Source organism: Salvelinus namaycush, unplaced genomic scaffold (genome assembly GCF_016432855.1).
Source record: "Salvelinus namaycush isolate Seneca unplaced genomic scaffold, SaNama_1.0 Scaffold248, whole genome shotgun sequence".
NCBI lineage: Eukaryota > Metazoa > Chordata > Actinopteri > Salmoniformes > Salmonidae > Salvelinus > Salvelinus namaycush.
This window is the reverse complement of record NW_024059319.1, coordinates 132,873-189,458: the sequence shown is the minus strand read 5'-3', so window position 1 is coordinate 189,458 and position 56,586 is coordinate 132,873. Positions and strand designations below refer to the sequence as shown.

The window sequence follows — 56,586 nt, the reverse complement described above, 5'->3', positions numbered from 1 at the left end:
AATCTTTTAAGGGGGGGGGGGGGGGGTCAGAAGGATTGCTTTATCCTATCCTAGGTATTCCTTAAAGAGGTGGGGTTTCAGGTGTCTCCGGAAGGTGGTGATTGACTCCGCTGTCCTGGCGTCGTGAGGGAGTTTGTTCCACCATTGGGGTGCCAGAGCAGCGAACAGTTTTGACTGGGCTGAGCGGGAACTGTACTTCCTCAGTGGTAGGGAGGCGAGCAGGCCAGAGGTGGATGAACGCAGTGCCCTTGTTTGGGTGTAGGGCCTGATCAGAGCCTGAAGGTACTGAGGTGCCGTTCCCCTCACAGCTCCGTAGGCAAGCACCATGGTCTTGTAGCGGATGCGAGCTTCAACTGGAAGCCAGTGGAGAGAGCGGAGGAGCGGGGTGACGTGAGAGAACTTGGGAAGGTTGAACACCAGACGGGCTGCGGCGTTCTGGATGAGTTGTAGGGGTTTAATGGCACAGGCAGGGAGCCCAGCCAACAGCGAGTTGCAGTAATCCAGACGGGAGATGACAAGTGCCTGGATTAGGACCTGCGCCGCTTCCTGTGTGAGGCAGGGTCGTACTCTGCGGATGTTGTAGAGCATGAACCTACAGGAACGGGCCACCGCCTTGATGTTAGTTGAGAACGACAGGGTGTTGTCCAGGATCACGCCAAGGTTCTTAGCGCTCTGGGAGGAGGACACAATGGAGTTGTCAACCGTGATGGCGAGATCATGGAACGGGCAGTCCTTCCCCGGGAGGAAGAGCAGCTCCGTCTTGCCGAGGTTCAGCTTGAGGTGGTGATCCGTCATCCACACTGATATGTCTGCCAGACATGCAGAGATGCGATTCGCCACCTGGTCATCAGAGGGGGGAAAGGAGAAGATTAATTGTGTGTCGTCTGCATAGCAATGATAGGAGAGACCATGTGAGGTTATGACAGAGCCAAGTGACTTGGTGTATAGCGAGAATAGGAGAGGGCCTAGAACAGAGCCCTGGGGGACACCAGTGGTGAGAGCACGTGGTGAGGAGACAGATTCTCGCCACGCCACCTGGTAGGAGCGACCTGTCAGGTAGGACGCAATCCAAGCGTGGGCCGCGCCGGAGATGCCCAACTCGGAGAGGGTGGAGAGGAGGATCTGATGGTTCACAGTATCGAAGGCAGCCGATAGGTCTAGAAGGATGAGAGCAGAGGAGAGAGAGTTAGCTTTAGCAGTGCGGAGCGCCTCCGTGATACAGAGAAGAGCAGTCTCAGTTGAATGACTAGTCTTGAAACCTGACTGATTTGGATCAAGAAGGTCATTCTGAGAGAGATAGCAGGAGAGCTGGCCAAGGACGGCACGTTCAAGAGTTTTGGAGAGAAAAGAAAGAAGGGATACTGGTCTGTAGTTGTTGACATCGGAGGGATCGAGTGTAGGTTTTTTCAGAAGGGGTGCAACTCTCGCTCTCTTGAAGACGGAAGGGACGTAGCCAGCGGTCAAGGATGAGTTGATGAGCGAGGTGAGGTAAGGGAGAAGGTCTCCGGAATTCTCATAATTCTTTGCAACCTGAATTTATACTCTGCATGGGCAAAGCTATGACTGTGTGTGTCTGTCTGTCTGTCTGTCTGTCTGTCTGTCTGTCTGTCTGTCTGTCTGTCTGTCTGTCTGTCTGTCTGTCTGTCTGTCTGTATGTCTGTCTGTCTGTCTGTCTGTCTGTCTGTCTGTCTGTCTGTCTGTCTGTCTGTCTGTCTGTCTGTGTGTAGCTGTTTGGAATTGGCCTCCCCATGGCTCCTGACCAGGCCAGGGTAAAGACTGTGGGTGGGTTCAGTACCAATGGAAATCCAGTTAGTGGCGAATCCCCTGCCAGCAGGGCTGACCCACAGTGACTCCATTGTGGTTCTCAAACAACCCACAATCCCCTGACAAACTCTACCCATCCTTTCCTCAGACAGGAAGTTTGTCCATCACTCAGTCACCAGAATGACAATCATTCCATGGAATTTGAACAACAATCATTCTAATTTCATATCTTCTTCATTGCAACTCCACATCAGAGGGCTGCGACAAGTCAAAGACATCAAAATGTGTCAGTGTATGCTTTTATATAAATAAATACATTATTATTAGTTCTTGTGTGCTGTTGAGGAGAATATGGCTGAAGTTGTTCAACTTTTATTACATTTTTGGAAAGGAAATTATTTAGCGAACACTGGACTAATTGTGGAAAAACACTCTGGACTAACACTCTGTCGCCTCGTTGTCAATTCCATCTATGTTAGATTAGTATGGAGTCACCAGTGTTTAATGAGGACACCACACATTTACAGTACACACACACTTACAGTGCACACACACAGTGCACACACACACGTTTATCACTCATGGTCTGACAAGGCGGTTGTGCACTACTTGATGAATAAGGATAAAATTATGACACCAAGCCATGTCAACAAAATAATTTCCCCTAATTAATGCAATGCCATGACCACAATACCAATAAAATATGATGCAATAGTTTTGACCCCCTGTTAGAGGCACGTAGCACATGTAATGCAACTTGGTGAAAGTATTAGGCCTAAAACCCAGGTTTTTGTAAGTTTAAGACATGCACATTTGGAACACAGAAGGCTGCTGAGGAGAGGACATCTCATAATAGTGTCTGGAACAGAGCAAATGGAATGGCATCAAACACATGGAAACCATGTGTTTGATGTATTTGATACCATTCCACTCATACCATTCCAGCTATTACCATGAGCCCGTCCTCCCCAATTAAGGTGCCACCAACCTCCTGTGATTTGGAAGTACATAAAGAGACAGCTATACACTTTTACCTCTGCTAAAATGCATAGTTTTGTGTAGTTAATTTAGGCCACAGGCACCTGTATTGTAATTGTGAGGCTGCTAGGCCTTTTTACAAAACACTATATTAAACAAACAGCACTAGCCTAGGAAACAACACCATATTTAGTAAACGTAAACAGGAAATAGTTTCTCAAAACAGGCTACTCAGTGAGGGGGTCTATGCACCTACAAATCACATATTACTAGTGTAAAAAATATATATTCACGCCATACGCATGGAGCTTTTGCATATAAATAAAAGCATGTATACAGTATGGGAACCAAAGTGATGGTGCAAGTCAGCCGGATATAGGGAGGATGTTTCATGTTGTTTGTTGATGTGGAAATGTGATAACGTTTTCATTACAAACAGGGGATTCTTCTTCGAAAACTGAGGTTTTGAGTGTCGAGAATCTGATGAACAGTCATTGATTGCATCATTATCTTACATCAGGTGGCAATTAAGGCAATGTCATTGCATAGCTTGAATAATCCGAACACCACGGTAGGGTATTTTCCAAGTTGTACAGTGATTTTTCTTATTATTATAAATTATTTTATTTATATTTTTAACCCTTATTTTACCAGGTAAATTGACTGAGAACACATTCTCATTTACAGCAACAACCTGGGCAATCGTTACATGGGAGAGGAGGGGGGATGAATGAGCCAATTGTATTATGACACTAGTCACGTAGACCTTAGATCACTATACGTATGAAAGTGACATGTCGTTTTCCAGGAAGTAGCCTTGTTGTTTTCGGACTTTTGTAGACTTTTTGAATGCTATTCAATGAGCAAAAACGTCATAAAAGGCATCAGGCAGAAGTAAATTCAGCCACAAACACTAATATAATTGTATATATATATATAAAATTATACATATATATCTTAAATGACCACGTTTTCACAAATGTTATGATATAATCGTCAAGCCCATTCAAAAGATAAGGGGACAGGATCGTTGCAAGCAGTGCAAAGGCCTTACATGGTGGTATCCTCCATAAAGACTTGTTGTTTTTATGCCCATAAAGACATAAAAACAACACGTTTTTTCTGAGCAAAATAAGAGCACCATGTATTTTAAAGACTTGTTGTTGCAGTATTTATGGGAGATACAATCACCTTTTTCTTTTTTGGACTATATGTTTACTCAGGTGAGCACCCCATTCCATACAAGTCTTTCCATTGGGCACAAACTGGCTGAATCAATGTTGTTTCATCTTAATTTGTCAACATATTGTGATATGTTTAAAATACATTGGATTTGCAAAAAGTCGTCAACTTAAACTGTTGTTTTGAGGGTGAAATTTCAACCCCAGGATTATGTAAACTTGGTAACCAATTTTCAACATAGACAAACAACATATGTTTAATTTGTGACTGAAAAAATGGCAGATCTTCAACGTTATATACACTATCAGAAGAAGAAAAAAACTAAAGGCTGGGAAGCACCTCCTACTGGAGAAGTGATCAATCAACAACTACCCTTTGGTCTTCCATTCAGGGTTCTAACCAAACCTGTCCCTGCTTAGCTTTGATATTTGTCACTGACTTCTACAAATGTGCTATCGTGAGAATGATTTACTGGAAACCTCCACTTAAAAATTCTATAAATTCACTTTTGCTATCGAAGTCATTTCAAAGAGTAGGTAACAGAGCAAATAAAATGTAACTACACTTTATGAATCATACATAATCCATGATACTATTTAGGCCGATATAGCATATGCAAAGTCATCAACAGCTATTGTTTCAATTCAACCCAAGATTCAACTAAAAATAGACATACAGTACCAGTCAAAAAGGTTTTTCCTTATTTTTTATATTTTCTACATTCTAGAAAAGTAGTGAATAAATCAAAACTATGAAATAACACATATGGAAACGTGTGGTAACCAAAAAAGTGTTAAACAAATCAAAATATATTTTATATTTGAGATTCTTCAAAGTAGCCACCCTTTGCCTTGATGACAGCTTTGCACACTCTTGGTGTTCTCTCAACCAGCTTCATGAGGTAGTCACCTGGAATGCATTTCAATTAACATGTGTGCCTTGTTAATTTGTGGAATTTCTTTCCTTAATGCGTTTGAGCCAATTAGTTGTGTTGTGACAAGGTAGGGGTGGTATACTGAAGATAGACCTATATTATGTCAAGACCAGCTCAAATAAACAAAGAGAAACAACAGTCCATCATTACTTTAAGACATGAAGGTCAGTCAATCCGGAAAATTTCAAGAACTTTGAAAGTTTCTTTAAGTGCAGCCGCAAAAACCATCAAGCTCTATTATGAAACTGGTTCTCATGTGGACCGCCACAGGAAAGGAAGACCCAGATTTACCTCTGCTGCAGAGGATAAGTTCATTAGAGTTAACTGCATCTCAGATTGCAGCCCAAATAAATGCTTCACAGAGTTCAAGTAACAGACACATCTCAACATCAACTGTTCAGAGGAGGCTGCGTTAATCAGGCCTTCATGGTCGAATTGCTGCAAAGAAACCACTAATAAAGGACACCAAAAAGAAGAAGAGACTTGATTGGGCCAAGAAACACAAGCAATGGACATTAGATCGGTGGAAATCTGTCCTTTGGTCTGATGAGTCCAGATTTGAGAGACGCAGAGCAGGTGAACGGATTATCTCTGCATGTGTGGTTCCCACCATGAAGAATGGAGGAGGTGGTGTTAAGGTGTGGAGGTGCTTGCTGGTGACACTGTCTGTGATTTATTTAGAATTCAAGGCACACTTAACCAGTATTGCTACCACAGCATTCTGCAGCGATACGCCATCCCATCTGGTTTGCACTTAGTGGGACTAGCTTTTGTTTTTCAACAGGACAATGACCCAAAACACACCTCCAGGCTGTGTAAGGGCTATTTGACCAAGGAGAGTGATGGAGTGCTGCATCAGATGACCTGGCCTCCATAATCACCCGACCTCAACCCAATTGAGATGGTTTGGGATGAGTTGGGCCGCAGAGTGAAGGAAAAGCAGCCAACAAGTGCTGAGCATATGTGGGAACTCCTTCAAGACTGTTGGAAAAGCATTCCTCATGAAGCTGGTTGAGAGAATGCCAAGAGTGTGCAAAGCTGTCATCAAGGCAAAGGGTGATTACTTTGAAGAATCTAAAATATAACATATATATTTTGATTTGCTTAACACTTTTTTGATTACTACATGATTCCGTATGTGGTATTTCATAGTTTTGATGTCTTCACTATTATACTACAATGTAGAAAATATTAAAAATAACAAAAAACCTGTGAATGAGTAGGTGTGTCCAAACATTTGACTGGTACTGTACATATAGGCCTAGGGTTTCAAGCTTTAGGAATAGGATTAAATCAAATCAAACTTTTATTTAAAGTGCATTTAAAGTTTGATTTGATAACACATTAAGTTGTTGTATAAATAAACAAAATATCCAACATTGCATTTCCATTTCAACTTTGCTGTGCTTTTAAATGGTTGAAGCGCAGTGATAACACATTTAGGTGAGAACTAAACCAAAAACCAGACAATATAAACACAACATGTAAAGTGTTGGTCCCATGTTTCATGGGCTGAAATAAAAGATCCCAGAAATGTTCCAGACGCACAAAAATCATATTTCTCTCAAATGTTGTTCACAAATGTATTTACATACCTGTTAGTGAGTATTTCTCCTTTGCAAAGATAATCCACCCACCTGACAGGTGTGGCATATCAAGAAGCTGCTTAAACAGCGTGATCATTACACAGGTGAATCTTGTGCTGGGGAGAATAAAAGGCCACTCTAAACACAATGCCACAGATGTCTCAAGTTTTGAGGGAGCGTGCAATTGGCATGCTGACTGCAGGAATGTCCACCAGAGCTGTTGCCAGATAATTGAATGTTCATTTATCTACCATAAGCCACCTCCAACATCGTTTTAGAGGATTTGGCAGTATGTCCAACCGACTTCACAACCGCAGACCACGTGTAACCACGCTAGCCCAGGACCTCCACATCGGGCTTCTTCACCTGCTGAATCATCTGAAACCAGCCACCCGGACAGCTGATAAAACTGAGGGTTTGCACAACCAAGGAATTTCTGCACAAACTGTCAGAAACCATCTCAGGGAAGCTAATCTGCGTGTTAGTCATCCTCGCCAGGGTCTGACTGCAGTTTGGCGTCGTAACTGACTTCTGTCGGCAAATGCTCACCTTCGATGGCCACTGCACGCTGGAAAAGTGTGCTCTTCACAGGTTAATCCCGGTTTCAACTGTACCAGGCAGACAGTGTGTATGGCGTCGTGTGGGTGAGCAGTTTGCTGATGTCAACGTTGTGATGAACAGAGTGCCCCATAGTGGCGGTGAGGTTATTGTATGGGCAGGCATAAGCTACGAACAATGAACACAATTGCATTTTATCAATGGCAATTTGAATGCACACCTAAAACACACATTTTTACAGATGCACAACTGCACCGCCCGTAACTGCAGGGCTCTCTAGAGGGTGGTGCGGTCTACCCAATGCATCACCGGGGGAAAACTACCTGCCCTCCCGGACACATACAGCATCCGATGTCACAGGAAGGCCAAAAAGATAATCAAGGACAACAACCACCCGAGCCACTGCCTGTCCACCCCGCTATCATCCAGAAGGCGAGGTCAGTACAGGTGGGTCAAAGCTTGGACCGAGAGACTGAAAAACAGCTTCTCAAGGCCATCAGACTGTTAAATAGCCATCACTAGCACATTAGAGGCTGCTGCCTATATACATAGACTTGAAATCACGGGCCACTTTAATAAATGGAACACTAGTCACTTTAATAATGTCTACATATCTTGCATTACCCATCTCATATGTATATACTGTATCCTATACTATTCTACTGTATCTTATTCTATAACGTTCTGACATTGCTCGTCCATATATTTTTATATTGTTAATTCCATTCCTTTACTAGATTTGTGTGTATTGAGTATATGTTGTGTAATTGTTAGATATTACTTGTTAGATATTACTGCACTGTCCGAGCTAGAAGCACCAGCATTTTGTTACACCCGCAATAACATCTGCTAAACACGTGTATGTGACCAATAAAATTCGATTTGAGATCCTGAGGCCCATTGTCGTGCCATTCATCCGCAGCCATCACTTCACGTTTCAGCATGATAATGCAAGTTTCTTTGTCGCAAGGATCTGCACACAATTCCTGGAAGCTGAAAATGTCCCAGTTCTTCCATGGCCTTCATACTCACTAGACATGTCACCCATTGAGCAAGCTTGGGATGCTCTGGATCGACATGTACGACAGCGTGCTCCATTTCCCGCCAATATCCAGAAACTTCACACAGCCATTGAAGAGGAGTGGGACAACATTCCACAGGCCACAATCAACAGCCTGATCAACTCTATGCGAAGGAGATGTCGTGCTGCACACCAGATACTGGCTGGTTTTCTGATCCACGTCGCTACCTCTTTTTAAGGTATCTGTGATCCACAGATGCATATCTGTATTCCCAGTCATGTGAAATCCATAGATAAGGGCCTAATGAATTTATTTCAATTGACTGATTTCCTTAAATGAACTATAACTCACGAAAAATCTTTGAAATTGTTGAATGTTGCGTTTATATACAATTAATATGGTGACCAGTGGCGGACTTACCATTAGGCAGAAGGGGAAATCGCCTCAGGCCTCACATCATCAAGGGGCCTCATGAGCTGGGCATAATAAAATAATAATAATAGTAATCTTTTTTTTTAAATACACTACATGACCAAAAGTATGTGAACACCATCGAACATCTAATTCCAAAATCATGGACATTAATATGGAGTTGGTCACCCCTTTGCTGCGATAACAGCCTCCACTCTTCTAAGAAGGCTTTCCACTATATGTTGGAACATTTCTGTGGGGACTTGCTTCCATTCAGCCACAAGAGCATTAGTGAGGTCAGGCACTGATGTTGGGCGACTAGGCCTGGCTCGCAGTCGGTGTTCCAATTCATGTCAAAGGTGTTCGATTTGGTTGAGGTCAGGGCTCTGTGCAGGCCAGTCAAGTTCTTTCACACCGATCTCGACAAACCACTTCTGTATGGACCTCGCCTTTGTGCACAGGGGCATTGTCATGCTGAAACCGGAAAGGGCCTTCCCCAAACTGTTGCCACAAAGTTGGAAGCACAGAATCATCTAGAATGTTATTGTATGCTGTAGGGTTAACATTTCCATTCACTGGAACTAAGGGGCCTATCCCGACCATGAAGAATAGCCCCAGACCATTATTCCTCTTCCACCAAACTTTATAGTTGGCACTATGCATTGGGGCAGTACCGTTCTCCTGGCATCCGCCAAACCCAGATTCATCCGTCGGACTGCCAGATGGTGAAGAGTGATTCATCCCTCCAGAGAACGCGTTTCCACTGCTCCAGAGTCCAATGGCTGCAAAATTTACGCCACTCCAGCCAACGCTTGCCATTGCGCATGGAAATCTTAGGCTTGTGTGCGGCTGCTCGGCCATGGAAACCCATTTCATGAAGCTCCCGACAAACAGTTATTGTGCTGACATTGCTTCCAGGGGCAGTTTGAAACTCGGTAGTGAGTGTTGCAACCGAGGAAAGACGATTTTTACACGCTATGTGCTTCAGCCCTCGGCAGTCCCATTCTGTGAGCTTGTGTGGCCTAGCACTGAGACGATGTTACTCCTAGATTTTTCCACCTCAGAATAACAACACTTACAGTTGACTGGGGCAGCTAGCAGGGCAGACATTTTACTAACTGACTTGCTGGAAAGGTGGCATCCTATGACGGTGCCACGTTGAAAGTTACCGAGCTCTTCAGTAAGGCCATTCTACTGCTAGTGTTTGTCAGCAATGGGTGTGGCTGCAATAGCCAAATCCACTCATTTGAATGGGTGTCCACATACTTTTGGCCATGTAGTGTATAATTTATCAGTTTGAGCCCCCCCCCATACTCCACTAGAGTGAGCAGACCTCTTGTAGGGTCATGGCTAGAAGGGATCCAGCTTTTGTCAAATTAACTTCAGATTTGAATTTTTGTAGCAGGTTAGGATAATTAACGTAGCAGATTATGATAATTGCGTTAAGGTTAGGAAAAGGTTTAAATGCAAAACATTTCAACTTTTCACGTTAATTTGACAAATCTGGATCTCTTCCCTCGTTTAATGTAACGTTAGCAGCCTATCATTTTCTTATGAGAACAGCTATTGGCACATCTGGCACATTATCTCTTTAGATATCCTACTCCAAACTAAGACACTGACAGAGATTATGAACCTAGCTACTGTATCCATGTATCAGGCATTGAACTATATCAGCAGTACCAGTCTACAGACCAAGAATACGCTATGCTCTTTGTGGGCGGATCGACCCCGCGTTCAGGTTTACAGGAAATATGACTTTCAGGAAGTAGACTTTGAGAATTTTTTTTGTCGCCAGCTACAGTAGTAAATCGAGAGAAAGTGAAGGTTACTTTCATGAACAAAAGTGTATGCTAGGTAGCTGCGTATATCATTATAAAACTAACGTTTTTCGTTGGCCAAAGTCTACTTTTAAGGTAGGACAAATTTTACAGTCACTACTCACGAGCGAAAGGTGAGAGGTGCTCGCGGTAGTTGTGCTACATTACAGTAGCATCGGGGAAGCTTAATACCAGCTGTAATCTTCTATAATAAGTGGAAAACAACTACTAAACTTGTAAAGTTTATAAACACAATATAAGCATACTTTTATTTTGTATAAATCGAAACACAAACTATCCGCATGATACTGCTGTGCTGCTGCTTTAAAAATAATACATTTGATGTTCTCCTGTAGCCTGCTGACAATCACTCTTGTCATTTCAGTGTTTATATAATGTAGCCTATTATGTATTCAGACAGAACAGCTATGGATGTTGAGCTAATAACACTGTCATTATAGGGCAAGTAGTAGTAGTTACTTGTTACCATATATTTTGAAATCGTTGCAGCTCTGCTTGCTACTACCTTCAGTGCCACAATGGTCCAGACATGCGTTAGTTAGGCCTACATACAGTGTACACACAGGCTAATAATGCTGTAGTAAAAAAAAAATCAGATCCTGTGTTGTTGTGTGGCTGAGGTCAGGACTATCTGAGGACCATGAGTCGCGTTCCCCTTCAGCAGCAGCAGAGCTGTGGCTCCTGGGAGCTGAAGGAACGCCTGGGGACCGGGGGCTTCGGGAATGTCACCCGATGGCAGAACAAGGTGCATAACTTTAACAGTAGCACACCATTCATGTGTGTATTTTGTTACCTATAACTTTTACCATATTTTGTGTGTTTGCAAAAGTGCTATGCTATCATGTATGAGCATCCTCAGTGGTGGCATTTTTTATGTTTCATACTGTCATCAGATAGCCTACAACCTATGCAGCTGCATGCCTAGCAGAACCTATGGAGGCTCCCACATTAATATTTGATGTAATATTAAATTCCCTCATCATGAATGCTTTAAATGTAACTTACAGGAAATACACTCAGCTTTATCCTGTCACCTACCTGGCCCATAGAACTCTGCATCCTCCCTGGCCTATGACATCACACCTAGTCACAGGATGAGAGGGACATAGATGTACATTATTATAGCTACACCATTGGAACTTGTCCACACCCATTTAGTTAGCTCTTTCTGTCCTCTATCTGTGCACTGTCTATCTGTCTTTATGTCTGTATGCACCACTTCGTTTACTGGAAATGCTGCTCAGTGTTGTCTCAGGTGAATTCAGCTGAAAGGGCACAGTGGTAGTACTATGTGGACCCCTACCAACAATGGAGGTCAGTGGTAATGACAGTTAGCATTGTGTCAAATCCTCTTGCTGGCTGGTACTTTACACGCTTCATTGTCATAGATGTATGACCCCATCAGAGTTATGAAAAGGATGTTAATGTATTAAGAGCTTTAGACCTTTGTTCTCTCTGATTCCTAAATGGTCCTTTATGTAACGTCTTTATTCAGATAGATTCAATGACCTTCCTCTCTCTGTGGTCCCTGAGGCTCTCATGCTTTGGCCTTTCAGCCACCTGTCAGTCTCTAGTCTCTACTGCCTATTGTAGTCCAGAACTGCTCACTCCACTCCTGGAGAACAATGTATGTGTGCTGGCTGGCTTTTGTCCCTGCCTAGGGCTTGATCCCTTTCTCTAGGGACTGATCCCACTGTCTGTAGAACATTCACCCACCCTGTAACCAAGCAGGGTTGTCGCCAGATAGCTAGAAAGAACACCAAACATCAGAACTGAAAGTGCAAGTAGGCTACATGATCAATGTCCTTAATCAAAGGTAAGGGGCAAGGCAGGGTTGGTGATTTATGGTAAAAATGCATTTGTGGTTAGAAAGCACAGCCCTTCGTCTTTTGCAGAAAGGCCAGATGGTAACAACGCCATGTACAGGTAACCATCAGTGATACTTCCACGTACACTACATGACCAAAAGTATGTGGACATCTGCTCGTCGAACATCTCATTCCAAAATCATGGGCATTAATATAGAGATGGTCCCCCTTTTGCTGCTATAACAGCCTCCTCAGACACTGCAACATGTATCTCTCCACCGAGTCTTAACGATTTACTCCCATATTATATGACTGGTCTCTCTTTTCCATAACCATGTAAAATTATCCTGGTATCATTACTAGACCAATGTCCAACAACATATGGAATAGCTGTTTCGCCTTAGATGTTTCCTGTAACCTGTTTAAATGTAATACTTTTTTTCTGTAGCAAATGTAGTCAATGTCTCAGCGTAAGGAATCAGTGATCCTTTCCAGTAATCTAATCATTTCAACCTGTTGCATTAGTTTAGTAAAAATATAAACCTGTTGTTTAACAAATCTAGAATCTTTAAAAAGTTGGTGCTGTCTCATCAGCGTAATAGTCAAAACTAACCTGAAATCCACTTTAATGACTGGACACTGTTCCATGTAATGGAAACAGATTATAATGTTAGAATACATTAACTTTCTGCTCAAATTCACTGGTTGTACCTAAACTATCAAACCCAGCAACAGTAATCAGAAATGATCACAGAACGTTTCCGATTGAACTATTCAGACCTCTACTGCAAATGTCCCACTGAATCCTTACAGCCGACATAGCCCAGCGAGCACGACTAACTCTTCTATTCTTACCAGTAGGAAAAAAATATAACCCTTTCTCAAACAACATTTTACGCTTACCTCTATCGTAAGAATAAAAACAAACTTGACAATTATCTCTTCTCTTTCGGTTTCCTACTTATGAAATGTCCAAGACTTTAAAAGTAACATGTAATGCGCCGCATTTATAAAGTACATCAGTCAATCCATAAGAGAAAAAAACTAATTTCAGAATATCAGATCCTTTTCCTGCCCACAACTTCAGTTCATTGCAGTTGTATCCTGCAATAAGTAATATCCATGTTTAGATTTAAATTATGTTCATGGTCACAGCTCTATCGCAATTACCTACACTATTATTAGAATTCATTAGATGTAGGTAACTGTCCCTTATTTGATTCAGTTATTTAAATACGACTCCATTTAGGCAACAGACAATGTATTACTGTCAGGGTTGTGTGCAGAGATGTAGCGGAGTCAAGCGCAGGACACAGGTGTTGAGCAAAACAACGGCGTTCACTCAAAAAATAAGCAAAAATTCCTCAATGGGAATATAACAAACACACAAGCACTAATAACAAACACACAAGCACTAATAACAACCACTAACGAAACAAACAATCACGGACAGAACAGAATTGAATGCCAGAGGGTTAAATAGGGAACATGATAGGGGAATTGAAACCAGGTGTGTGTAATACAGACAAAACAAAACGAAACTGAAAAATGGATCGGTGGTGACTAGAAAGCCGGTGACATCGACCGCCGAACACCACCCGAACAAGGAGAAGGGCCGACTTCGGCGGAAGTCGTGTCAATTACATCGAAATCGCCTCGCCATTTATATTGAATAAATTAGCCGTTCAATTTGAACTAAGCACACAGTTAAAACTTTCAGTTTATATCTTAAACAAACACTGGCGGCAGTATCTTTCCAGGCAAAACATACCAATACTTGAATTACAATCAGAAACCCATATTTTAGGCAATATCATAGACCCAATGCTATTGAAATTATGTATCCATTCAGCTGACGCTCCCAGCCAGGTGGGGATCCGATCTGCTCCAAATAGTGGAGAGTGGCTTTCCCCTGGTTGCATCTAATGCAACTCCCGTGCACGGTTAACCTGAGTTTCACTGGGAACAATCAGAAAAATTAAGTTCATCATCGCATCCTCGTCGCCAAAATTGTGGTGGAGTTATTGTAAAAAAGGAGAGACTTCTAGATTTCTTCAAAACAATCAAACTTTATTATTTAATTAGTGCAGTAATGGAGCTGGTCGGTAACCACCCCTAGAGGTGATCACTGAGAACTCAACAAGCTGGTTTGAGCCATAGCATTTTATAGCAAAGTCCATCCTCCTTCAGTCTACATGAGAAACAACAGATGTATGGAATGGGTCACAAGGTTAAGATTTGTATGAAAGATACTTATAATTCACAGCAGACAGTATCTCATTGTGTAGAGACCAGCGTCTGGCTCTGGAGTCATCTCTCCCTGGTACCTTATAGAACAGAAACATTAACTCATGCTCTGGAATGCGGTATCACCCAAAGACATCGTAAATCTTCTAGAGGCCCATCCTCAGTAGAACACACACAGATGAGTGTTCTAATAACCCCTTATTCTGTTGCATAAAACAACCATTTGATGCAATAAAGCATTATAACATAATCTTGTAATTTCCACGGTACTTTCCACTAGATGTTGGAACATTGCTGCAGGGACTTGCTTTCATTCAGCCACAAGAGCATTAGTGAGGTCGGGCACTGATGTTGGGCAATTAGGCCTGGCTCGCAGTCGGCTTTCCAGTTCATCCCAAAGGTGTTCGATGGGGTTGAGGTCAGGGCTCTGTGCAGGCCAGTCAAGTTCTTCCACACTGATCTCGACAAACCATTTCTGTATGGACCTCGCCTTTGTGCACAGAGGCATTGTTATGCTAAAACAGGAAAGGGCCTTCCCCAAACTGTTGCCACAAAGTTTGAAGCACTGAATTGTATAGAATGTCATTGTATGCTGTAGCGTTAAGATTTCCTTTCACTAGAACTAAGGGGCCTAGCCCAAACCATGAAAAACGGCCCCAGACCATTATTCCTCCTCCACCAAACTTTATAGTTGGCACTATGCATTCGGGCAGTAGCGTTCTCTTGGCCTCCATCAATCCCAGATTTGTCCGTCAGACTGCCAGATGGTGAAGCGTGATTCATCACTCCAGAGAACGTGTTTCCAAGCTTTACACCACTCCAGCAGACGCTTGGCATTGCGCATGATGATCTTAGGCTTGTGTGCAGCTGCTCGGCCATGGAAACCCATTTCATGAAGCACCTGACGAACAGTTCTGGTGCTGACGTTGCTTCCAGAGTTAGTGAGTGTTGCAAATGAGGACAGACGCTTTACATGCTTCAGCACTCTGGGGTCCCATTCTGTGAGCTTGTGTGGCCTACCACTTTGCGGCTGAGCCGTTGTTGCTCCAATACGTTTCCAGATCACAATAACAGCACTTACAGTTGACCAGGGCAGCTCTAGCAGGGCAAAAATTTGATGTACTGACTTGTTGGAAAGGTGGCATCCTATGACAGTGCCACGTTGAAAGTCACTGAGCTCTTCAGTAAAGCCATTCTACTGCCAATGTTTGTCTATGGAGATTGCATAGCTTTGTCCTCAATTTTATACACCTGTCAGCAACGGGTGGGTTTAAAATAGCCAAATCCACTAATTTGAGGGGGTGTTCACATACTTTTGTATATATAGTGTAACTTCAGTCTGTCGTAGGAAGTGGAGGGATGGGCATGATGGGCTATGGCATTGTGTTAATGAGACTTCCTCTGCTACTTTCTGAATCACTGGTGATGATTCTATCCGTTTCTTCCTGGATTGTTCAGGATACCATCATAATACCCAAAATAAATGATAAGCTGGTCATACAGCTCATTATGTTTTGCCCAGAGTTGAAGTGTTACAGTGAAAAAGTATGTGAACCCTTCGGAATTATCTGGATTTCTGCATAAATTGGTCATCAAATTTGATCTGATCTTCATCTAAGTCACAACAATAGACACACATAGTGTGCTTAAATTAATAACACACAAATTATTGTATTTTTCTTGTCTCTATAGAATACATAATTTAAAAATTCACAGTGTAGGTTGGAAAAAGTATGTGAACCCCTAGGCTAATGACTTCTCCAAAAGCTAATTGGAGTCAGCTAACTTGTCCAATCAATGAGACGAGACTGGAGATGTTGGTTAGAGCTGCCTTGCCCTAAAAAAAAAACTCACAAAATTTGAGTTTGCTATTCACAAGAAGCATTTTTCTGATGTCGATCCATGCCTCGAACAAAAGAGATCTCAGAAGACCTAAGATTAAGAATTGTTAACTTGCATATAGCTGGAAAGGGTTACAAAGTATCTCTAAAAGCCTTGATGTTCATCAGTCCACGGTAAGACAAATAGTCTATAAATGGAGAAAGTTCAGCACTGTTGCTACTCTCCCTAGGAGTGGCCGTCCTGCAAAGACGACTGCAAGAGCACAGCACAGAATGCTCAATGAGGTTAAGAAGAATCCTAGAGTGTCAGCTAAAGACTTACAGAAATATCTGGAACATGCTAACATCTCTGTTGATGAGTCTACGATACGTAAAACACTAAACAAGAATGGTGTTCATGGGAGGACAGCACAGAAGAAGCCACTGCTGTCCAAAAAAAACATTGCTGCACATCTGAAGTTTGCAAAAGTGCACCTGGATGTTTGACAGCGCTACTGGCAAAATATTCTGTGGACAGATGAAACTACAGTTGAGTTGTTTGGAAGGAACACACAACACTATGTGTAGAGAAAAAAAAGGCACAGCACACCAACATCAAAACCTCATCCCAACTGTAAAGTATGGTGGAGGGAGCATCATGATTTGGAGCTGCTTTGCTGCCTCAGGGCCTGGACAGCTTGCTATCATCGACGGAAAAATGAATTCCCAAGTTCATCAAGACATTTTGCAGGAGAATGTTAGGCTATCTGTCCACCAGTTGAAGCTCAACAATAGTTGGGTGATGCAACAGGACAATGACCAAAACACAGAAGTAAACCAACAACAGAATGGCTTAAACAGAAGAAAATACGCCTTCTGGAGTGGCCAAGTCAGAGTCCTGACCTAAACCCGATTGAGATGCTGTGGCATGACCTCAAGAGAGCAGTTCACACCAGACATCCCAAGAATATTGCTTAACTGAAACAGTTTTGTAAAGAGGAATGGTCCAAAATTCCTCCTGACCGTTGTGCAGGTCTGATCCGCAACTACAGAAAACATTTGGATGAGGTTATTGCTGCCAAAGGTGGATCAACCAGTTATTAAATCCAAGGGTTCACATACCTTTTCCACCCTGCACTGTGAATGTTTACATGGTGTGTTCAATAAAGACATGAAAACGTATAATTGTTTGTGTGTTATTAGTTTAAGCAGACTGTGTTTGTCTATTGTTTTGACCTAGATGAAGATCAGGTCAAATTTTATGACCAGTTTATGCAGAATTCCAGGTATTTCCAAAGGGTTCACATACTTTTTCTTGCCACTGAAATTGATTAATGTGGCTATTATACTTCAGACAGGCTTTACGCTGCCTTTTACGCTTTATGTTGTGTCAGGCCTGTCTCTTTCTGTGTACTGTGTGTATGTATTGTAACAGCATTGTGTGTGTGTGTGTGTGTGTGTGTGTGTGTGTGTGTGTGTGTGTGTGTGTGTGTCTAATCCTACCTGTGTGTTGTTGTGTAGGACACAGAGGAGCAGATAGCCATTAAGCAGTGTCGTCAGGAGCTGAGTGAGAGGAACAGAGAGCGCTGGTGTCTGGAGATACAGATCATGAAGAGGTGAGAGTCTACGAAAATGTTTTCTTATTATTTACCAATCTTAAGGGACTTGCATGGTGCGAGCAGTATGGCAATGGGTCCACTTAGCTTTACAGTGGGTTTAGGTATAGCTGTAGACCAATCCATTTGGGTCATATCTGCCAACTCAGCAGGGGAAGGGATATGGATGACTATGTAGTACAGTAAAACAGGAGGTTGGCAGTGTGAATCCAACAAAATAGGCTTATTACCAAATCACCAATTGGGATTACGTTACGTTAATCCCACTTGAGCCTATTTTACTCACAGCATCACTCAATATTACTCAGCATCACTCATACGCTGTTGCTACTCTGTTTATTATATATCCTGATTGCCTAGTCACTTTTAACCCTGCCCACATGTACATGTTGTATTCCCTCAATTACCTCATACCCCTGCACATTGACTCGGTACTGGTACTCCTTGTACAGTGCATTCGGAAAGTATTCAGACCCCTTTAGTTTTTCTACAGTTTGTTACGTTACAGCCTTATTCAAAAATTGATTCAATTGTTTTTTTCCCTCATCAATCTACACACAATAGCCCATAATGACAAAGCAAAAACAGTTTTTTAGACATTTTTGTCAATTTGTTTAAAAAAAATGTTTTTTTAAAGAAATATCACATTTACATAAGTATTGAGACTCTTTATTCAGTACTTTGTTGAAGGACCTTTGGCAGTGATTAAAGCCTCGAGTCTTCTTGGGTATGACGCTACAAGCTTGGCACACCTGTATTTGGGGAGTTTCTTCCATACTTCTCTGCAGATCCTCTCAAGCTCTGTCAGGTTGGATGGGGAGGGTCGCTGCACAGCTATTTTCAGGTTCCAGAGATGTTTGACCGGGTTCAAGTCCGGGCTCTGGCTGGGCCACTCAAGGACATTCAGAGACTTGTCCCAAAGCCACTCCTGCGTTGTCTTAGCTGTGTGCTTAGGGTCGTTGTCCTGTTGGAAAGTGAACTTTCGCCCCAGTCTGAGGTCCTGAGTGCTCTGGAGCAGGTTTTCATCAAGGATCTCTCTGTACTTTCTCTGTATCTTTCCCTCGATCCTGACTAGTCTCCCAGTCCCTGCCGCTGAAAAACATCCCCACAGCATGATGCTGCCACCACCATGCTTCACTGTAGGGATGGTGCCAGGTTTCCTCCAGATGTGACGCTTCGTTTCATCAGACCAAAGAATCTTGTTTCTCATGGTCTGAGAGTCCTTTAGGGGCATTTTGGCAAACTCCAAGCGGGCTGTGATGTGCCTTTTACTGAGGAGTGGCTTCCATCTGGCCACTACCATAAAGGCCTAATTGGTGGAGTGCTGCAGAGATGGTTGTCCTTCTGGAAGGTTCTCGCATCTCCACGTAGGAACTCTAGAGCTCTGTCAGAGTGACCATCGGGTTCTTGGTCACCATCCTGACCAAGGCCCTTCTCCCCCAATTACTCTGTGTGGCCGGGTGGCCAGCTCTAGGAAGAGCCATGGTGGTTCCAAACTTCTTCCATTTAAGAATGATGGAGGCCACTGTGTTCTTGGGGACCTTCAATGCCGCAGAAATGTTTTGGTTCCTTTCCCCAGATCTGATTTGATAAATTTGGCAAAAAAAATGTAAAATCTGTTTTCACTTTGTCATTATGGGGTATTGTGTGTAGATTGATGAGGGGAAAATAGAATAAGGCTGTCAAGTAACAAAATGTGGAAAAAGTCAAGGGGTCTGAATACTTTCCAAATGCACTGTATACAGCCTCATTATTGTGTTACTATCTCCTTTTTTATTTACAAAATATTTTTCTTACTTTTTAACTCTGCGTTGTTGGGAACGGGTTCGTACGTAAGCATTTCACTGTAAAGTCTACACCAGTTGTATTTGGCGCATTTATTTGATTTCTTTGTAAGGAACATTCAGGGAGATTTGCATTTTTCACAATGCCTATTTGCTTTGTTCTCTCTGCTATTAACATCCTGCCGCAACTTCCCTTCTGTTGTAGAGACAGGCCACATAAGAAGTCACAGGCACATTCCATGACACTGACACTTGTTATGTCCCCTAATTTGTTTTGCAGTCCACATTGGGGCAAGTAAAATACTACGATGAAACCATTTTTTTTATTGTGCTGTAGTAAAAATGACCAATGACATTAAAAAGACATGAAAGCTGGGTCTATTTCAGTCTGTGGGTTCTGTGTTGGTCATTTGGCCTCGGATAGGTAGTGTTCCACCAACTCAGCTTTGCTGTGATGCCAGTGGTACTCCTGTTGGTGAGTGGCACTGTGTGTGGGGGTGTGACGATTATGTCTTGGTGTCAGATGGGGTGTGAAGGGGGTGGCAAATTCTTGGTGTCAAGTTGGGAGTGGGTGTGGAGAGGTAATTTGTCAGTGTGTGTACTTTAGTATGTATGTGTGAGAGAGAATGGGTGTGAGGATTTCTTGTTATCAGGTCATGCTTTAACGAGTGTGTTGTTGTCAGACAGACGTGGTCTCAAACACAACCCTCTCTTGCACCCATGCACTGCTAAGCCACACACACACACCGTCCTAGCTTTGCCCATGCAGAGTTTAAACCCAGGTTGCCAAGAATCGTATCAATGTAATAACATCAGATTTTCAGCCAAGGTCAACTGAAGCCCTTAAATGTTGAGTCAAAGTCAGCTTCAGCTTCAGCTTCAGGTTTTTGTGTGTGTGTGTGTGTGTGTGTGTGTGTGTGTGTGTGTGTGTGTGTGTGTGTGTGTGTGTGTGTGTGTGTGTGTGTGTGTGTGTGTGTGTGTGTGTGTGTGTGTGTGTGCAGTCCAGGCATGAAAGCCTTTGATAGAGTCACACTTTTACAGAAAGCTTATAACGCCTCACACACACCCCACTACATCATACATTTACAGACACCCCATAACTGCATACACACTGCCCAGCGGACGTCAGCTAACCTTACAGAAGTAACTAGGGAGAAGAGGGAGAGATTTTCCATATCCAGTCATACATTTTTCACTATACTGCCTCTCTGTTTCCAGTGTTGATGGGTTGTTATGATATTCTGATCATGTTTGGTTTAGCAATCAGTTACTTCTCAGACTACCATTATGTGACTAAAACACAATGACTGCTGACCGATGTTGACCGCATGACTATTTGTTATCCTAATGATTACCATCATCAGTATCACCTAACCACTTGGTACAGTAATATAATAAACAATTATAAAGTGTTATTTTTCCAAATGTTCCAATGTTATTGTTTTGCCTGTAGAATCTGGAACCAATTACGTTTTTAGTTTAATTTGTTTTCATTGGTTTTTATTGGACGGTTTTAGGACAGTTCAGCCTGCGACAATCAGAAACACATTTATACATTCTACAGTGATGCAACAGTACATAACTGTCTCTCTCCTCCCCTCTACCTTTCTCTCTCTCTCTCTCTCTCTCTCTCTCTCTCTCTCTCTCTCTCTCTCTCTCTCTCTCTCTCTCTCTCTCTCTCTCTCTCTCTGTCTCTCAGACTGGACCATGTGAATGTGGTAGCAGCGAGGGAGGTTCCTGAAGGGCTGCAGTCCTCCTTACGCATCAATGATCTACCTCTACTGGCCATGGAGTACTGTCAGGGAGGTGACCTGAGGAAGGTGTGTTATATACACACACACACCCACACACACACACAGAGCCTTATGCTGATCATGTTTCTCCTGTGTGTGTGTCTGTGTGTGTGTCTCTCCAGTATCTGAACCTGTTGGAGAACTGCTGTGGAATGAGGGAGGGTTCCATCCTTATTCTGCTACGGGACATATGTGAGTAGTAGCTCTAATGCATTACATTTCCACACTGATTTTGACCAATTCTCACAGTGTCATTGTGTAGCATGGTGTCTGTGTCATATGCCAGCAGTTTGGCCATGTTCCACGTTCCTGATGGTGACATCACAGAGCCACTTCCTGTGAGGCGGCAGTTAATGTGTGATAATCTTCCTGTTGGATGGAGTAAATGGGCGGGGACTTTGTGTGTCACACACACGTGTCTGACCTTTAAAGTGACATCATCAACAACCCTAACCACAGGCCAGTCACCATTGACAGTACTCACACATAGTGTGATGGTTTGATTCCTGCATAGGCCACATGTACTGAATATATGTGTTTACTGTGAGCTTCTGGTTTTGGATAATAGCGTCTTTTAAATGACTATGGTATTACATGTATATTACATAGTGAAGACAAGCCAGGACGTCCAGTGAACCCACAAACATGTATTTTTATTGTTCTTTATAATCATTGAGTAGGCCTTTTTAGATGCTCCACGGTTGCTGAACTTTAACTGCTGACATGTTTCACATTCATTTTGTTTTGATACTTTGATACAGTGTTTTCCATCACTCTGTATACCTTTTACATTCAGCAGACACTCTTATCCAGAGCGATTTACAGGAGCAAGTAAGGTTAAGTGCCTTGCTCAAGAGCACATCGACAGATTTTTCACTGGCATGACATGACCAGACATGACCATACTAAATATAAAGCTGAACGTCATAAGCTAACCGCAAACTTCCTGATATTCATAAGCACACATCGTCACACTCACACCAAATAAATAATCTTCTACATGCACACAGATATGAGAGCGCAGGACCGTGTACAGACATTCTACACTTGAACACACTCACACCATACTCACAGGAGGAAACACGCATCAATAAACAAACACACACACGCTCAGGAATGCATATGTAAATCCATACATCTCACATCTATGAGATCAGGCACAGACAGACAGGTGAAAACACTTGAAATACAGACATGCAAAACATATACTCAAGTAGTAACACGCACGCACACAAATCATTCCTCTTCCTGTTGAACTTTGGTGGGAACTTCCTACTGATGAGGGTTTTACAATGTAGCACCCACTGGGACCTGACACACACACACATACAGGGGCACTGGGGTTACGGGATCCACATCATTTAACACTCGTAGCCAACTCCCATTGATGTAGGATGTTAAGTGGCCATGAGGGTCAACCGTACAGCACGGAGACAAAGCCCAGACCCTTACTGGACATCAATGACACATTATGTTGAATCACACACACACACACACACACACACACACACACACACACACACACACACACACACACACACACACACACACACAGGGCTGTATCATTAGTCTTGTACTCCAGAGTGGTCAGGCTGCTTTTCGATGTCCTATTAGCAGTGTAATGTAATGCCAAATGATTCACCCCCTAAATTATGCTGACGCTCTCCTCCGGTTAGTCTGTATGGACAAGAGAAAGTAGGAAAGAAGCCCAGGATCCTATTTGATTACATGTTGGATTAAAATACCAGGATTCTGTTTGATTACACTGGGTTGTGACTGGATAGCTTGGCTTTGTTTATTCTCTCTCTCTCTCCCCCATCTCTCTCTGTCTCCTAGCCTCTGCTCTGACCTACCTTCATAAGAAGAGGATCATCCACAGAGATCTGAAGCCAGAGAACATCGTCCTCCAGCAGGGAGAGAAGAGAGTGAGTCTCCCTGTGTGATTTTAGAAACTGAACTCTTTGCAGTCACTCCCAGACAAATATCTAGGATTTGGCTCAATAGGCTAACTTGATCTTGAGTCGCACAGACAATATGGGTTCATTACCTGCGTAATCACAGAACCACAAACCACTGCAAACCCCAAAGCCGACAGACACCCCATCTCTGGAATAGATCCTACCTTGCCTAATATGTCGTCATCTAGTTAATGAGGCAAAATATACCATCCATCACTAAACTCCTCAATATGTTTGCATGGACAGAAATAAAGTTATATAACTAACTAAGGCCGGACATATTAAAACATGTTGTTGCTAAATGTTTATTTACGCCCTTGTATTATTTCATAGCATGAAGGGTACGGCACAAAACACATTCATTTTTTCCCGGTTTAAATTGACCGTAAATCAAATCAAATCAAATTTATTTATATAGCCCTTCTTACATCAGCTGATATCTCAAAGTGCTGTACAGAAACCCAGCCTAAAACCCCAAACAGCAAGCAATGCAGGTGTAGAAGCACGGTGGCTAGGAAAAACTCCCTAGAAAGGCCAAAACCTAGGAAGAAACCTAGAGAGGAACCAGGCTATGAGGGGTGGCCAGTCCTCTTCTGGCTGTGCCGGGTGGAGATTATAACAGAACATGGCCAAGATGTTCAAATGTTCATAAATGACCAGCATGGTCAAATAATAATAATCACAGTAGTTGTCGAGGGTGCAGCAAGTCAGCACCTCAGGAGTAAATGTCAGTTGGCTTTTCATAGCCGATCATTAAGAGTATCTCTACCGCTCCTGCTGTCTCTAGAGAATTGAAAACAGCAGGTCTGGGACAGGTAGCACGTCCGGTGAACAGGTCAGGGTTCCATAGCCGCAGGCACAACAGTTGAAACTGGAGCAGCAGCACGGCCAGGTGGAATGGGGACAGCAAGGAGTCATCATGCCAGGTAGTCCTGAGGCATGGTCCTAGGGCTCAGGTCCTCCGAGAGAGAGAAAGAAAGAGAGAATTAGAGAGAGCATACTTAAATTCACACAGGATACCGGATAAGACAGGAGAAGTACTCCAGATATAACAAACTGACCCTAGCCCCCCGACACATACACTACTGCAGCATAAATACTGGGGGCTGAGACAGGAGGGGTCAGGAGACACTGTGGCCCCATCCGATGATACCCCCGGACAGGGCCAAACAGGAAGGATATAACCTTCCTGTAAATGTTTTTCATTGTGAAATGTTTCACACACAATAGCAATACTAAACACCATCCTGGTGAAGGTGTATGTTTGGAGTTCAGTGCTTGCCGTACAACTATTATATGAAACAGTTCTAAAAGGCCGTAGAGCACCAAAGTAGTTATTTGATATTTATTAGTTAATTATATGTAACGTAGTTACTGTTTTACCGTGTCATTTCTTAGTTAATACTAGGAATACGTCATACATCATGAAGTTAAGCATAACCCATGACACTGTTATCTCTTCGTCTCTGTAGTTGATCCATAAGATCATAGATCTGGGCTACGCCAAGGAACTGGACCAGAACAGTCTGTGTACCTCATTCGTTGGAACACTGCAATACCTGGTGTGTGGCGCTACTGTGGCTAACACTTCTTCTATCTGTTCTATTTCTATATATCTGTGGTAGAATCAGAATAACTTTTATTCGCCAACACATTTACTAGGAATTATCTCACTTCCCCTCTCTTTTATTTTAGCTCTCATAGATTCCTCTTTTTCATAGCAATTCTTCACTGTTCTCCATCCCTTCTCCCACTCTTTCCTGTCTCTCTCTCTTTCTTTATTTCTCTCTTTCTTTCTTTCTCTCTCTCTCTCTCTCTCTCTTTCTCTCTCTCTCTCAGGCTCCAGAGCTCTTGGAGAGACAGAAGTATACAGTGACTGTGGATTATTGGAGCTTTGGTACATTGGTGTTTGAGTGCATCACTGGGTTCCGGCCTTTTCTGCCAACCTGGCAACCCGTGCCCTGGTACTGCCACACACAAACGAACACACACTCACTACACACACACACACATCCTCCAGCTAAACCTCTTATTGTCCTTTCCCCTGTTAGAAACACAGACCCATTGTTGCTTTATCCTGCTGTGTTTAACCTTGAGCTACAATAATAAACCTGTTGAATGTTATTCCTAAAGGGTGGGATGTTTGGTTATAATAGATCCCACTCCAGACTCAAGTTATACTGTAATATGATTATATTTCAACACGATATCAAAGATCTAAATAATGAGGGGAAATGTGTGTGTACTGCCCATGTGGGCCTTTGAGGCCAGCGTTGACAAGACTGGCATGGCCAAACTTGCATTCCCTATGTATGTGCATGTGTGTGCGTGCGTGTGTGTTTGTCTGTGTGCAAGCATGCGAATGTATATCTAAGTTATTGTTAGCAATCTAAGCAATTTAAATAGAAAAATACTAATGATCTGTTCTCCTCCCCCTCGTCTCTCTTTCTCTCTGTCTCATTCCTTCTCTCAGGCATAGTAAGTTGAAGTTGAAGCAGGATCATGACATTGTGGTTTATGAGGACCTGACAGGGGAGGTGCGCTTCTCTAAACACCTTCCCCAGCCCAACAACCTCAACACGTGAGTCACTACACCGCCACCTGGGGCCATTTCAACTCGCCTATAAAGTACCTTCAATTTATTAAGACATAAGATAAGTAATTTGATCATTTGGGTGAATTATTCCTCATTGTGTGTGCGTGTGTGTTGTAGTCTGTTGTTGGGCCGTCTAGAGAGCTGGCTGCAGCTGATGCTGAGGTGGTCTCCCCAGGAGAGAGGCAAGGCAGACCCCCAGACCACTTCCTCAGACTGCTTCTCTCAGCTAGAGACTATACTGGAGCTGAAGGTACACTACACACACACTTTCTCTCTTTTTAATTCCATACAAATCTCTCTCACAGGATCCTTGGTTGGCAAGACACTGGGTTGTAATGGAAGGATTGGATTTTGTTTATTTTCTCTCTAACTCTCTCTCTCTCTCTCGCTAGCTGGTTCACGTATTGAACATGGTGTCTGCTAAGATCTTCACCTACTCTGTCTCAGCCAATGAGAGCGTGGCTGATCTGCAGCAGCGAATCGGGTCTGACACCAACATCCCTCCAGCCAATCAAGAGCTACTGTTGGAGGCGGGACTAGCCCTGGAGCCACAGGGAGAGGCGGGGCAGTGTGCCATCGACTACACTGTAATCTATCTGATGTTGATACATAATCTATAATCCAATCAAAATGTCTTTCATATAGCATGTCGGACAGAGCAGTCAAGATATTGCAGGTGTAAAGGCTAATAAGAAGTCTTCACGTATCTTTACTATCTCCCTCTCTCTCTCTCAGGAGATAGACGGGAGGAGGACAGACCTTCCTCTGGTGTTTCTGTTTGACCGTTCCTCCTGCACCTACGAGCCCCAGTTCACCCCCCGCACAATGCCAGAGAACATACGCTTTGTCCGTGAGTATACCCGCACACTAATGCTAAGAAAAGTGAAAAATATCAATGAAAAGTGGCCATCTCTCACAACCGTCTCTACTTTCTACATGTGAATATGTGCGGATTCTGTTATACACTGGAACTCTCTCTTTATCTTTCTCTCTTTCTCTTTCTCTCTCTCTGTCTCTCTGTCTCTCTTTCTCTCTTTCTTTTTCTCTCTCCCTCCCAGAGACGGATCCTAAGCACGTGTTGTCTTACAGTCCTCTGAGGAGGACCTGGGGCCAGGCCTGGGACACCATCCGCACCCTGAAGGAGGACTGGCAGAGGTTACAGCAGGGACAGAAAGCTGCTCTGTAAGATTCAAAAACACACTTATTCTATCCAGGGTCAAATATCAAATACTGAAAGAGATGTTGATTTAGCTTGCCCAGTACAATGAAAGTCATGGAATAGTCCCAAAACACTCTCTCTCTTTCCACCTCTCTTTCTTTCTTTCTTTCTTTCTTTCTTTCTTTCTTTCTTTCTTTCTTTCTTTCTTTCTTTCTTTCTTTCTTTCTTTCTTTCTTTCTTTCTCTCTCTCTCTCTCTCTCTCTCTCTCTCTCTCTCTCTCTCTCTCTCTCTCTTTCTCTTTCTATCAGCATGAGTTTGCTGAGACACAACAGCTCCCTGTCGAAGCAGAAGAATGAGATGGTGTCTATGAACCAGAGGCTGACGGCCAAACTAGACTTCTTCTCTACCAGCCTGCACATAGACATGGACAAATACCAGGAGCAGAGAGCTACAGGGATAGGTATGCTACTGGATACATAGGTACTGTACTGTACAGGGGTCACAACTGGAATATATCAGGACTAGACAACAGTCATAGTATATGTTTATGACTGCCCCAGACTGCAGCTCAGCATGGTTAGGTTGGCTATATATTGACTATACACTAAGTGTACAAAACATTAGGAACACCTGTTCTTTCCATGACATAGACTGACCAGGTGAATCCAGGTGAAAGTTATGATACCTTACCTGTTAAATCCACTTAATTCAGTGTAGATGAAGGGGTGGAGACAGGTTAACATTTTACTGCTCTGGGCTAAATCAGGGTAACACAGATTGATTCTTTGTACTCTTAATAAAATCTACTATGAAACAAAAGTATACACCTCACACACATTGTTATGGGCTTTAAAAAAGAAGACACCTGTACCATGTCAGATATGGAGTTGAAATGTATTACATTTTAAGTTTGCATCCCAATATTACACTTTATATACACTACCGTTCAAAAGTTTGGGGTCACTTAGAAATGTCCTTGTTTTTGAAAGAAAAGCACATTTTTTGTCCATTACAAAAAAATCTAATTAATCAGAAATACAGTGTAGACATTGTTAATGTTGTAAATGACTATTGTAGCTGGAAACGGCTGATTTTGTAATGGAATATCTACATAGGCGTACAGAGACCCATTATCAGCAACCATCACTCCTGTGTTCCAATGACATGTTCTGTTAGCTAATCCAAGTTTATCATTTTAAAAGGCCGTTTCCAGCTACAATAGTCATTTATAACATTAACAATGCCTACACTGTATTTCTGATCAATTTGATGTTATTTTAATGGACAAAAAATGTGTTTTTCTTTCAAAAACAAGGACATTTCTAAGTGACCCCAAACTTGTGAACGGTAGTGTGCATCACAGAAGACTGAAGTATAACATAATGCTTTTGGTCATTGACTGCAGTAAAGGGCTACAGGATTTTAAATTATTGAGACAATTAAGACATGGATTGTGTATGTATGCCAAAATGGGCCAGCATCCCTATGGAATGCTTTCGACACCTTGTAGAGTTCATGCCCTGATGAATTGAGGCTGTTCTGAGGGCAAAAGGGGGTGCAACTCAATATTAGGAAGGTGTTCCTAATGTTTAATACACTCAGTATATATTCCACACTATAGTACTAGTCTAGTGTAATGTAAGGTGTTCTGTCTCTAGCCTCTGAAAAGCTGCTGGGTGTGTGGAGAGAGATGGAGCAGACTGCAGTCAGCTGTGGCCAGGTAAGTGTGTGTGCCTGCCTTCCTACTTGTGTGTTTGTGTTTTGTTTGTGTGTATGTGTGTGTAAATGTGTTTGTGTTGCAGGCAGAGAGGGTGACAGAGCTGGACGAGGAGATGATGCTCCTCCAGACAGACATCGTGGACCTCCAGAGACAACCATGGAGGAGTGGAGAGGCCCTGGACACACTGTAAGAGACAGACAGAAACATCTCAATAGACCAGTCTTTAATCCAGAACAAGATCTAGAAATGCATCTATCCAGTTTCCCCCTAGCAGCTGATGCCTGGCCGTTAGTGAGATAAAACATGAACTGCTCCCTCTCTCCTCTATCCTCTTTCGGCCACAGTGAGGGGAAGGCCTTGGAGTTGTTCCGTAAGCTGAAAGAGAAACCCAGAGGTTGGTTTACCACTTCTCCATTCATCACCATTTACCATCACAGTATAGACTTCTGCTGTCTACTTGTGATTCTGAGAACATGTCATTATAGACTGGAAAACTTCCTCGCTCCCTTCTCCCGCTCTCTCCCTCCCCCCGTCTGTCTCTGTTTCTATTCCCTCCCTCCCCTCCCTCTCTCCAGACCAGAGGTGTGGGGGGGACAGTCAAGAGGTAGTACGTCTGGTGGTCCAGGCAGTCCAGTTCTACGAGAGGAAACTCAAAGACTTCTACACACACCTCAGGTGTCCATGCACACACACACACACTAGTCTACACACACCTCAGGTGTCCATGCAAACACACACTAGTCTACACACACCTCAGATGTCCATGCACACACACACACACACTAGTCTACACACACCTCAGGTGTTCATGCACACACACACACACTAGTCTACACACACCTCAGGTGTCCATGCACACACACACACACACACACACTAGTCTACACACACCTCAGGTGTCCATGCACACACACACTAGTCTACACACAACTCAGGTGTCCATGCACACACACACACACACTAGTCAACACACACCTCAGGTGTCCATGCACACACACACACTAGTCTACACACACCTCAGGTGTCCATGCACACACACACACACACACACACACACACACACACACTAGTCTACACACACCTCAGGTGTCCATGCACACACACACACACACACACACACACACACACACACACACACACACACACACACACACACACACACACTAGTCTACACACACCTCAGGTGTCCATGCACACACACACACACACACACACACACACTAGTCTACACACACCTCAGGTGTCCATGCACACACACACACACACACACACACACACTAGTCTACACACACCTCAGGTGTCCATGCACACACACACACACACACACACACACACACTAGTCTACACACACCTCAGGTGTCCATGCATACACACACTAGTCTACACACACCTCAGGTGCCGTTCCATATACACACATTTGCGTTTTCACTCCCCCTGCAGTACGACGTGTGTGTGTTTGTGTTGCAGTAAGACGGTGGTGTGTCGTCAGCGTGTAATGGAGCTGCTACCCCGTGTAGAGGGCGTGGTACAGAGGATGGCTGAGAGTGAACAGGTCCTAATGAATCTACAGGAGAGACGGCAGAGGGAACTATGGAACCTGCTGAAAGTAGCCTGTGTAAGTGCACACACAAATGCATACAGAAACACGGACACACATACACACACACTCCTGATCAGTGTGTATCCTTGGTTGTTATTCAGAGTAAGGTGCGCAGCCCGGTGAGTGGGAGTCCTGTGGATGGGGGACGCTCTTCCTCCTCTGTTCCCCCTCTACTGACCCCCAGACCCAGCCTACAGCAGCTGTGAGTACACCCACCCACTCACACACACAACCACACACACCTCCTTCAGGCAGGCAGGCAGGCAGGCAGGCAGGCAGGCAGGCAGGCAGGCAGGCAGGCAGGCAGGCAGGCAGGCAGGCAGGCAGGCAGGCAGGCAGGCAGGCAGGCAGGCAGGCAGGCAGGCAGGCAGGCAGGCAGGCAGGCAGGCAGGCAGGCAGGCAGGCAGGCAGGCAGGCAGGCAGGCAGGCAGGCAGGCAGGCAGGCAGGCAGGCAGGCAGGCAGGCAGGCAGGCAGGCAGGCAGGCAGGCAGGCAGGCAGGCAGGCAGGCAGGCAGGCAGGCAGGCAGGCAGACGGAGGTGTTTATGATGGTGTGCTCTTCTCTTCTCCCAGCCTACAGCAGCTGTGAGTACACCCACCCACTCACACACACAACCACACACACCTCCTTCAGGCAGGCAGGCAGGCAGGCAGGCAGGCAGGCAGGCAGGCAGGCAGGCAGACGGAGGTGTTTATGATGGTGTGCTCTTCTCTGTAGTGAGTTGGTGTTTTGTGTGTTAATAATGTGTGTATTTGAAGTGTGTCTGAGACTGCTTGCATGTGTGTGTGTTTCAGGGATGAGTCTCTGTTGGTGATCGAGGAGAGCAGGACGTTTGAGAGTCGACTACAGAGTCTGATACAGGAGACCATCCAGGAGTCTGAAAGCGATATGCAGGTACACACACACACACACACACACACACACACACACACACACACACACACACACACACTCTCTCTCACACACACACAGGGTTGTAATAACATACAACCCTCTCTGGCTGTCATTGGCTCCTAGTTGCTGCGAGAGTGGACGTGGCTGAGTGAAGGACAGGACCTTTCCTCTGATCTTTCCTGACTCTACTGGTTCCCTCGGAGGAGGCAGGGGTTTCCCCTAGTTACTGATACAGGGTCAGATATGATGTCATCCCCCTAATTGTCATGTTAAGGATTGGAGTTAGACCTGAGGTTAAGGGACGATTCTGTCTCAAACTGATGTCAAACAGAAGAGCCGTCCCATTCCAGACCCCCTGCTGTGGTCCTCTGCTGCCGCTGTGTGGTGGGGAAGACTTACTGCAACAGATTGCATCGCACAATTTGACATTGACTCTTGGGGGTGCCCCAAAAATAATGGATTGAGCCAACATTTATATTTTCCAGGCTCATTGGCGTGCCGACATTAACATGTGCAACACCGCTGTAATCTATACCCTGGTGTATTGGAGTCATCTTTAATCCAGTACTTTAATAGACACCTGAACAGTACTTTAATAGACACCTGAAACCCCACCTCTTTAAGGAATACCTAGGATAGGATAAAGTAATCCTTCTAACCCCCCCTCCCCCTTAAAAGAGTTAGATGCACTATTGTAAAGTGGTTGTTCCACTGGATATCATAAGGTGAATGCACCAATTTGTAAGTCGCTCTGGATAAGAGCGTCTGCTAAATGACTTAAATGTAAATGTAAATGTAATCCTGCTCTAAAGGGTGTAGGTTTGAATGAGGAAAATGATGTTGACCACTGGCATAGCTGTATTTAAACCAGTGGCCTGGTCCAATCAAAACCAGTAATCCCACTGGTTGTCCTCTTGACTAAAGTCCTGGTGGTACTTGTTCTAGAAAAGTCTGGTCTGGCCCCTGGTGATGATTCCTAATCTTTCAAATATGTTTTTTATGCTTGCCACAAAATATTCTCTGACCAAGGTTTTAGCTGTAGCTTTTATATTCAATTACCATTCTCACGGTTCTCCCCAAAGAATGTAAAAGAGGCCCCATTGTGGACTTGCTGTGCCACTATGTAAAAACATATATATTTTTACTTTATTTGTTATCATATAGGGCAATTTCTGGGTCTAGATTGCAGGAAATGGCAGTTACAGGTGTTAAAAAACACAAAAATCACAACCTTATTAAAAAATCCTGGGGAGAACCCTGCATTCTATAACAGTTAGAACTGGGCTTTTGGGGATTTTTTGGTTTGAAACTGTATATTTTATGATGCCTTATGCTGGATCTCTATGTACATTACTAAGGCTGATGCAGAATATCCTCTGTTTTTGTGTATATACTTATTTTTAATTGTTAACATTTTAAAATAATTGATATTTCAACATTTATTGCAGTATATTAATTGGTTGTTTTATTTTTCTGTATTTTACTTGATTTAACTGTGGTCTATTATTATGTGTAAGTACGTGTATCTGGTTGAATTAAACTTCAACCACCACAGATCGATAAGAGTGCTCGACATATGATGGTGACATGACATTACTACCATGACTTTAAACAAAACATATGATGGTGACATGACATTACTACCATGACTTTAAACAAAACATATGATGGTGACATGACATTACTACCATGACTTTAAACATTTTGAATACAGGACACTCAAAGTGTTTGACAATCTTCTTTATTCCTTAAAGTCAGTTTGAGGTTTCAACTATCAACAACCTTCCCTCTTCCAAGCACAGCACAGACACAACATTACATAATGTGGTAGATAGAATTCAAAGATGAAAAGACAAAAAAGAAACATGACAAAGAGGTTTGGAAAATACCCACACATTCCTCTGTCTTCTCAAAACTCTGAACCACAAGAAGAGAATTTGGAAAAAGAAAATCAACCAGTCGCCTATTTTTAATAGAGTTCTAAACTACCCATTTTATTCCAGTATGCTCGTATCATTGTGTCCCTGTTTATGTGTCACTGAAAGTGATCATCCGCCCACAGAAAGGCCTGTAAAGGTCTATATATGTCTGGTACAGGGGAACATCATGACATGTTTAAATAAGTTGTTCCTTCAAAACAACTCCCTACTGGCTTTGATAGACTCGATAGAATGTACCACACATAGACAAAGTCTACTGTCAATCTCATTCAAGTCAAAAGTAAATTAAATACATGATCTCAGGCAAAGTGAAATTATACCACACAATAAAACCCTACTAAAAAGATGCTTACGATCCCATCTCACAAAGAAAATGAGAAATGTCTGCTTTTGGGGAGGAAGTGGAACACAAGGTTGACTTGTGACCATATTCTCCATATATTACACCACTTTGGACCAGAGCCCTATATGAAGTAGTCATAAGTAGTATACTATCTGGTGAATGGGGTTTGTAATGTTTCTTTACGTACTGGTATTGCTAAGGAGATGATACAGAGAGATGCTGAACCAAAAAAACAACTGGGTTCTCAACAGTACTGGAGGTCTCAGAGGGTGCTAAGGGCTGCAGGGTTATGGCCAAAAGACTCGGAAGGTGTGTGTGTTGCATACAGAGGTGGAGATGTGTCAGGTGTCATTGAGGCTCTTTTCCTTCTCTTCTCTCATCCCCTTCTCCTCCTCTTCCCTCCATCCTTATGCCTCCAGCTCAAAGCCCATGCCAACCTTGTGACCGCCTGCATTGAAGTTTTTCGCATCGATCAGAGCTGAGAGAGTCAGCTTCACTCCTAGAGAGAGAGACACCAGTCTTAACACAGAAAGTACTAGTCCTTTCATATATACTGAACAAAAATATATACTGAACAAAAATATAATATCAAAGATTTTACTAAGTTACAGTTCATATAAGGAAATCAGTCAATTGAAACAAAATCATTAGGCCCTAATCTATGGATTTCACATGACTGGGAATACAGATATGCATCTGTGTACAGATCCATGCGACATGGGGCCTTGCATTATGGTGCGGCAGGGTAGCCTAGTGGTTAGAGCATTGGACTAGTAACCGAAAGGTTGCAAGATCAAATCCCCGAGCTGACAAGGTACAAATCTGTCGTCCTGCCCCTGAACAAGGCCCACTGTTCCTAGGCTGTAATTGAAAATAATAATTTGTTCTTATTAACTGACTTGCCTAGTTAAATAAAGGTAAAAAATTATCATGCTGAAACAGTGGTGATTTTAGCATGTACATCTTGGGGCAAACTCAAAAACATTTTCTTAGATGCAATAGATTAATTGCACTATAATGGTGCCCACAAACTGTTAGCGCTTTCCCAACAGCAGAGCTTTCTTTTCAGCACCATGGAGTGAATCCTTACCACCAGGCTACACCTGGCTATCAGCGGAGCCTTGTCTGGCAGCGAAACAGTTCATTCAGACCCATTTACTGCCTTTAAAAAAGAATAGCTGATATGGCTGACTTGCTTAAACACCTGGTTGCTACTGACAATTGAGATGTACAAACCGTGGCATAAGGGGACGACGAGCGGATAAGAGACAATCCGTCATTTCGATTAAGACATTAATGAGCGAGCTAAAACAGACGTAGTCAATATAACTATTTGTTCAGCACTTTTGAAATGTACAGTGACAGAATTCGGAACATGGGCCATTCTTACAGTATTATCCCTGTACACAAAGTCAGAACCGAAGGATAAATAAAGGGGGCATATAAGCAGACAAGCTCTTACAATATTAGATGACTACATTTCTCTAAAACAAGCTATAGGCTACAAATTCTTATTTACAATGACAGCCTACGGGTTAGGGCAAACCCTAACCCGGACGATGCTAGGCCAATTGTGCGCTGCCCTATGGGATTCCCAATCACGGCCGGTTGTGATACAGCCTGGAATTGAACCAGGGTCTGTAGTGATGCCTCTAGCACTGAGATGCAGTGACTTAGCCCTTAACCCTAACCCGGACGATGCTGCGCCACTCGGGAGCCCCAAAATGTATGCAGCAGCATCAGCATACAAGACATTTTTGGTCTCACCTTGTTGTGCTGTGCTCACTTGAACAGGAAGGTGGCGTGGCGATCCTTGTGGGCAAATTTTGTCATAAAACTTTGTCATCAAAGTCTGGCATTCTCTGGATTAATAGTGCTTTCAAGACAAATGGGAACTCTGGGAAAAAAACAAGGTCGAATCATGATGTCAATGATCTTCAGGTCGGAGCTGTAGAAAGAGGCCCGAGTTCCCGACTTGGAATTCCGAGTTGGATGACCATACAAAACACATTTTCCCAGTCAGAGGTAGTTTTTTTCAAGTTCCCAGTTGTCTTGAACTCACTGAAGTCTGAGATTTCCCAGTTGTTTTGAAGGCAGCAGAAGTCATGCTGGATTGACAGCATGGCCAATGTATTCAACCTTTTCTGGCCCATGGCATGTGAATGGTTATCCTTTTAAGCTTGGAAAAGAGACCCTTAAACCCAGGACCACACACCCACTCCACTGAATAACAGGCTAGAGATTGCTTTGCAATGCAATGCTTGCAGTTAGCCACTGATTCCTTCAAAACCACTCATTGTTGAATTTGAGATTTTCAACTTGTTGTGTAATGTTTATGTCCAATGGCCGATGAGCACCGATACGTTTTATCTGTAATTTCTCTTCATATGACAAAGATTGAAAAGGATTTGCCAGTAGATTGTCAACGTGATTTATGATGATGACTGCCTGTCTAGCTTGCTAGCTAAGATTTTGAAAGTATGATGTTGACATGATCGGTACAATCAAAGCTACGGTAGATATAACGTGATTTGACATCATTTTATCTGTGGCCAATGACCTAGAGCACTTCAAATCAAAGTTTATTTGTCACGTGCGCCGAATACAACAGGTGTAGACCTTACAGTGAAATGCTTACTTACAGGCTCTAACCAATAGTGCAAAAAAGGTATTAGGTGAATGTAACTCTATGGTAGCACCCAAGGGGCTTGAACTTCCGAACTCTCCCCGTAGATTTTGCGGTGATGTAGTGTCCCTATGAGTGACAGAACACTGAGCAAATCACGGCGCAACTAGAGAACATTACCAACCCCTACGCTCCGTATTTTCCGCTGGCAGCGCCAACACCACAGAAAGCACTGAACTAGGCTGAAACACCTGCATTTTAGAGCTGCCTTACTGGGACTCTGCCCCACCTGCCCTGAATGACAGGTCGACACTGTGCTGAAACATGAGATGGTGGTGGTGGATGAATGGCACGACAATGGGCCTCAGCATCTCGTCACGGTATCTCTATGCATTCAATAAAATGCAATTGTGTTCATTGTCTGTAGCTTATGCCTGCCAATACCATAACCCCACTGCCACCATGGGGCACTCCGTTCACAACGTTGACATCAGCAAACCGCTCACCCACACGACGCCATCAAATGGTCTGCAGTTGTGAGGCCGGTTGGACATACTGCCAAATTCTCGAAAAGGACGTTGAAGGTGGCTTATGGTAGAAAAATTAACATTACATTTTCAGGCAACAGCTCTGGTGGACATTACTGCAGTCAGCATGCCAATTGCACTCTCCCTCAACTTGAGACATCTGTGGCATTGTGTCATGTGACAAAACTGCACATTTTCTAGTGGCCTTTTATGTTCCCCAGCACAAGGTGCACCTGTGTAATGATCATGCTGTTTAATCATATTATTGATATGCCACACCTGTCAGGTGGATATATTATCTTGGCTCACTAACATGGATGTAAACAAATTTGTGCACAAAATTTCAGAGAAATAAGCTTTTTGTGCATATGGAACATTTCCGGGATCTTTTATTTCAGCTCATGAAACATGGGACCAACACTTTACATGTTGCGTTTATATTTTTGTTCAGTCTATATAGTAGACATAACCTATTTCCTTTCTTCTACCCAACTCCTCTGGTACTAATAGTCAAGGTTTGTAGATATAGACAGATGTAGCTCGGCATCTGGTAGATACAGGTAAAGGTTAAGGTGATTTGAGTTACCTGGCCGGAGGGCCTGTGTGTAGCCGACTCCAATTAGACTGGCGTTATTGACTTTGGCCTGCAGGGGGAGACAGACAGACACAGAGGTGAGACAAGCACGCATTTGGCTGGTTGTGTGGTTCTAGTCCTGGCATTATGGACAGGTATGTGGTTCTGTGTGGTTATGTATGTGTGGTTGTGGTACACACAGACAGGGAAGCGTCCTTGTCCAGCTGGTATTTGGCTCCGATGCCGAAGCGTGTGTTGTTGCTGCCGGCCGTCCAGGCCAGGTTGATGGCTGTTTCCAGGTGGCAGTTCACCTTCTGGTAGATGGAGCCGCCGAACTCTGTACCATCGTTACTGAGAGGACAAAACACCATGGACTTATTCAGTACGGTGCTACATAGCTTTTAAATCAACTTCTGGTGGATCATGACTGGTCAGTTGGCAAATGTAGCACAGAAAGCAACCTCTGCCGGTCAATGGTTAGGTTAGAGTCAGGGTTGGGCGTAGTGGTTAGGGGTAGTAGTTAGGGTCAGGCGTAGTGGTTAGGGGTAGTAGTTAGGGTCAGGCGTAGTGGTTAGGGTCAGGCGTAGTGGTTAGGGGTAGTAGTTAGGGTCAGGCGTAGTGGTTAGGGTCAGGCGTAGTGGTTAGGGGTAGTAGTTATGGTCAGGCGTAGTGGTTAGGGTCAGGCGTAGTGGTTAGGGGTAGTAGTTAGGGTCAGGCGTAGTGGTTAGGGGTAGTAGTTAGGGTCAGACGTAGGGGTTAGGGGTAGTAGTTAGGGTCAGACGTAGTGGTTAGGGGTAGTAGTTAGGGTCAGGCGTAGTGGTTAGGGGTAGTAGTTAGGGTCAGGCGTAGTGGTTAGGGTCAGGCGTAGTGGTTAGGGGTAGTAGTTAGGGTCAGACGTAGTGGTTAGGGGTAGTAGTTAGAGTCAGGCGTAGTGGTTAGGGTCAGGCGTAGTGGTTAGGGGTAGTAGTTAGGGTCAGGCGTAGTGGTTAGGGTCAGGCGTAGTGGTTAAGGGTAGTGGTTAGGGGTAATAGTTAGGGTCAGGTGTAGTGGTTAGGGGTAGTAGTTAGGGTCAGGCGTAGTGGTTAGGGTCAGGCGTAGTGGTTAGGGATAGTGGTTAGGGGTAATAGTTAGGGTCAGGTGTAGTGGTTAGGGGTAGTAGTTAGGGTCAGGCGTAGTGGTTAGAGTCAGGCGTAGTGGTTAGGGGTAGTGGTTAGGGTCAGGCGTAGTGGTTAGGGGTAGTAGTTAGGGTCAGGCGTAGTGGTTAGGGTCAGGCGTAGTGGTTAGGGGTAGTAGTTAGGGTCAGGCGTAGTGGTTAGGGGTAGTAGTTAGGGTCAGGCGTAGTGGTTAGGGGTAGTAGTTAAGGTCAGGGTTGGGGATAGTGGTTAGGGGTAATAGTTAGGGTCAGGTGTAGTGGTTAGGGGTAGTAGTTAGAGTCAGGCGTAGTGGTTAGGGGTAGTAGTTAGGGTCAGGCGTAGTGGTTAGGGTCAGGCGTAGTGGTTAGGGGTAGTAGTTAGGGTCAGGCGTAGTGGTTAGGGTCAGGCGTAGTGGTTAGGGGTAGTAGTTAGGGTCAGGCGTAGTGGTTAGGGGTAGTAGTTAGGGTCAGACGTAGGGGTTAGGGGTAGTAGTTAGGGTCAGACGTAGTGGTTAGGGGTAGTAGTTAGAGTCAGGCGTAGTGGTTAGGGGTAGTAGTTAGGGTCAGACGTAGTGGTTAGGGGTAGTAGTTAGGGTCAGGCGTAGTGGTTAGGGGTAGTAGTTAGGGTCAGGCGTAGTGGTTAGGGTCAGGCGTAGTGGTTAGGGGTAGTAGTTAGGGTCAGACGTAGTGGTTAGGGGTAGTAGTTAGAGTCAGGCGTAGTGGTTAGGGTCAGGCGTAGTGGTTAGGGGTAGTAGTTAGGGTCAGGCGTAGTGGTTAGGGTCATGCGTAGTGGTTAGGGGTAGTAGTTAGAGTCAGGCGTAGTGGTTAGGGTCAGGCGTAGTGGTTAGGGGTAGTAGTTAGGGTCAGACGTAGTGGTTAGGGGTAGTAGTTAGAGTCAGGCGTAGTGGTTAGGGTCAGGCGTAGTGGTTAGGGGTAGTAGTTAGGGTCAGGCGTAGTGGTTAGGGTCAGGCGTAGTGGTTAGGGGTAGTAGTTAGGGTCAGGCGTAGTGGTTAGGGGTAGTAGTTAGGGTCAGACGTAGTGGTTAGGGGTAGTAGTTAGAGTCAGGCGTAGTGGTTAGGGGTAGTAGTTAAGGTCAGGGTTGGGGATAGTGGTTAGGGGTAATAGTTAGGGTCAGGCGTAGTGGTTAGGGGTAGTAGTTAGGGTCAGGCGTAGTGGTTAGGGGTAGTAGTTAGGGTCAGGCGTAGTGGTTAGGGGTAGTAGTTAGGGTCAGGTGTAGTGGTTAGGGGTAGTAGTTAGGGTCAGGTGTAGTGGTTAGGGGTAGTAGTTAGGGTCAGGCGTAGTGGTTAGGGGTAGTAGTTAGAGTCAGGCGTAGTGGTTAGGGGTAGTAGTTAGGGTCAGATGTAGTGGTTAGGGGTAGTAGTTAGAGTCAGGCGTAGTGGTTAGGGGTAGTAGTTAGAGTCAGGCGTAGTGGTTAGGGGTAGTAGTTAGGGTCAGGGTTGGGGATAGTGGTTAGGGGTAGTAGTTAGGGTCAAGTGTAGTGGTTAGGGGTAGTAGTTAGGGGTAGTAGTTAGGGTCAGGCGTAGTGGTTAGGGTCAGGGTTGGGGATAGTGGTTAGGGGTAGTAGTTAGAGTCAGGTGTAGTGGTTAGGGGTAGTAGTTAGGGGTAGTAGTTAGGGTCAGGCGTAGTGGTTAGGGTCAGGGTTGGGGATAGTGGTTAGGGGTAGTAGTTAGGGTCAGGGTTGGGGATAGTGGTTAGGGGTAGTAGTTAGGGTCAGGGGCAGTGGTTAGGGATAGTAGTTAGGGTCAGGGTTGGGGATAGTGGTTAGGGGTAGTAGTTAGGGTCAAGGTTGGGGATAGTGGTTAGGTTATAGTCAGGGTTGGGGATAGTGGTTAGGGGTAGTAGTTAGGGTCAGGGTTGGGGATAGTGGTTAGGTTATAGTCAGGGTTGGGGATAGTGGTTAGGGGTAGTAGTTAGGGTCAGGGTTGGGGATAGTGGTTAGGTTATAGTCAGGGTTGGGGATAGTGGTTAGGGGTAGTAGTTAGGGTCAAGGTTGGGGATAGTGGTTAGGTTATAGTCAGGGTTGGGGATAGTGGTTAGGGGTAGTAGTTAGGGTCAGGGTTGGGGATAGTGGTTAGGTTATAGTCAGGGTTGGGGATAGTGGTTAGGCTCAGGGGTAGTGGTTATGGGTAGAAATGAAGGTTAGGGTTAGGAGTTGTGGTACTCACACGTTGGTGTGGAGCTGGAAGTCCCCAGTCTTGTATCCCAAGGCAAAGTTGTTCTGGGCCAGTTTAGACTTGGCTGTGTCGAAGGCCATCTGGTACCCGGCCAGCCAGCCCTCGTAGCCCAGCACAGCAGCAGCGTGGACCGTGGGGCTGGCCATGTCAAAGTCCAGGTCACAGCCCAAGTTGATGAAGTCGCGCTTGTAGCCAGTCTTCAGCTTGGCACTCTTCTTACTGCAGACAGAGAGGAAGGCGCCAGATAAAAGTAGAGAGGGTGTCAGGCTTCATGTGACATTATGGGCCGTATTACGTCTATACTGGTGCTGTGATTATTTCAAAATCCTTCATGTTCATGTGCACTACTAAAGATTAGGCGGGGAGGTAAAGATTGATCAGTGAGTGATCAGCTTACCCAGTGTTGGGCACAAACGACGTGTCCAGGGCCAGCTTCAAGCCCTTAGCCAGCTACAGACATACAGGATAGAGGAGGTATATCACATATCGTGGAACAGAAGACACAAAACAATATGAACAATATGGTTAATAATAGTACTGACTTTCAAACGTTGCGTATATACACCCGTTTTCATTGAATGAGTCAATATCAAGTGCTGTCAGGGGATGGTTAAGTGTAATGTAACCTGGTTTTAGGCTAAACTGGTTTCAAACTCACCTGGTCCTCCATGGAGACCTCTGTGGTCAGGGTGTTGTCTGTGTTCCATTTCTGGGTGAAGCTCAGGCCCAGCTCCTTCACCTTGTACTTGGTCTCCAGGTTACCTGCTGCCTTCCCTGTGTCTGTGTTACTGGAGCCTGAGGTTGAAAATTCCTGAGAGAAGGAAGGAGAGGGGCGGAGAGAGAGGAGGCAGGGGGGTTGGAGAAGGAGAGGGGAAATGAGGGATGGTTAATAGCAGAAAAGTAAGAGAGCACAGCAGAAGAAATTGGAGCAAGGGAGAGAAAAGAGAAGGGGAACTGATACAGAAGAGTAGTCTGAACGAGAGCTTAGCACACTCCTCACTGAAGAGAGAAAGAGAGAGAAAGATATATATATATAAAGAGAGAGAAACAGCGAGAGAAAAAATAAAGAGATGAGCACCACTTCCACATCTCTGCCAAGCAATTCCTCTCAGGTTTGCATGACTGGTTATAGCCAGTAGCTACTATTTTGAGTAGTGGTAGATACCCTGAAGCAGTGATCACCAACATTGGTCCTGGACAGTGTCCAGGCTTTTGTTCCACCCAGCACACCTCCTTTAACTAATCAACTAATCCTCTAGACCTTTAGTAGTTGAATCGGGTGTGTTAGTGCTGAGCTGGAACCAAATCTAGTGTTGATGACCACTGTGTTAGACACTGGGGGAATCCATGGAGAGGTGAGTGGGGAAAGGATGCTAGGAGAAGGCTGTGAGCTGAGGGAAGAGACCCTGTTTGTTGGTCAAGACAGTCATCTAGTCACTGGCTGACCAGTAACCAGTAGCCTATAAAGCAGTAACCTGGACACTTAGACCACTCTAAAGGTGTGTGTGTCTATGGAGAGGAGTTAATGATGTTATAGTTTTAGCAGTATAGGGGGAATGGTATCAATCAGCTGGGACACTGCTGCAAGAAAGCCTGCAGGGAGCAAAAGCCTGCTCCACACAATCACACACACACACACACACAGATACACACACACACACACACACACACACACACACAGATACACACACACACACACACACACACACACACACACACACACACACACAGACCCTTACCATCTGACAATGGAAGTCCAGAGAGGAAGCACAAAAAAGGCAAAGGAATAGAGAGGCAGAGAGTTAAGTCAGAAACACACAGGTATTCACACTCAATCACTTTTCCACTCTTTCAGAAAGAAGATAAGATGCCCATTTACATATTGTATACCAGAGACACCAACACTGCACCAATGTGTTTGAACTGTGAATCAGAGCTGTACAATCTCTCATTTTACAAGATAAGGTTGAGTTTTCTGAGAAGTCCAAGTAAAGTCTTCTTGGTGATTGAATTTAGTCAGAGGGAGAGTTAGATTAGTTATCCAAACTGGAAAGATACATATCCAACATGTGTACAGGTGAGAATTAGATGAAGATAATGACACACACCAACCTAAATAATCCTGCACAGAGCAATGCTACCCCTAACACTTTTAAGAGAGGACAACTGACAGTTTCAGGGAACAGCAATGCTGTGAGCGGGATCCATTTTGTTCTAACGTATAAGGAGATTCTAGTCAGATAGACAGTAATGTACCAAGCTGAGTTAAACAGTCTGCCAGACTCTTCCGATAGACACACACAAACACCACCAGCAGACAGACAGTGAGTCAGCCATTTTGATTGTCCTGCTCAGCCCTGAGGCGCTAGGGCCTAGACATGAGGCTTATAGGGCCAGACTACACGCACAGACATGCAAACACACAAATGAATGGGTCACTCGGATCGAGTGAAGCCAAAATGTAATAATTACCCTCCTAAAATATGAGAGAGAGAGAGAGAGGTTGTACTTACAACTCCACTCTGGGCCTTTGTCTTTAGGTCCAGTTTCACGATTCCAAAGCCTAGAGAGAAAAGGAGGGGGAAGAGAAAAATGATGTCTCTATTCATGGTCCTGTATGGCTCAGTTAGTAGAGCAAGGCACTTACAACACCAGGATTAAAGTCACTTTGGATAAAAAAGCATCTGCTAAATGACATACATCATATACTGTATATATTCAAAACAGAGGAGCAAACCACATTTGGACCTTCGTTGTTGTATACATAATTTACATGACTGTTTTCAATGAGGGTCATCCAAGCTTCACAGTTGTGAAACAAGAACATTTGCAGAAAAGTTGATCTGAGTGTCAGAAAGAAAGATGACGAGGCACTGTTTAACTCATTATGACTGAGGATGAAACTCGTCTAAACACACACACAGAGTCCCAGCCCCCATCCCCTGACGGTTGTAAATCAAAGGCTAGAGGTCACACAGTCCTGGATGACCAGCTGAGGTTTATGGTTTCAGAGGGTGAGAGAAAGAGAGAGAGCGAGAGACAGATGTTAGAGTTATCCTAAGAGCGTACAGACACATGAAATATGCAGGTGTCTCCCCCCTTTCTCCTTGTGTGGTGTGGTGGAGGGGGTGATTTGATGACTCACCATAGCCCTTGCCGAAGATGTCTTTGGCGGCTTTTCCCAGGTCCGAGTATGCAGGAGGAACCGCCATGGCGACTGTGGAGAGAGATGGACAGGTTAGGGTGGTGCATCTCTGATACTACAACATCACTTCTTTAACTCACAGGAGGCAAAAGGCTGATCAAACGGAGCGCCCACTCCAGCACACATCACACTTCTACGCAGAAAAGTTCCAACACAGCACCTACCTATAACTTCACACAGAACACAGCTGTGTGGCTTTGAACTGAAACAAACACACACAGCATCTAGGCCTACATACAGTGTCCACACAGCATCTAGAACTACACACAGCATCTAGGCCTACACACAGTGTCAACACAGTATCTAGAACTACACACAGCATCTAGGCCTACACACAGTGTCAACACAGTATCTAGAACTACACACAGCATCTAGGCCTACACACAGTGTCATCACAGCATCTAGAACTACACACAGCATCTAGGCCTACACACAGTGTCAACACAGTATCTAGAACTACACACAGCATCTAGGCCTACACACAGTGTCCACACAGCATCTAGGCCTACACAGTGTCCACAAAGCATCTAGGCCTACACAGTGTCCACACAGCATCTAAGCCTACAGTGTCCACACAGCATCTAGGCCTATACACAGTGTCCACACAGTATCTAGGCCTACACACAGTGTCCACACAGTATCTAAGCCTACACACAGTGTCCACACAGCATCTAGGCCTACACACAGTGTCCACACAGCATCTAGCACTAGACACAGTGTCCACACAGCATCTATCTATGCGTTCACAGTCACACACACCACACGCTGCTCTAGAAAGGTTTCAACATACACCACACAGTGTCTACTAACTAGTGGATCTACAGGCCCACTAATGCCTTCCTCTTGGTAAGGTGCTCACACAATCCTTGACTGTGTCCTAAATAATATTCACATTAGTATAAATTCATTGCTTCATACTAAAGTAGTTTCCAAAGTTGTGTTGGAGCCTTGTCACTGAGCTAAATTTGGGAATCTTATTCTCTTTTATAAAGGTGTGCTTTGTAAAATCAATGTACTGTCAAGTACTGACGGCCGGGCCAGCTACAGTAGCCCTGATCTGGTCTACTGGGCCTGTGATATATTGCTTTTCACTCCCCCCCACATCCCCATTCTTGCCCAGCCAATTGATTTAACTCCATTTATTCACGGCATCAGTCTATTAGCAAACCGCTAGCTAGCACGGTTTAACTTAATGGGATTGACTCTTACGAGGGAGGGACTGCTTGTCTTTTGACCTCTGGTATACCAGGTAAACATCTCTCTAAATAGGAAACCACATGGCACAGCCTGATTTGAGCCACCTTAAGATTAAAGGAATAGTTTGCCCTAAATCAAAGTCTGTTTGATTTTGGGGTGAACTGTGCCTTTAAAAGCCTGCCACTTTATTGCCTAAGTCAGCGCTGTTAGTAGTTAGCTGCCTGCGTTGAAGCTGTTAGCTTAAGAAGATGTGGAAGAAGATGTATGCCATATAGCAATCACAGTATACGTCACAGCACTCGCACTAGTATGCCACTATGCGCTATTGAACGACAGTAAGCCTAAGTCAGAGTTTGGCCGGTTCAACAACTATCCCCACTGCACACAACTGCACTATGCTAGCTTTTATAATGTCACCAGGGTCCCCTGTGTCTCTGCTTTGATATAGGACCGGTGTGTGTGTGTGTGTGTGTGTGTGTGTGTGTGTGTGTGTGTGTGTGTGTGTGTGTGTGTGTGTGTGTGTGTGAGGTAACTTTGCTGGCAGTGTGTATCTTTCTGCTCTTGATGGTGACTAGGCGCTGTCCCAACACTCCTAATACCTTCCTATCCTTGTCTCCTTTCATGGTTTATTTTCCTCAATGACCACTTGAATATATGCCCTTTCAGATTAGTGGCTTGTTACGTATCATGTTACCTATCAAGTCCTCACACATCCATAGATGCGAAGGAATGGAGAAAAGGACAGGGCAAGAATAGAGACCAGGAATGTAGGGAGTGGGAAAAAGCTCAGTGTTTCTTAAAGTGATACTTCGGGATATTGACAATGAGGCCCTTTATCTACTTCCCCAGAGTCAGATGAAATTGTGGATACCATTTTTATGTCTCTGTGTCAATTATGAAGGAAGTTAGAGGTAGTTTCACGAGGCTGCTAACAGATACCCAATCTGCCCTACCAAGCAAAAAGGCAGTAACAGCTCATAGTGTGGAACTGAGAAAACCTTTTTTTTTTTACCTTGGTTTAACAGTAACTTTATGCAGTTACTGCTAACATGACCCCCATTTTCTCCAAAACACAATACAATAGAGGCAGGACACTTGTCAACATGATTAAGCATGTATTTAATGTAGCAAAAATGACATTAACTCATTTTCGACCAAATGAGCAGTTACTGTCTTTTTGCTTGGTAGGGCAGCATAGACTTCCAGTCATTGTGCTAAAGCTAGTTATCAATTGCGGTAGCAATAGTTAGCAACTTCCTTCAAACCGCACACAGATATAAATATGGTATCCAGAAGTTAATCTGACTCTGGGGATGTAGATAAAGGCCTAATTTCCAAAATCCCAAAGTATCCCTTTAAGTACTCTCTGACACTTGTGTTTGTAATACGTGCTAAACATCCGTAACATCTGAATGATAGATTGATCAATCTATTGAGACAGTCCAGGGGACCCTGATGACATCTTTGTCTCCCCACCTCCTGCTCTCACCACCTCTCTCACTCACCCTTGTGGCAACATGGTGCACAGGGAGCTCCTTTGTTCTGAATGGCCTGTGATGCTGGACTCGCTTCCTCCTTCCTCACCAGTCTCGCCTTCTCTCCTCCTTTGTCTGACATGACTCTTCAGATGTGGGGAAGAGCACAAGGAAGGACAGAAGACTTAGGCATGCAATCTCTCACTGTTTTCACAACAATGCTAGTGGTGGGTGTACTGTGAGGTTGGTCTGCTTTGGCTTAACTGAACAAGAAATCTTTGTGTTTTTCATATTGAGTTGTACCTTTTGTTGGTAGTGGATTTGGAAAGGATAGCTGAAGCGGTCTTTTAGTTGCATGCCTTATACTGTCATGGTTATCATCAGTCAATGCACCACTGTGAGTGACTCTAAAGCCTCTGATGCAATGAAACTATCACTGTCACTTTCCTCTGAGCTCTTCACATTTGACAGAACACATTATATATATTATGTTTACACATTATGTATACACATTATGTATACATCAATGATGTCGCTCTTGCTGCTGGTGATTCTCTGATCCACCTCTACACAGACGACACCATTCTGTATACTTCTGGCCCTTCTTTGGACACTGTGTTAACTAACCTCCAGACGAGCTTCAATGCCATACAACTCTCCTTCCATGGCCTCCAACTGCTCTTAAATGCAAGTAAAACTAAATGCATGCTCTTCAACCGATCGCTGCCCGCACCTGCCCGCCCGTCCAGCATCACTACTCTGCACGGTTCTGACTTAGAATATGTGGACATCTACAAATACCTAGGTGTCTGGTTAGACTGTAAACTCTCCTTCCAGACTCACATTAAGCATCTCCAATCCAAAATTAAATCTAGAATCGGCTTCCTATTTCGCAACAAAGCATCCTTCACTCATGCTGCCAAACATACCCTCGTAAAACTGACTATCCTACCGATCCTTGACTTCGGCGATGTCATTTACAAAATAGCCTCCAACACTCTACTCAGCAAATTGGATGCAGTCTATCACAGTGCCATCCGTTTTATCACCAAAGCCCCATATACTACCCACCACTGCGACCTGTATGCTCTCGTTGGCTGGCCCTCGCTTCATATTCGTCGCCAAACCCACTGGCTCCAGGTCATCTATAAGTCTTTGCTAGGTAAAGCCCCACCTTATCTCAGCTCACTGGTCACCATAGCAGCACCCACCTGTAGCACAGGCTTGAGCAGGTATATTTCACTGGTCACCCCCAAAGCAAATTCCTTATTTGGCCGCCTTTCTTTCCAGTTCTCTGCTGCCAATGACTGGAACAAATTGCAAAAATCACTGAAGCTGGAGACTCATATCTCCCTCACTAACTTTAAGCACCAGCTGTCAGAGCAGCTCACAGATCACTGCACCTGTACATAGTCCATCTGTAAATAGCCCATCCAACGACCTCATCCTCATACTGTTATTTATTTTTTATTAGTTTGCTCCTTTGCACCCCAGTATCTCTACTTGCACATTCAGCTTCTGCACATCTATCACTCCAGTCTCTATCACTCCAGTGTTTAATTGCTAAATTGTAATTATTCCGCCACTACGGCGTATTTATTGCCTTACCTTATCTTACCTCATTTGCACACACTGTATATAAACTTTTTTTTCTATTGTGTTATTGACTGTATATTTTGTTTTTTCCATGTGTAACTCTGTGTGTTGGTGTTTTTACCCTAGTAGGGTGGTAAAGATTAGGGAGACTCAATCAATGGAGGCCAGAGAAAAAAAGTGGCCAAAAATCAGGAAAATAGCATTTAGACTGGATGCTGTGCAAGAATTATGTCACGATCGTCTTGACAAGAGAGAGAGGACCAAAACGCAGCGTGGGAGAAATACATTCTCTTTTTATTAGAGACGTGCAAAGAACGAAACAAAACAACAAACTGACGACCGTGAAGCTATATAAACAAATGGTGCTGACACTGACCACTACACAATGACATAGACAATTACCCACAAACACCTAAAGCCTATGGCTGCCTTAAATATGGCTCCCAATCAGAGACAACAATAAACAGCTGTCTCTGATTGAGAACCAAATCAGGCAACCATAGACTTTCCTAAACACCTACACTGAACACAACCCCATACATACTAAAAACCCCTTAAACAATACACACACCCTAAACTAGACAAAACACACAAAGACAACCCACCCCAACTCACGCCCTGACCAACTAAATAAATAAAAGAAAAAGGAACAATAGGTCAGGAACGTGACAAATTAAGGCACCTGACAGGTTTACCATTGAACTCCTCATCTTTCTTCTCAAATCCGGAGGACAGAAAACAATACAGATGTAAGATAGATATTGATTTGTTGTATTTTCATATTTTAGTATACACTGTTCATATTAATAGGAAGTTCCTGATCATTTTGGAAGACTTCTCACAAAAACAAATGTTTCTGTGAAAATGGAGCAATGAGCAGAAACAACTTGGAAGACAACGTCCACAAAATGTCAAATCCTCGAAAGTTTCAGCGAGAAAGCTGCACCGCTCTGTCAACAGACCTCAGTGCTTATTATTGAATGTATTAGGTTACGAAATCCAACTTTTGGGATATAGTGTTAAATGTTCCCTATGTTAATAGTTCACCTAATTTCTGTTTGTGACAAAACAAGCAAGTATAGTGTAGAGAATCAATGTACCATCTAAACCACTGTGAAATATATTGTGCAAACCAAAAATATTGTATTTTCAGCTGTTTGAAGCTGGTGTACAAAACCAAAAGTAAAAGACACAAAAACAAAACTTAAGCAAAGGAAGCATAGAAATAGCACACCTAGAACATATATACGGCTTCTTAAATTTGCTTTCAATGAAAATGGCAGATCTAACTAACATTTCTGTGTGTATTTGGCCGTGTCGCCCAAAAAGTTACATATTGCAGCTTTAAATGATATGTTAGAGAAAGACCCCATTGAATGATTCAGAAAATGAGAAATCATATTTGTCTTGGTAAAATGTATTTTATAACATAAGGAAGTTAAATGACATCACCAAAGCACGTTTTCACCCACTCTGAGCAGAGTGGGTGGACACCCTATAATACTGAACCAGAGGGTGTGTCCTCAGCACTGATAAAGCAGTGCTCTATGGCCCGTAAAGAACTGCTGATATGTTTATCACCCAAAGGGCCCATGGCTGTATAGACGACAAACACATACCACCTATGACAACATTTGATGATCTGGTAACATACACACACCTTACTGTGGTACCGAGAACATCTGGTGATTTTCGAGACACAGCGGTGAGGTGGATGATATGTTTCCGTGGGGATGTTTACCCTGGTGTCACTGGGAATTTAGACTCACTCACCCACTACTACCCACACACACACACACACACACGCACACACACACACACGCACACACACACACACACACCTCACTCCATAATGTGAGTGATTAGATGAGAGCAATCCTGTCCTCTATGTCTGTCTCAGTGCTGTTGTCTATGCTCAGGGACTTTATGAAAGGGGGCATTCTGCATACCCAGCACGGTTTGGGATCTGTCTTTGTCAGTTACACCCCTCCTTCTCACTTCCATTCCTCCTTACTCAGTCCCTTATTCCCAGCTTCCTCACCCTCTCCTTCCCCCTTCCCCTTCTCCCCCTGACCCCTGTTCTATAAATAACCCAGGTGGACTTGACACCATGCCTCATATGACCATGCCATTTTGAAATGGGTGCTTTACCCCTCTACCTCCTGCTACCCTAACCTCACACACACCTCGTCACTCCTACTCAACCCACACCACCATAGACACACACTCTTTCCTATCACCAACATTGACCCCTACTTTCCTCTCTCTTGACTTCCTCACTCCCCCCCACTCTCTCTTTCTCTCTCTCTCTCACTCACTAACCTCCTCTGACCCTTTCACTAGCCTGTCCCCCAAACAAATGTCAAACACACGTTCACTGAGCTCCAGGGGTCACAAGGACATTCATAAATCAGCTATGCACAGAACAGGAAAACATGTGCACACTCAGACAACAACATGGCTGGCCCAAATGACTAGATGAACATAACACATCCAGTAGGATCCTGGGAAATGTAGATACCAGACAGCCAGTATTCACCATTGTATTCCTGGGTCTTTATGCTATTCAAACAAAAGAAGCACCACTGTTGGGGATATCAGTCAGCTGCAAAAGTTATTATCATGCCAGCCCAGAGACATTGTTTTGGTGATGAAGACAGACTAGTGTGACGACCCTCCCACTCTGTCTGCCATATTCTTTCTCTTTGCTCTTGTTTTCCTTATTAGGATGTTGGTGGGCGGAGCTGGGAGGGTCATCAGCGAAATGGGACACACCTTTGCCCCATTCATTGAGGAGACTCTCTCCATGCAGACACACTGTTGGATTTTGGTTATGGCATTTTTGTGCCTGTTTTGTTTGTTTGTTTGGGCACATTTCAACACCCCTCATTATCACATCTATGCACGCAACCAATCACTTACACTACTGATTACTGACTACACACACACCATTGTTTATTGTATATAGGTTACTTCAGTTAATAAATATTATTATTATTGTCTCTCTCTGTTACGGGCTATGAGCCGGTTCGTGACACTAGGGACAGGCGAGGGTGATGCTTTACTTAAGGTCTGCTTATAAATGGCTTAAAGCTGCAGTATGTACTTTTTTGGGCGACCTGACCAAATTCACATAGAAATGTGAGTTATAGATCTATAATTCTCATTGAAAGCAAGTATATGAAGCGGTAGATCTGTTCTATGTGAAATATTCCTATGCTTAAGTTTCATTGCATCTTTTACTTTCCATTTTGTACACCAGTTGAAAATACTTTTTGGTTATTGAAAATTAATTTCACAGCGGTTTAGATGGTACAATGATTCTCTACACTTGCTTGTTTTGTCACATGAACTGAAATTAGGCGAACTATTCGTGTGTGTGCGTGTGAGATAAGGTCGAAGGCAGTCAAATTAGGCTACACCTAGTGAATTTATAGCCTGAATGTGCTGCATGTGGTGCATGGGTTAGCTGTGGCTACCACATGGCCTACTCAACAGGTAGCCCAGCAGAAAGGTCACTGGTTAGAATCCCCGAGCTGACTAGGTGAAAAATCTGATGTGCCCTTGAGCAAGACACTTAACGCTAAATGCTCATGTAAGATGCTCTGGATAAGAGCATCTACTAAATGACCAAAATGTAAATTCCTGCCAGGCATTTCAGGACAGCCATTTTCCTATTGGGGTTGATATTCAGCCTGTGTACATGGAGCTATATATTAATCTGCTCAACACTATAGGTAGCCAAGGAACCTAGATTGTGATTAACAGCATTCTTTTACCATTGAACGTACTATCACTGGCTATAGGCCTACTCTCTTCAGGCTTATTAAAAGGACTAGGCCTACAGCTTCAGACACTACCAGAAAAAGAAGCAAGGCTTGGATCATTATTTGCTGTCCATAGGTGCATTTGGATTTCAGAACTTCGGAGAGCGACAAAGAGGCTGTCAGAGGTTTATAAATAGGAAAACACCTATTGTGCAATCGTACAACCACACTTACTGTGATTACCTTTTTTTCACAACTACTTGAAATTCCAAATCGTATTCACTTTCATTTCTGTTGTGGGCCGACCTTCTGTCCATGGATTATTGAATTTCTGCGTGTTACATCAGAACCAGCGTGCGTAAAGAGCATTGTGCCAACACGAGGATAAACCTAACCCTCTTTGTATCTGGGGCACAAACCATGCTGTTAATGGGAATTCAAATTTACAAAACATTTTATAAAAACACTGACACTAGATTTTATAGGGCGTAATTTATGGGCTCATATATATTGCCCTTTGGAATAGAAAGATGGCTAGCCTAGGTCTCCATTGTTCATAGTTCAATGCATTGCTCATGTTTGCAAAAATCTATAGTGCTAGAACCAGATACTCTTGGGGAAAAAATTACAATTCACAAAATCTACAATTGAATTGATTTACAATTAAATATTCTGCTGAAATTCTGAGACTGTAATTGTTACTAAACGTGAAACACCGTGCGCAATGCTCACTAGTTAGCGTCAAATGTATTATAAGCTATTTAATCCGTTTATTTATAGCCTATAATTAACCTACATAGCCTAGTGATGTCTACTTTGTCCGAATGTTGTAATTTCCTGAATATCTAAAAGTGCTGAGACTTATGCAGTTGTCAGACAGTCAGGCCTCCTGCCCTGTCCTGTAGCCTACCCCACTATACTCTCGCTTCCACACTTTGAGCCATCTAAACAACAATCAAATAAGTAAAATATTATTTCAGTATCACTCCACTAGCCGAGATTAAAATATTGTTGGTGTTATGAATTCCCTACCTTGTTTGCAGGGCGATGCACGGAGTTTCAGAACGGTCTGGGTCTCACGCAATAGGGCAGAGTGAAGGAGAAAGAGAAAGCACAGAGGGGCGGACTGAGCAGGCGCAATCGGACGACAAAGAGGGCGGGGTCGTTGTGTAATTGTCATTGAGCAAAGAGAGGTAGCCTACGAAACAAGCCAACTGTTTTCCAAAGCTTGTTTATTTTCTGCAGACAGGGGCGTCATGCACCCCCCAAAAAAAATCTGAGGGGGAACAAATTACGTGAGGATGGCTGGGGAGGTGACCGCCCACAGTCAGGAAGTTGGAGAATTTAGCATTTTTCAAACACCTAAAACTGCTTTTTCCTGCTATCTAGGGCCATAATCATTATGCTTAATTCGATGTAAAATGTAAAAAAAATATGCATATTTTTCAGCATATCTAAGCATACATCTTGAGCTGTCTGTATCCTCCTGTTTTTTTTTTAAAGAAAGTAAATATGCGTCTCTGCATCTTTGCTAAAATCTGGGTAAAAGATTGAAAGGAATGTGTCTACCAATTTAGCAGGCATACCAGCTAAGATAACTTGACTCATAGTCTGAAATGGCTTCTTGGTAGCTAGGTATTATAATAATAATAATAATAATGATAAGAAAAATAATAATAATAATGTATTTATTTTATAGAGCTAACGCTTTCATTCCAAGTAGAATTTCAAAGTCGCTTTATAAACAAAATAAACCAAAAACAATTTAAAGCTACAATATGTAACTTTTTGGGTGAGCTGACCAAATTCACATAAAAATGTAAGTAATAGATCTTTCATTGACATTTAAAGCAAGTCTAAGAAGCGGTAGATCCATTCTATGTGCACTTTTTCTATACTTCCCGTTCTTAAGTTTAGTTTTTGCTTTTACTTTTGGTTTTATACACCAGCTTCAAACAGCTGAAAATAGAACATTTTTGGTTATGGAAAAGATATTCCACAGCGGTGTAGATGTTATAAGGATTCTCTACACAATGAGTGCTTGTTTTGTCACATAAATTAGACAAACTATTTGAATTTTAGAACCCAAGAAATGGCAGAGCGAATTCTGCATAGTGCATCTTTATCAAAACAAATATAGGGATCTTGCAGTATTTGGGCGATGGTCTTCCACATCTTCAGATGATAGGCAGTATAGAAAGGTAGTATCTTGTGAACAGGGAGCATAGATGGTACAGCCAGGGAGGTAGAGACATCTGACTGACAGGCCATGGAGCTCCTCAACAGGCACCTGGTCGTCTTCGATAGTCACAGCTCCTCCTCCGTAGGTAGGCTGGATCATTCACTACTGAAATGTAGTACCCACTTGGGTGATGTTTCGGCGACTGTAAAAGCACCAGTAAGACCACCACAACTCAGCAGTGGTCCAGAAAAGCCCCCTTGCAGGCTATTCTACATTGTAGAATAATAGTGAAGACATCAAAACTATGAAATAACACATATGGAATCATGTAGTAACCAAAAAAGTGTTAAACAAATCTAATATATTTTATGTCTTAGATTCTTCAAAGTAGCTACCCTTTGCCTTGATGACAGCTTTGCACACTCTTGGCATTCTTTCAACCAGCTTCACCTGGAATGCTTTTCCAACAGTGTTGAAGGAGTTCCCACATATTCTGAGCACTTGCTGGCTGCTTTTCCTTCACTCTGTGGTCCAACTCATCCCAAACCATCTCAATTGAGTTGAGGTCGGGTGATTGTGGTGGCCAGGTCATCTGATGCAACACTCCATCACTCTCCTTCTTGGTCAAATAGTGGTTAGAGCGTTGGGCCAGTAACCAAAAGGTTGCTGGATTGAATCCCCAAGCTAACAAGGTCAACAACAAACAAAAAATATTTTGTTCTGCCCCTGAATAAGGCAGTTAACCCACTGTTCCCCGATAGGCTGTCATTGTAATTAAGAATTTATTCTTAACTGACTTGCCTGGTCAAATAAAAATAAATAAACTAAGCGCAAACCAGATGGGATGGCGTATCACTGCAGAATGCTGTGGTAGCAATGTTGGTTAAGTGTGCCTTGAATTCTAAATAAATCACCAAGAGTGTCACCAGCAAAGCACCATCACACCTCATGCTTCACGGTGGGAACAAGTCTCTTCTTCTTATTGGTGTCCATTAGTAGTGGTTCCTTTGCAGCAATTCAACCATGAAGGCCTGATTCACGCAGTCTCCTCTGAACAATTGATGTTAAAATGTGTCTGTTACTTGAACTCTGTGAAGCATTTATTTGGGCTGCAATCTGAGGTGCAGTTAACTCTAATGAACTTATCCTTTGCAGCAGGGGTAACTCTGGGTCTTCCTTTCCTGTGGCGGTCCTCATGAGAGCCAGTTTCATCATATCGCTTGATGGTTTTTGCGACTGCACTTGAAGAAACTTTCAAAGTTCTTGTAATTTTCAGGATTGACTCACCTTCATGTCTTAATTTAATGATGAACTGTCATTTCTCTTTGCTTATTTGAACTGTTCTTGCCATAATATGGACTTGGTTTTTTACCGAATAGGAATATCTTCTGTATTCCACCCCTACATTGTCACAACACGACTGATTTGGCTCAAACGCATTAAGGAAAGAAATTCCACAAAAACATTTTAACAAGGCACACCTGTTAATTGAAATGCATTCCAGGTGACTACCTCATGAAGCTGGTTGAGAGAATGCCAAGAGTGTGCAACGCATTTATAAAGGCAAAGGGAGGTTTCATGAAGAATCTCAATTATAAAATATATTTTAATTTGTTTAACACTTTTTTGGTTACTAGATGATTTGGGCTCCCGAGTGGCGCAGTGGTCTAAGACACTGCATCTCAGTGCAAGAGGCATCATTGCAGTACCTGGTTTGAATCCAGGCTGCATCACATCTGACTGTGATTGGGAGTCCCATAGGGCAGTGCACAATTGGCCCAGCATTGTCTGGGTTTGGCTGGGGTAGGCTGTCGTTGTAAATAAGAATTTGTTCTTAACTGACTTGCCTAGTTAAATAAAGGTTAAATTTAAACAAAAACAAAAAAACATCCATATGTGTTATTTCATAGTTTTGATGTCTTCACTATTATTCTACAATGTAGAAAAAAGTAAAAAATAAAGAAAAACCCTGGAATGTGTAGGTGTGTCCAAACTTTTGACTGGTACTGTATATTACATCATATGATTTTCTTTTCATCAACAAGTAATATTATATAGAGCGAAAACCCTGCAGAGTACACGATTTATGATGTGGGAACTGGCAACTAGACCAAAATAGAAATAAAATATATAAATATATTTGCAATGCTTGTTATTTTGACCATTGCAACTGTCAACACAGGACAAAATACCACAAGGTAGCACACACAGACATTTATGTAAATGATTAATGAGATACACAGAATGAAACAGCATGGTAATGGAGATGTTTTTGGGGGGTATTAACAATGCATTCAGCTACAAGTGTTTGTGCCAGACAAGACTAACCTAGAGACAGCAGTCAGAATTTATTAAATCATATCAGGAAAGGGTAACATAAAATATTTAGTCAACATGTAATTAATCATTAGTTTATGATAAAACAGTTTCAATCAAACAATTACTTTATTCACTGTTTTTGGTCTATCTTGTGAGGGATAGTGTTCTGGTGGTTTCCTTTCGATAAACACCTGTCAAACAGCAACAATTACTTGAATAATTCAATTCACCTTTGTGC

At 43.5% G+C, this 56,586-nt stretch overlaps 2 protein-coding genes across 9 annotated transcripts; one reads left to right on the top strand and one right to left on the bottom strand.

Moving 5' to 3' along the window:
- The first annotated feature begins 10,195 nt into the window (after positions 1 to 10,195).
- Positions 10,196 to 31,979, top strand: ikbkb (inhibitor of nuclear factor kappa B kinase subunit beta). 6 transcript variants are annotated; one of them, XM_038984555.1, is made up of 22 exons: positions 10,196 to 10,351; positions 10,938 to 11,021; positions 17,673 to 17,767; positions 21,251 to 21,371; positions 21,467 to 21,536; positions 23,181 to 23,269; positions 24,775 to 24,864; positions 25,142 to 25,266; positions 25,776 to 25,883; positions 26,016 to 26,148; positions 26,291 to 26,485; positions 26,634 to 26,748; positions 26,957 to 27,080; positions 27,366 to 27,517; positions 28,716 to 28,777; positions 28,860 to 28,963; positions 29,122 to 29,171; positions 29,353 to 29,452; positions 30,245 to 30,392; positions 30,479 to 30,579; positions 31,171 to 31,270; positions 31,394 to 31,979. In XM_038984555.1, the coding sequence occupies exons 1-22, from the start codon at positions 10,286 to 10,288 to the stop codon at positions 31,451 to 31,453; spliced, it is 2,292 nt and encodes a 763-aa protein (XP_038840483.1). In that variant the 5' UTR covers positions 10,196 to 10,285; the 3' UTR covers positions 31,454 to 31,979. The 6 variants fall into 6 exon arrangements, with proteins under 6 accessions (XP_038840483.1, XP_038840482.1, XP_038840486.1 ...); XM_038984554.1 differs by having other exon boundaries at positions 10,902 to 11,021; XM_038984557.1 differs by having other exon boundaries at positions 10,235 to 10,389; positions 10,902 to 11,021.
- Positions 31,980 to 32,994: 1,015 nt separating this feature from the next.
- On the bottom strand, positions 32,995 to 52,989 carry LOC120039021 (voltage-dependent anion-selective channel protein 2-like). Of its 3 annotated transcripts, XM_038984560.1 has the most exons (11): positions 52,880 to 52,989; positions 46,515 to 46,630; positions 43,753 to 43,824; positions 43,121 to 43,170; positions 42,347 to 42,349; positions 41,266 to 41,418; positions 41,005 to 41,057; positions 40,599 to 40,826; positions 37,481 to 37,631; positions 37,293 to 37,350; positions 32,995 to 34,052 (listed from the first exon to the last, which is right to left on the bottom strand). In XM_038984560.1, the coding sequence occupies exons 2-11, from the start codon at positions 46,624 to 46,626 to the stop codon at positions 33,961 to 33,963; spliced, it is 972 nt and encodes a 323-aa protein (XP_038840488.1). In that variant the 5' UTR covers positions 46,627 to 46,630; positions 52,880 to 52,989; the 3' UTR covers positions 32,995 to 33,960. The 3 variants fall into 3 exon arrangements, with proteins under 3 accessions (XP_038840488.1, XP_038840489.1, XP_038840490.1); XM_038984561.1 differs by lacking the exon at positions 42,347 to 42,349; XM_038984562.1 differs by lacking the exon at positions 46,515 to 46,630 and having other exon boundaries at positions 52,880 to 52,973.
- Between the last annotated feature and the right edge of the window lie 3,597 nt (positions 52,990 to 56,586).

Bases quoted from the DNA above. Each gene is read 5' to 3' on its own strand.
- ikbkb (XM_038984554.1), top strand. From the start codon at position 10,286: ATGCTAGGTAGCTGCGTATATCATTATAAAACTAACGTTTTTCGTTGG. The intron at 10,352-10,901 runs GTAGGACAAATT...GGCTGAGGTCAG, and splicing joins GGCCAAAGTCTACTTTTAAG to GACTATCTGAGGACCATGAG. The intron at 26,149-26,290 runs GTACACTACACA...CTCTCTCGCTAG, and splicing joins AGACTATACTGGAGCTGAAG to CTGGTTCACGTATTGAACAT.
- LOC120039021 (XM_038984560.1), bottom strand. From the start codon at position 46,626: ATGTCAGACAAAGGAGGAGAGAAGGCGAGACTGGTGAGGAAGGAGGAA. The intron at 37,632-40,598 runs GTGAGTACCACA...TTGTCCTCTCAG, and splicing joins TTCCAGCTCCACACCAACGT to TAACGATGGTACAGAGTTCG. The intron at 37,351-37,480 runs GTGTGTACCACA...CTCCCCCTGCAG, and splicing joins ACAAGGACGCTTCCCTGTCT to GCCAAAGTCAATAACGCCAG.